This window comes from Cucumis sativus, chromosome 3 (assembly GCF_000004075.3).
Source record: "Cucumis sativus cultivar 9930 chromosome 3, Cucumber_9930_V3, whole genome shotgun sequence".
NCBI lineage: Eukaryota > Viridiplantae > Streptophyta > Magnoliopsida > Cucurbitales > Cucurbitaceae > Cucumis > Cucumis sativus.
In genome coordinates this window covers 9,733,888-9,804,015 of record NC_026657.2, presented here as the reverse complement: position 1 = coordinate 9,804,015, position 70,128 = coordinate 9,733,888, and the positions used below count along the sequence as shown (strand labels likewise).

Here is a 70,128-nt window from a genome sequence, read left to right as displayed (position 1 = left end):
TTTAGGATAAATTGGAGGTGAAATGACGAAAATACCCTCTTTTATTTTCCTTCCTCTTTTCTTCTTTTTCCTTTTCTTCTTTTTCCTTTTCTTCAACCCGAAGACAGAAGGCCGTTCAAAAGAAAAACGTAAACCTCAGCATTTGAACTCTCCCGCGTCTGCAGTTACCCTCTTCAACTCTCTCCCGCCTCCGGTGAACGTTTTTCTCTTCCGTCCATTTCTTCTCCACTTCCATCCATTTCTTCTTCACGACTCTCCGCTATATTTTCCGATTTCAACTTGTTCACGGAACGTCTCCATTTCTTCTGCACGGGTCTCCGTTTTACTTTCGACTTCATCTCCGGCGGACGCTTCTCCACTTCCATCCATTTCGATTTCAGGTTTGTTTTCACCGGACCTCTCCATTTCTTATCCACTCCTCTACATTGGCAGTGCCGTATCCATCATCTTTGAAGTCAAGTGAGTAATAAAATCTCAGTTTTTTTTTTAGAGTTAGTCTGTTGTAGCTTATTTATTATTACAGTATTCCATCTTGTTTGTTTAAGTTGTCTGTTAAGATGTGAGTTTTTTGTTTTTGGCACATTTTGGAGAAGAAATGCATGTCATATGCACACAGACATAGAGAACCGTGGGAGCCATTCTGTTTTTAGGAAGAAAAACCATTTCCTTTGCAATGTACTGTAATAATAGAAAAACCATACCTTGGAGTTTAGAACTTGAATTCGAACATATATTTGGTATCCCATATAAACTCTGCAAAGTTACCAGTACAATAGATATGTGCTAAACATGCATTCTAAATATTGTATTCTAAAGACATTATCATAAGCTGCATTGTTGAAAGACCATTTCCTTTGCCTTGAAGTTTTCCATCATCTCTCACCTATCAGCACCTATCTCTCACCTTCCAAAATTTTGAGTAGAAGTCCCAATATAAGAGTGTTAACTTCCTAAACCGTTTAGAATGCATGTTTAGCTAGTCTACTAGGTGTTAAGGCTATAGGGTTAGCAATTGTATTAGACTTAGCAACTTTGCCTTGAAGTTTTCCATCATCTCTCACCTATCAGCACCTATCTCTCACCTTCCAAAATTTTGAGTAGAAGTCCCAATATAAGAGTGTAAACTTCCTAAACCGTTTAGAATGCATGTTTAGCTAGTCTACTAGGTGTTAAGGCTATAGGGTTAGCAATTGTATTAGACTTAGCAACTTTGCCTTGAAGTTTTCCATCATCTCTCACCTATCAGCACCTATCTCTCACCTTCCAAAATTTTGAGTAGAAGTCCCAATATAAGAGTGTAAACTTCCTAAACCGTTTAGAATGCATGTTTAGCTAGTCTACTAGGTGTTAAGGCTATAGGGTTAGCAATTGTATTAGACTTAGCAACTTTGCCTTGAAGTTTTCCATCATCTCTCACCTATCAGCACCTATCTCTCACCTTCCAAAATTTTGAGTAGAAGTCCCAATATAAGAGTGTAAACTTCCTAAACCGTTTAGAATGCATGTTTAGCTAGTCTACTAGGTGTTAAGGCTATAGGGTTAGCAATTGTATTAGACTTAGCAACTTTGCCTTGAAGTTTTCCATCATCTCTCACCTATCAGCACCTATCTCTCACCTTCCAAAATTTTGAGTAGAAGTCCCAATATAAAGAGTGTTAACTTCCTAAACCGTTTAGAATGCATGTTTAGCTAGTCTACTAGGTGTTAAGGCTATAGGGTTAGCAATTGTATTAGACTTAGCAACTTTGCCTTGAAGTTTTCCATCATCTCTCACCTATCAGCACCTATCTCTCACCTTCCAAAATTTTGAGTAGAAGTCCCAATATAAGAGTGTAAACTTCCTAAACCGTTTAGAATGCATGTTTAGCTAGTCTACTAGGTGTTAAGGCTATAGGGTTAGCAATTGTATTAGACTTAGCAACTTTGCCTTGAAGTTTTCCATCATCTCTCACCTATCAGCACCTATCTCTCACCTTCCAAAATTTTGAGTAGAAGTCCCAATATAAGAGTGTAAACTTCCTAAACCGTTTAGAATGCATGTTTAGCTAGTCTACTAGGTGTTAAGGCTATAGGGTTAGCAATTGTATTAGACTTAGCAACTTTGCCTTGAAGTTTTCCATCATCTCTCACCTATCAGCACCTATCTCTCACCTTCCAAAATTTTGAGTAGAAGTCCCAATATAAGAGTGTAAACTTCCTAAACCGTTTAGAATGCATGTTTAGCTAGTCTACTTGGTGTTAAGGCTTTAGGATTAGCAATTTTATTAGACTCACCTTCCAAAATTTTGAGTAGAAGTCCCAATATAAGAGTGTTAACTTCCTAAACCGTTTAGAATGCATGTTTAGCTACTCTACTAGGTGTTAAGGCTTTAGGGTTAGCAATTTTATTAGACTTAGCAACTTTGCCTTGTAGTTTTCCAGCATCTCGCACCTATCAGCACCTATCTCTCACCTTCCAAAATTTTGAGTAGAAGTCCCAAGATGCTAGTGCATCCATGTTTAGTAAGTCTCTTATGCAATTATATTTAATTAGTTTTTTTTTTATGCAGGTTTCAGTATGGCTTCGACATCAACTAACGGTCTCATGTATAATGCAGCTTAGTAAGCAGTTTATCACATTTAGTAAGCAGGTTGACTATGTTGTCGGATCAAAACAAGACTGTCAAGATCCTTGGGTGAATGTTGATTACATTTACTCTCCATTCAATATCCATGGCAATCATTGGATTCTATTATGCTTGGACTTGGTACGTTGTCAAGTTAAGGTATGGGATTCGCTTCCGTCGCTGACGAGTGCCGAAGATATGAGAAGCATATTAGAGCCAATTCAAGAGATGGTGCCAAATTTGCTCGATGCTACTGGATTCTTTGTTAGGAGAGGCGGATCATCAACACACAAGGAACCTTGGCCACTTGTCATTGTCGACTCCATTCCACTTCAACGCAACAATAGTGATTGTGGTGTATTTACAATTAAGTATTTCGAATATGAAGCTTCTGGTTTAGATGTAGCTACATTATGTCAAGAAAACATGTCATATTTTAGAAAACAATTGGCATTTCAATTATGGACCAACAATCCCATGTATTGACTTTTAGTTCCAACTTTTGAAGGAATTGTATATGTTCCAAACTATGTACATAAATAGTTTTATATAATGGAATGAATACCATTTTTGTTTTTTGGTATGCAATTTTTATTTCATTATCTTGGAAAATTGTAAAGTGTGCAGAACTTTTATATAATGTACAACAATGCAGGTGAGAGCAACATTCTCATGCTCTTAGAATTAGGAAGGCCAATTTATCCCACAATGTATGAAAATGGAGAGAGATGAGAGAAAAATGAAATATTCTTTTTGGAAGTGAGAAAATGGAGAAAATGGTTTTCAAAGGCCGGTGGAGACCATGGGAAGAGCTTTGAGAAAGAAATTTCAAGAAAACGAATTAAAGAATGGAAAAGGAAGAAAAAGGAAATTTCGTGAAAATGAAACACTAGAGGGAGGGATGAGAGAAAAATGAAACATTTTTAGAAAGTGAAAAAACGGAGGGAGAAGGAGAAGGAGAAGAGAGGATTCATAAATTGATTTTAGGATATTTTTTAACTTGAGGGTAATATAGACTTTTTCCAACTAATTTGTCCTAAAAGTCATCTTTTTTAAAATTCATCTCAAAACTCTTTAGATCCTTCCAAATTATCCTATTTCTGATAATTCCCCAAAGTACTTTGGCATCCCACTTTAATCATCACTCATTCAAACCCTAAACCCTAAACTCTATCCTCAATCCCCCATCCCAAGAAAAAAAGAAAACAAAAAATGAAACAATAAGCCATGGGGGTATTTCAGTCATTTCGTTTCACTTAGAAAGTTCCCACAAATAAAATAGAAAGAAAATAAAAATAAAAATTTGTCTTTTTATTGTCTTTTGTTAATGGGGCCCATAGCATGAATATAAAAAAAGAAACAAAGAGGATGAGATCATCAAGACTCATTGTGGGCCCCATGTGATCTCCCCCACCCCCCACCCCCTCCGTCCGTACAATCTTGTAAACAAAATGAAAGCGAAATGAATTGAGAGACTCTTTTGAGACCTCCATCAAATTAAATGAAAAAAAATAAAACTCTCATTTTAATTCTCAATCTAAATCGGGTATTTCCACTTCAAATAATTACTATTAATAAATAAAAATAAAATTTGAAATTGGGTTTTACAAATTGAATTTACAGAATCAGAAATATATATATATATATATATTTTTCATAAAAAAAAAAAAAAAAAAGTGAATGAAAGAGTTTATAGAAAGGGAGGATTTATTGGGGTATTGAAAAGGGTATGGGTTGATGACTTTAACTTTAAAGGAAGAAAAAGGAAAAAATTGGCAAAGAGAAAAAAGAAAAGAAAGGAAAAGAAAAGGTGATTTTATATATGTTGGGACCAATGAAGTGAGAAAGCAAAAAATAGTTTAAATAAAAACACCAAACATTATCTTTGATTTATTGACTGCTTATGTCTCCTCTTTACACCATTCTTTTCGATTCCCTCTCATCACCACATATACTTCTTTCTCTTTCTCTCACTCTTCCTTCCTTTTTTTTTTCCTCTCTTTTTGTACATTGATTTTGATTCTCTATAATTATTAAAGATACTCTTAGAGTTTTATATAGCTTTTTTCCTCCTTGCTTTAAAAAGTATTCCACTTCTAAATATTTCATTTTCTCTACCAACACTCCCAATGACTAATTAATATGTCCTGAATTTAATCTCTACCCGTCAATCATCTCCCTACAAATAAATTCATATCAGTTTCTTCTTTGACACTTAAGTGTTATAGGGTCAAACAAATTATCCCATAAGATTAGTTAGAATGTATGTAAACTTGTTCCAAAACTCATAGATGTAACAAAAAAATACTATTATTTCTTATGATGGGTTAGCTTCTAAGAATTATCAAACTTAATTAATATCTTTTTTTTTTACAACATGTAAGGTCAGTGGCGGATCCATAAATTTTATATAGGGACACCATGAAACAAAAACACTAAAAAAATATTTTAAAAATTAATTAATTTAATATGTATTACCGTTATTCTCTACGAGTTTTCTTGTTTTGAAATCGATCCATGATAAGTTTATTATTTAACTTATCCAACAAATCTTTCTCAATATAAGCTATAAGACAATCATTCATCCATTAATCTCCCATTTCATTATGCAGTCGAGTCTTCACAATATTCACAGCAGAAAATGTTATCTTTACAGCAGTTGTTGCAACCGGTAAAATCAATGTCAATGCGAGCAATCGATAAAATAATAAGTAGACCTTATCTCTTTTCATAACGACCATTTTCACTTCAAGATCACCAATGTTTTTTAGTTCAACCATATTAGTAATGTAATTTTGAAGTTGATCCTCAAACATAGAGAGTTCAATAGAATAAAAGTCTCTTGGATAAAACTGAGCAAGTCGACTAAGTTTTTCACTATCGAATGCAGCAAATGAATTACTTGGATTCAAACAGGCCACACAGAGAAGCAATCCAGTACTCGTTTCAATAAAACAATTATTCAAATCTTGAAGTTGCAAATCAATGACAACGTAGGAGACTTCAACATAATAATGATGCAAATTTGTAATTGGTTGAGAGTTTCAACATTTTCGTCCTTGAAGTAAAAACATAACATCCATTTGAAGAACTTCAATGTCATGACTATTGCATAAATTAGAAACTTTTTTCAATAACTAATCCCAACCAGTCTCTCTCATTGATTGCAATCCACTTTTACAAAGGTTACTAAATTCATTGCATTCACAATATCACGATCATTTCTTTGTAAGACTTGAGACAAGTCATTTGTGATTCCCAATATATTTAACTCTACAAAATTGGTATTAAACAATATAAGTATTATGATTTATCACATAGATTGAAAAGTAAAAACTAATAATATTAAGAAGAATTTGAACTTACTAGTGAATTGATACTATACTTGTATTCTAACGATGAACGGAAAAAAATTATCTTGTATCATTTAATTCTGAAATGAAATAAAATAAATATATACGTAAGTAATGTAAATATGTGAATTAAAAATTGCGTCAAAAAAATAAAAAATAATACCTTTCCCATGGAATATTGCACCATAAATCAAATTTACTCTTAAAGGAGCATTATTTAATATATTTTGTACTTTCAAACTTCAAAATTAATATTAAAATACGAGAATATGAGGGGGCACGTGCTCCTTGCCTCCTTAAAACAATTATTATATAAATTACAAAATTGGTCCTTCATGTTTTACAATGATAGAATTTAGTTTCTATGGATTATAGCTAGATCTTAGTCATTTTAATTCGATAAAAACATAGAAAATAGTCTCGTCCGTATGAACTCTTTATAAAAGTTGTCAAATCGTAAGAACCAAATATTAGAATTTATCTAACTATAAGCTAAACTTTAATTTTTTTTAGAACAATATGAACTAAAATTGGGCCAATCTAATCAATTTTTTAAACCTAAGTTATATTCATAAACAAATTAACATTAATTTATTGTCAAATAAGTCTTGGTGGACAAGTAAGAATAGTTTTTATGATTTATAAATATATAAAATGAAACACATTTAAATATTTTTCAAATTTATGTTAGTAATATTATTGTCCCAACAAACAGAAACTCATATATGCATTTTAGATCTGAACCCAGCGAATTTAAGTTGTCTATTTAAGACAAATTTACTCACCCTAATGTTTGAGTTTTGAGAATAATTGTTTCATAGGGATAGAACATATCAATTTTCTTTTAAGAGTAGCACCATGTTTAAAAGATCAACGAACAAAATTTTGTGGATCTACTTATCGTCGAGATTATGGATAATGAAAAATGTGTGTTTTTTTAACCAAATAGAAAATGACTTATTTGTGGTCATTCGAAAAGAAGTAAGTATTTTTCTATAATCTAATTATTAATTTTCACGAAGAAACAACGTCAATTATCATTTATTCCAACAATTTATTAATTGTATTGAAAAAAATATTAAAACAAACACATTTTACTAATTGTCGGCAAAAAGTAAAAAACAAATGTTTGATTTTAAAGTTGGTAGAACAAATATAATATCAATTAAATTATGCTCATTGTAGGATGATGATTGATAGTTATGAGCTTTACAATAATTAACTTATATTATTAATTTTTGAGGTTTTTACCAAAGAAAAAACAAATTATTTACGCACAAAAAATCTACAAAATCTACTAAATAATTTATCTTTGTTTTCTATATTTAACGATCTCCCTTAGTTTTGAAGGTTAGAATTGGTTAAAATTGTGTTGTAATTCTATATGTTGTACTCAAAAATCATAAATGGAAAGTTAAGATCATTGACGGAAACGAAAGCCACTCAAATTCATCTTTTCATATTTTTTTTCTTCTTCTTTTAAGTATGAGCATTGCATGTGTTATTAAAGTGCTTTTATGGACGATGGAAAGTATTTTCCTTTTCTTTCAAAATTTGGTAGTATTTAGTAAAGGTTTTAGATAATGGTAAAAGGTACTTTCAACTTATTGAAAAGTTTTTTTTTTCCTTAATATTTTTTTGAATTTAAAGTAGTTAAAGAATATCTAAAAAAAAGAGACATTTAAAGTACTCATACTTAAAAGAAAATATTTAACTAATATTTTTCTTTTAAAAGTACGAACATCTTCGTCGAAAATTACTTTTTAAAAAGTAATGCGTAACACAAGATTACCACTTTCATCACACTCGTGTGTATAAAATACTTTTTGAAATAAAGTTTAGTAAACTTTATTAAGCATAATTGATAATAAGTTTTCAAGGCACCATGTTTGAAACTAAAAATACTAAAAACCGAAATGGTGAAGAATCCATCCAAATACAAAGTTGGTTGAGAAATAATACCATAATCAAATGTTTTGTTTGAATTTATTGACACACAATCTAAATAACTCAATCTTTAACTCTATTTGAAATTTAATTGTTTTATTATGCATATTAAATTTATAGAATGCCATTCTATAATACAACAATTGTTTTTTACAGATTGTTTTCGTTTCAATGAATATTTTAAACGTTTTAGGTTAATAATTGCTCCAACGTTATGCCTTTTGTTTTTTGTTTTTTATTAGTTTATTCTTAAACTTTAAGATGTACTCTACTACATTCAAGTTTTTAACTCAAAATAAAGTAATTACATTTTCAAAGTTAAAATGAAAATAGAGAGGTTTATGTGTTGAAACTAAAACAGAAAAGAAAAATCAAATATTTATAAGCTAAAACAAACCTTTTCTAAAAAATAAAATAAAAATAGTATTAGACTTTAAATAATATGAGATAGAAGATAATAGGATTTAAAGTTTCCGAAAATTGAATGGGCCTTTTGTTTGGGCTTGGCTTGGGAGGCTGACCCAAAGTATTGACGGAATGGGCTTTGTTTGATTAAACTCCATCAGGAAAGGAACTCCCTAATTGTATTGTGTCTCATTCACTACATTTTTTTTCCCCCTCATTCAATTCTTTCTATTTAATCCAATGCCAATAATAGTTCTAATAACACCATCTTAATTTTATTTGGGAGTAAAAGTGACCTAAATAAATTTTATAATTTTCATAAATTTTACAAATATTAATATATCTAAAAAAAATCGATATTTTGATATCAATGCGACCTTGATACTCTAAACCCTTGCTTAGTAGCTTTTAAGCATATGTACTATTTAGTGATAGTTGCAAGTACATTTATAAACATTCAATTGTTAAAATTGAACGTTTAAATTTAAATAATGCAGCAGTTTTATAAGTTTGAAAGTTCAATTTTTATCTCGAGAGATCAACTATTTATTAGTTTGAGAGTCCAACTTTTATAATTAAAAAATTTAGTGTTGAAAATTATAAATATCACTATACTTTTAGAATGTTTTTGCAATCAGTCCTCATCTTTCAGGTGTTGATTCTCAATATAATTTGATTTCATATTTTGGTATTACCATTAGGATCACAATTTACAACTAAGCATATATGATTACAATTTAATTTGTTGGACAAATTGCAAAAACCGTAGCTGTGTTAAAACTAAAAATTGAACCATTAAACTTATCCTCAATTTAAAATTGGATCATCAAATTGACATAATTTAATTTTTTTAATCTGTAAATTAAATTTGAAGGTGAAGTTGCAATTTGCTCTAAAAAAAAAACAAAGGAAAGAAACTTTATCCAATTGCTAATAAAGCGTATGAGAAAAAATTGTCCATCTCAGAAACAATGAATTATAAAATGAGAATAGAAAACTATGATTGGAGAGAGCATTTAATAGTCGGAAAAGAGAAAAAAGTTTGATTTAAAAAGCATTTGATTTAAGAGTACTGGAAAAATGAATTCAACAAATTTCTACTAAAAAAGTCGAAACAAAAACAATATAATAAAATGGTGGCGGCTGCAGCCTATCTGATGCGTAAGCCATGAGGTTCTCAAAGCTTTTGCTCAAATCTCCCCTTCGCCCCCTATTCTATATTTCACTTTGCCCCCCATAGATTCATGTCTTTCAAAATGTTAAATTTATATGATTTTGAGTTTTTTTTTCTATTTTTCTAATATTTGAGTTTCGTTTCCACCTAACTTAAAACATTTATATTTGTAATATTCAAGAGTATAATGATTATAATTAATTAGTTTTTTCATTAACGTTTCTATCGCAATTAAAACTAACAAAAGAAGTTTACATAAAAATTATTTTAAACTAGCTAATTAAGTTAATATAAAATCTAACCATAGTAAAAACTTAAATATAGAAGTCCAAATAAACATTAAACTTAAAATTCATTCAAAGTTTAGCATTTTGAAACAAATGAAAAAAAGAAACTTAAATGGTAACTAAAACTCAAAATCTATATATGGATATTGCTTTTGAAACAGTAAGAAGATGAAATCTTTGGTATAAAAGTAAATAAAACATAAAAAAAGAGGAAAATTTAGATTTGGATACTCTCTTTGTTAAGGTTTGTGGAGTTTGAATATAGACAGGAAAATGGGGAAAGTTCAAATAGACAAAATCTAAAAAAGAGATCATGTTTTAGTGTTTGGGAGATAGTGAGATTATTTGAATTCAAAGATTAAGGAAATTCCAAGAACGTGAACTGGCATCTTTATCTCAGCAATTTGGCCTTATCTTCCTATAAATTCATTTATTAAAATCATTAATCAACTCTATTTGTATAAAATTGAACTACACTTATTTTTGTTAAATCTTGATCATCTTTTAAATTTCACCATCTCACCACTAACAGCAACAAATTTTCTACTAATTTTAGATAATTAAGTTATTCTTTTCTAAATATAACGTGTCCAATTTATAGCTTAACATGTTGTTTTCTTCTCTCACAATATATTTTAAATCATATTTCAATCTAATCTAACACTTCTAGCACCATTGAGTATAGACATTGAATGGATAAAGAAAGTAAAATTTTAAATTTTAAATCATATTTATCTTAGATAAGGTAGGGAAAAGAAGGGGAAACAAAAGGTATTTGAATGAAAATAAAAGAAATAGAGTAGATAATTTTGGGGGTCTCTCTCTCTTTTTTCTCTTGGAGTAAAAAAAGAATAGTGGAATCTAACATACATACTTGGGATTGTTGGCATCAAGGTGTTGGGGATGACTCAGCAAATAAAACCTAAAAAAAGAAAGAAAGAAAAAAGGTTTAGTTATTCACATTTAAAAGAAAACCCAACAATATATTTCCATAAAAGTTGGAACTTAAAATGTAAAAAAAATAGAAAACATATATAAGGAAGAAGAATGATGAAGTGCATCTTACCCTACACCACCTCTCTTTCTTAAAATAATTAATCATTAAAAATAGAAATTGCCACATGCTAACTTTTAATTAGGTAAAAACATAACTGTATATATAACACAAAAAAATTGGTAAAAAAATTAAACAATCCACACCCATAGACTATTTCAAAGGTTTCTCAAAATTGAAAGTTATAAATGATAATAGTCACCAGTTTAGTTGTCATCAATTTAAAAAATGTGCTAATAGTTACGATCATGGATAGAAGTTATCAACAATAGCTTGTATCAATGATAGCTAATGAGGAGCATATTTGAGAATTTAAACAAATTTACTAGGTCAATGTTTACTATTTTTATAAATATTTTATGTTTTGAGCTATATTTAAAATTTATTTCATAAATGATGGTGTTTGTTATAATTTATGGTGGGAATATGCCAACTCCATCTGTTCACTTCTTTGAAACGACTGAAGAAGAGAGGAAAAATGAGAAAGGGTTGGCCATGGTGGATGAAAAGAGAAGAGAGGTATGAAAATGGGAAGAGGGAAGGTAACATTTTTTTTTAATCCAAACAATTTTATGGTAAGGGCGTGTTTTAATTTTTCACAAAGGTAATTTAACCTTTTTTTCTACTTTTTGTTTTGTTTTGTTTTTTTTTTTTGAGAAATTTTGACGTCAACTTACCATCATGCATTTAATAAACTAGTCGGGAAAACATAAAATACAGAGAATAAAATGAAGAATCCTAAAAAAAAGAAATAGAGAGAACATAAAAACAAAACGTATGAAGAAAATTATATATTTTCGTAACGGAAAAATACAGATCACTATTCATTAATGTGTGACCCATGGGTCCCAAATGGCAGGTTAAGAATTTAAAAACTGAAATGACCAATATGGGAATTCAAAAACTAAGAAGGAAAGAGAACGATGACGACGGGGGAAATGGGTGTCTAGGTTCATCCTCCCAACTAAAGGAGAAAAATTTATTCATTCCCCTCTCATACACAACGAATCTTCATTCCACTTTCAATTCTATTTTATCTCTAACTAAGTTGAATCATTATAAATTTATATCCCATCCCACTAACCCAAAAAAAAAAAAGAAAAAGGGTTGCGAAATCCCCCTCTCTGATTCTCGCTTTTGGCTCTCTTTTTCTCTCCCACCTTTTTACCTCTCCCATTTCGTCCTCTTCCCTAATTACTCTCAGCTTTGAAGCCTTGGTCTCCATCTCAGATGGCGTCCATGGCGACTCGTTTCACCAATACCCCATCCCCATTTCATTCTATTCAGAGAACTTCTTACACCCATTTGGGCGCTCCGGTTAAGGTCTCCATTTCTACCTCCAAGTCGAAGAAGACCCATCTCCGCCTCCGGGTTTCTGCTGGTTTGATCGAACCGGACGGCGGGAAGCTGGTGGAGCTTCTTGTTGAGGAGCCTCTGAGGGGTTTGAAGAAGAAGGAAGCCTTATCCTTGCCAAGGATCGAGCTTTCTAGCATTGATATTCAATGGGTTCATGTTCTCAGCGAAGGATGGGCCAGTCCTCTTACCGGATTCATGAGAGAATCCGAGTTCCTCCAAACGCTTCATTTTAATTCCCTCAGGCTTCCAGATGGGTCTGTGGCCAATATGTCAGTGCCCATTGTTCTGGCCATTGACGATGCTCAAAAGCACAGCATCGGGGACTCCACCAGTGTGGCTCTCTTTGATTCTAAGAACAACCCCATCGCTGTTCTCAAGAAGTAAGATTTCTCTCACTTTGGTTTTGCTCTTTTCATTTCTGAAAGCTTTGTGGTTCTCATGAATCTGTCTATACCGGTAAAACCATTGCGTGGCTTTGTTTCTGATGAATCTATCTCTATGCTATCTATTGCTATGTATTATTCGAGGATTTCTCCCTCTTATTTTCTGTCTGGAAATGAGAGTCTTGTTTTCTTTCCTTTGAACGTCAGTTCTATAACTAGTTGTATCAGAAAAACATCCTAGTTTAATTAAAATTGCTGCTCTGCATAGATGAATCTCACATGTTTGGGATTGTATTTCACATCTTTTGTCTCCTAGGATCATAGCACTCATTGATGGCATCATCAAAATCTTGTGTAACATGTACTTTCTTGAGACCAGATTGTTATACTTATACCCGTTGAACTGATTCACGCTATGCTAAATGTCTAATAGTAGAGTAGCAAAGACTTCCCTGTTGAAATCATTTCAAAGCGTCTAATGAAGTCTTCCAATTTCTTGTGTGGATGTATCAGTATTGAGATCTACAAGCACCCTAAAGAAGAAAGGATAGCAAGAACCTGGGGCACCACCGCCCCGGGGCTCCCTTATGTTGATCAAGCTATAACAAATGCTGGTAATTGGCTGATCGGAGGTGACTTAGAGGTTATAGAGCCAATCAAGTACCATGATGGCCTTGACCGTTTCCGACAGTCACCTGCAGAACTACGGGAGGAATTTACCCGGCGAAATGCAGATGCAGTGTTTGCATTCCAACTTCGAAACCCAGTACATAACGGCCATGCATTACTAATGACTGACACCCGCCGTCGATTGCTTGAGATGGGATACAAGAACCCCATTTTGTTGCTTCATCCTCTGGGTGGCTACACCAAGGCAGATGATGTTCCACTTAGTTGGCGAATGAAGCAACATGAGAAGGTACCTAATTTTAAACCATCTTTCACTTTGTTTGTTGATTGGATACGGATAGCTCTAAAATTTAAGAACTGCGTCTATCCTACCAGGTGCTCGAGGATGGTGTTCTTGATCCAGAGACCACAGTTGTTTCCATATTTCCATCTCCAATGCACTATGCAGGGCCAACTGAAGTGCAGTGGCATGCAAAAGCAAGAATTAATGCAGGAGCCAACTTTTACATTGTTGGACGCGACCCAGCTGGAATGGGTCATCCTACTGAGAAAAGGGATTTGTATGATGCTGACCACGGGAAGAAAGTGTTGAGCATGGCTCCTGGACTAGAGCGGCTAAACATCCTTCCATTCAGAGTAAGTTTATTTAGAATGTCATGGTATCAAACATGGAATTTTAGGTAGAGAGAGTTACTCATCTATTTTATTACACGTTCAGGTTGCTGCTTACGATAAAACTCAGGGCAAGATGGCCTTCTTCGACCCCTCTAGAGCTCAGGATTTCCTTTTCATATCCGGCACCAAGGTAATTTCCTGCTAATACAATAAAATCTAGTCATTGCCACTTTTGATGCTTTAATCTCAATCATCAATTATCCAATTAAACGTCAAAGAAACACATTATATGATACCATTGAATAGGAAAATTTTCCAGTACTACTGAGAGCCTCCTCTGTTCACTAGAAAATGTTCGTAGTCCAGTGGACTCCACAAGTGTGCCATATACGGAGCCATTTGACTAGAGAATTAAGAATGAGAACTAAGTTAATAGATCAACAGCATATTTATTGTGTAATGACAAAACGTATGTTTGGATGCTGCAGATGAGAACATTAGCGAAGAACAAAGAGAATCCGCCAGAAGGTTTTATGTGCCCAGGTGGATGGAAGGTGTTGGTTGAATATTATGATAGTTTGGTACCTGCAAGCAGTGGCAGACTTCCTGAACCTGAAGCTGTTCTGGCGTAGGCTTAGGGTATTGTATCCGAGAAAAGTATTTAAACTTTTGAAAATACAGTGCCAGTGATGAATAAGATAGTGAGGCGATGGTACAGAAGCATTGCATGATTTGCCTCTCTTTGTAAATTAGATGCATTCATCGCATCTTTGGGTTTGGTACAATACAGCATATTGTTTACTAGGGTGCTTATGTTCAATTCTATGAAGGAGATGAGTTTGCTGAACGTCATCATTATATTATTCAGATAGAATCCTTTTAGTGGGTTTTGTTTCAAGTAGAGATAGGGACGACTGAGCATTGTTGTTCATAGGGGGAACATAAAACATTGAAAGTTAATGGATAATCACATAGTTATAGGCATGAGATGTAATTTATATCGCCATGGAAATCGGCGGACGGAAATTTAAGGGTTTGATTTTAATTAGATTATACAATTTGGTTTTACAATTTTAATCAGTAAAGCTCATCACAGAGGCTCATAACTGTTTTCTTTTTCTGTCTAAAAAGTTAAATCTATAAACATTTTTCTATTTTTCTATTTACTTTTTACCCACATTTAAATAGACATAATTTTTAAAAACAAAAGCTAAAATGATCATCGAACATGTCTTTAGTTTTTCATAATTAAACTTTATAAATATATTACTATTGACTTGAAAAAGTAATTTTAAAATTTTATTTTTTCTTAAATTTTAGTTAAGAAATCACCTTCTTTTTGTCAGCAAAGTGGGATATTTCCCTTAAGCTGTTTGGCCCTTGAGGGGAGTTAACAGGTAAAAGGTTGTTAAGTTGTATTTGGGGTGTAGCCTTGTAGAACATAGAGTTTGTCAATAGTAAAAAAAAAAAAAAGTAGATTGAAAAGAATAAACTGATATAAAAAAAATAGAAAGATGGAGTTAGTTTGATGCATTTGGATTAACTTTTTAAGTACTTACAAAAAGAATTGTTTATAAATACTTAAAAAATTAATACAAACATATACAATAATTTTAAATATTTTGATTTAACAAGAGTTAAAAAAGAAAAAAAAAAATGAAAAGAAAAAATTACTCTTAGTTTACACTGACTTAAAAATTGTGTTTCAACAAATCGGTTACAGTGATGTCAAAAGGTGAAATTTTAGTAAAGCTGAGATTTAAAATTTTAAAAACAAATTATGAAAGGTTGGTTTGAATTAAAACCCACAGATTTAAGTTTAAAAATGGAAGTCAGAAGCAAAAACTTGGTTAAATTGTTCGAGAAAAAGTAAAACAACTGAAGTGAACTTTATAAAAGCTAAAAACATAGTATAATTTTTTTCAACTACGTCAAGTTTTAATAGATCAAATACATTGACAGACTACTTCATTTTTGTAATAACTAAATCATCAACAATGATTAATCAAGTTAGAAGTACAAAAAGTTGAAAACTACATTGTAACAGAAACAAATGGGAAAATAGTGTCCCAATGAGTGTAATCATTTCCATTATCAATTGTTTGCCGGAGAAGCTGATTGGTGGTTATCCCCCACCATTTACTATTATTATTATTTTTTTTTTTGAGGAGCCCACTATTTTTCTTTTGATTTTGTTAACGACGAAAAAGCAAAACAGGCCAATTATGTAACTTTTAAAGCTGTAATAGACAGGTAGAGAACTTCATACCAAATTACTAAGAATTAAGATATAATCAACTCGGCCTCCCAAATAATGGAGTTCAGCCACCTTGCATCAACCACGAAGATTAAAGCTTAAGAAATCTTGATTAATCGGCCCACCTATTAAAAAAAACCTCGAACAGAGAATGATTGTATCAGTTCGAAGTGGTAATTGAAGCTCCAACTTTAATCAAAGTGGCTCATAACATATTAATAAGTAATCAAAAGAGTTCATTTGAACCATAATTCTCTTTATATACCTACAACGATGTGATATTGTTACTTTAAGTCTAAGGCTACATAGTTTTCCATTTTTAATTCTATCCATAAAAAGTTGAAAATGTTGTTCTTATTTTGATATTAAGGATTCTTCTCCCTCCTAATCATTATAGAATTTTCTATCCCTAAACAAAGTTGAGGAGCGCAGTTCATTTACAGATGTCTTATTAAAATGATGGACAACACAATAATATAGCAATTGAAGTTGTAGTTAGCCGACCCGTTCACTTTAAAAATAGAGCAAATGATGGAAATTACATGTGGGGAATTGAATTTGTTAATGAAAAATGCAGCAAGAAGGCGCTTTTAACCCAGAAATTGCAGCTCCAGTTATGTCCAGTTTGGATGTACCCCTACTTTAAGGTTGCCATTGCCCCAGTCTTTTCCAACAAACAGTATTTAAAAACAGTCTCAAAATTTTAGTTGCAAAAGCACAATCATGATGACAGATCGTTCATGTGATCATCAGAGTTGCAGACTGTTGAACTTTATGTGCTAAACAAAATCGTCAAAGCTATAAAGCTGATGATATATGAGTACTGGTGTCAGAGACGAACAGAGAGGCTGAAGAGTTTGGCTGACAGATTACTCATTTGAGGCTTATGTTCTAAGCAATATTTCTGAGTTTGTTTAATCTTGTGTCAACAATCTAGCTGTCTACAACATATCAAGCTGTCAAATATCAACACCATCATCGCAATGGTAAGGAAGTTCTGAGTATAGAAGAACCCTCCATTTAGTTCAGATTTTATTCAAGCTTGTCTAGTTATACAATTGTGAGTGTTTATTAAACCCTTAATAGCAGGATTTGTTGAGTTGAATATGGGAAATGAGATGGGAAACAATAACACATCTGAGTTTAGAGGTAATTTTGAAGTCTGATTAGCTAGGTAAAGACTAGTTTATTACATGTATAATCGTGTTTTGCTTTCTATTGGTTCAGAGGAAGAAAAGGAAAAAGCCGAAGGTCCAGAATTTTTTTTACTAGAAGGCGAGAAAAATGAAGAAGAAGGCGATGAAGTTGCAGGCTTCAGCCAAAAAGAGGCAAGGCTGAGTTCTGGTGCGGCAGATAAAGTAAATGGTAATCATCATGTGAACGAGAAAGGTATGGGTAGAATTTGAAGATCTCTAATGCAGACAAATTCCAGAATTCTAGTTTCTTATTCAGCGTACATATTTATGCAGAGGAAGAGAAAAATAAAGTATGCAATATAGAAGAGTTTCAAGTGGTTTCTGAAAACTTACATGATCGAACTATAGAGGACAATGTGGTCGAGGTCAAGTCTAAAGAAAATAAAGATGTGGAGTTCAACTCGGAAGAAAATAGATCCGATGGAAATGAGCATGAAAAGCAGGCTTCAAATCAGAAAGGTCAGCTGAAGTGTAAATCTCTTTAATTTAGTATTTACTGTGAAATTTCAATCCCATACAGAACTATAAAATTTTATAGCATAAAAGCAATAGTTCTCTTTGCTCCAAATTGAAACAGAGGAAGAAGAGAAGAGAGGTTCCAATTTAAACGCAGCAGTACTTTCATTGAATGAGCCAAACCTTGAGAAGACTGAAGAAAAATGCAAGGATGCTTTAGAATCGAGCTCGAAAAACACTTGCCATTCAGCAGATTGTGCCGTGCCAGATTCAGAAGAAAACACCAATATGGATCCAGTTATTGATACTGACCGAGATACTAATAAGGAAAATGATGGAGAGAAAGGAAATGATTCCATCATCGACATGATAACACATGCATCAGAAGATGAAAAATCTGAAAAGACATCAGATGTTAATATCGATCAAGTTGTTGATAATGATCGAGATACAGATAAGGAAAATGATGGAGAAAGAGGAAGAGGTTCAAGCTTGAACACAACACATGCACCAAAGGATCCAAAATCTGAAACGAATTCAAACTTCGATTCTGATCAAGTTATTGATACTGATAAGGAAAACGATGAAGAGAGGAGAAAGGGTTCCAACTTCGAGATGATAAATTCATCAGAAAATCCAAAATCTGAAAAAACTTCAAATTTGGATACTAATCAAGTTGTTCGTACTGATTGGGACGCGGATAAGGGAAACGATGAACAGAGGGGCAACAGCTCCAACTTCGACATGTTAATAGATGCATCAAAAAATCCAAATTCTGAAAATAGCTCAGATCTTAGGTCTATTCAGCACGAGCCACCTGAAACCAACGCTGAATCATTGACAGGATCGAGTGATGATGGGGACACGGATATGGAGAAGAAAAAGGGTGATCTAGTAGAGCCAAGGCAATGCCATGGGTATACAGTGCCAGCTGCCAAAAATGTTGATACTAAAGATAAAGGTACTGTGACCGATTTGACATGTCATAATACTTCATGCTCGCTGGCAGAAGAGTGTCTGGTGATAGAATCACCCAATTCATCTGTGCAAATTCCTGAGGTTGAAAACAAGGAAGAATTCCAATTAAGAGAACATTTAGGAACTGAAACAGTAGATGAAGACAATATTCCAACTCAATCTAAGATTTCAAATGAGGTCGAAGAGGAATTTAACACAACTGAGTCGCACTCTGAGAACAATGCAGAAGAAGCTGAAGTTTCTCCTGAATTTGTTACAGAGAACAGGAACGAGGCTCCTGTAGAGGATTGCGAGGATTCAGATGGAGAATATCTGGAAATTTCCGAACAAGGTATGGATATTTTAAATTTATCCATTGGAGATTGCAAGCATAAGAATGAGGAGATGGGAGAGACAACTGAACTTTCAACAAACAATGAACACGAAGTGGAAAGACGAGAACCAGATGAAAGCCTATTTGAGCCTATTTTAGGTTTTCAACCACAAACTCAGCAAAAGGAAACTACAATAGCTTTTCAAACTGCAGAAAGTACAGATGAATCGATTTCAGCACCAAGGCAAGAAACGGATACAGAAACTGAAAAATCCAAGAGCAATCCCTCGGATTCCCCAAGTTATACCCAAACAGCTTCATCAACACCCACAGAAACTGAACCATCGACAAATCCAATCGACGAACAGAGTTTAGCAACACTTCCATTCTCCACATTTGGAGGAGAAGATCAAGATTCTCCAGGAAGAACAAGCAATGAATCAATTTCCGAAAATTCAATTGGTCATATCGAGATGCGTAAATCACCTAGCTTCAATATAGATATCCAAATCGAAGGAAAAACAGGAGAAACAGAGAAAATTCCATTGCTATACCAAATTAAGACAATCGAAGACTTACCAAATCTGCAGGAGATTAGCTTCCCAAATCCAATGGAGAAACGAGTGGTGAAGTTAGGAAGAAGCGACTCAGAGAAATCGAGGCCTTCTTTCCCAGGATTCGTGAAAGAAAAAGAAGAATCAAGGATGGAAATCAAAGCAATCGATCAAAATAACTTCGTCAGTGAGAAGAAGGAAGCGAAAAACTTACCACCACCATCGCCGATCCGTAAAGGGAAGCGCAGAACGAAATCCCTCATTTTTGGGACCTGCATCTGCTGTGCTACAGCAATCAATTGAATGGATTTTGTGGAGATCATTGACATCCAGCATTGGAGTTTCGGAGTGGTTTTCTTTCATTGATTTTCTTTTTTACTATTTCAGCAACGTTTCAAGAGCGAAGAACACCATGATCGGCTTGAAGTTGAACTCGTTGTTGGCCTTTGAAACGAAAATATGGTTGGAGTTGCTGTTCTTATGAATTTCTTTTCTTCCCGCCCAGAATACATAATGTGATATTGTGATTTAAATTTAACCCCATTTATACCTTTCATTTGTTTGTTAGTGGATTTTCATTTGGGAAGGCATTTGTAATTTATTAATATATAAATTTTAATTCTCTCACTAAAGTTTATCTTTCTCCCAACTCTATTCACATATCAGTATAATAACTCTAAAATTTGTAGTTCGAAATCTTTCCTATCCAATATTCTAAAAAATATTATTAGTTTTTTTTTTTAAATCTTCATTTGTCTTAATTGTGTGTAAGATAACATCAAGATTTGCACTTGCTAATCATTCCTACTTAGTGATACCCTTATTTATAAAGTTCCCAAGATCCCTAATGTTACAAAGCATAATAATTAAACACTTGTTTCATGTTGTAACACTATTAATAATTTACAAGTTCAACCAGAAAGATAGACCAGCATGAGGCTTAACCCTCACCATGTCTCAAAAAATAGAAGTAGCTTTCATCAAAACGTTCCTTTATTTCATCTTTGATGTCAACATGATTGCCAACTCCTACAATGTCAATCATTTTTTGTGCGACAACTACTAGATGTAAATAAGATTTATTTCACAATAGTAGAAAAATCATTTTCAATTAATCCACTTATTAAAAAGTATCTTTTTAGTAAGCCAATTTTGTGATAATTGACATTACATTTTTTATTTTTTTTCAACTTTGCTATTATACTAAAAAAATTATAATAGTCCATTTTAAAACAAAGAGCCAACCGATGAAAATATGATAAAATTAACCATAAAAATAGATATTTTAAAATTTTATGAACTAAAATGGTATAAACTTACAAAATCTGATATTAAAAAGTTCAACTACACAAAACTTTTCAGACTAATAAATTTTGGTTGCATAAAAACTTTTAGTATAGTTTGGCATTCATTTGGATTTGCTTTTTTTGGTTTATTATTTTTTTTAAAATGTAGCCCCATAAATATTCATTATTTTTGTCTTCGAATTTCTCCTTTACTTACCTACTTCTTATTAATGTTTTTTTAAAAAATCAAGTCAATTTATTTATTAAAAAATAGTTACGAGAAATTTATCTTTTATTCTTGAATGTTGACTAAGAATAATTCAAATATCCACGTCATTATAAAAACTGTAGAAGAAATAAATCGAAAATTCTTTCCAAACTAAGACATTTTAAAATTCTTTACTTTATTTATATTCAATTAGCCATATGTTTAGTTTAATATTTGAAACTACCTGAATAACCACTATCATATTAACTTTATTTTTTAAAACCAAAACGTTGGTGAGAATTCCTTTTGTTATTAATTTAATTCAAATTCAAATTTGTGATCCTCAAACTACATCAACATTAGTTAAAAGATCACGACAATAAATTACTCACTCACAAAAAGTAGTTCAACAACTTCGAACCATCATCGTATATTTCTTTCTATATTCATCAATTCAATATAGCTAATGTCAGATGATTAAAAAATTATTTTACACAAATGAGATCTAGATTTTCATTGATGTCATTTGTGAACTCCATTTTAGTGGATCTATTCATGGTATCCTTTGTATCATAGTAAGTGTGACACCATTGTGCACGACTTAACTACCTATAATCAAAGATTTCATTTTTCTTTGGTGGCTTGAAGAACATCCCATGCATTCGTTGACTAACATCCACACAAATTTGGTATTTAAAATATTTTAAATAGCAATTAGGCACTGTATAGTTCACCTAAACCCTACTTGAATACTAAATTCCACCAAAGTTTACCTAATCTAAGTTTAAATTTCACAGAAGCCTTATTTTATATATTGTAAAAGAAAAAGACAAAAAAATGAATAAAGAAATTAACTAATATGTTTTTTTTCCACAGAGTACAACAGTGGGACAAAAGATTTGAACCTCTCGTTTTTTTTCAACTAGTTAATGCATATTTTATGTTAATTAGTTTAAGTGTATAATTTAATAGGTTAACTTTTAATGTTTATTATTTTTTTACTATCTTGAATAAAATAACTCAATATTCAATATAACATTTAGAAATAGTGTTTTAATAACAATATTTCAGTGTTGCAAAATACGTATCATAGATGTGATTGTGTATTCAAACAAAACAAAATTCAATATTAATGATGATGGAATGAATCTCAACCACCTAAATGGATCTACTGTCTATTTGTCCTTTTCAAGTAATAGGTAATCAAATTGTTGAAATGTTTTTTAAATACAAAATTTGGTGACTTCAACTATCTACTAAACACATATACTAAATTAAATATAAACATTATAGAATTATGAATGGAAGTTTCAAATTAAATTTGTTTATCAATGAAAATTAAGTTTTTTCAAAGAAGAAATTGACAAAAATAATAAATAGTAGAAGAAGAATCTAAAAAAAAAAAGAAAAGAATAAAGTGGTATCTATCTATAAACACCGCGTTTTGAAGTTTATTAGATTATATATTTGAATGGTCTAAGCCTTACCTCACACCTTCTCTATCTTACCACGATTCAACCATAAAAGTCATAGCTTCCAATTTACATATTCTAAATGATCGTACATAAAGTATAGTTAATATTCAAATACAACCACTTATCTTTAATTTAGTTTTCATAACTATTAAGGATTGAAATTCAATCTTATAACTCTACACTTCAAAGATAAACTTTTGAAGTTTAATATATCATCTTTGAACTTATGTGGGTCAAACATCTCTAAATTTAAATATTGAATATATATTATACAAAGAACATAAAGTTGAGGAGACACGTAGGTGGTTTTGAAGTCACATGTACAAATTCGTACAAATTCAAGATAATATGTATATTTTTTTTGTTTGTAGCAAAGAATAAATTATTTAAGATGAAAAAAATGCAATATAAAAAAAGATTTTAGAAGAGAAATGAGAAAAGGAGGCAAAAAGAGATGAACAGTAAAAATGGTTATTTAAGAATAAAGTGGTGCTCACTGCTTACATTAATGAACAAGTTGGGAGTAAAAGGGAAAAGAAGGCTACAAATTAAATGATAATTACGTAAAAGAAAAAAGCAGGAAATAAATGAAAGTATATGAAAATAAATGAAATTGAGTAATTGAGTAAATCCCATACTTTTTTGGGACTGTTGATTTTAAAAAGCAAGTTTTTGAAACAATCATCCAACGGCCATCATCATCTTGACGAATTCTTCAAAGTTGACTTGACCATCACCGTCAAGATCGGCCTCTTTGATCATTTGCTCCACTTCATCGTCTGTCAGCTTCTCCCCGAGGTTGATCATCACGTGCCTCAGCTGCACATTATTTTTAAATTAAATAAAATCATCACTATTTTTCTCAGCCGTTAGATTCTCTACTTCCTCTAAAGTCAACGAATAATCACACCATCATTTTTTTTATTACCAATATTCCTTAATCCAGTGCGGAGAGGTACATGGTACTACGTACTACATATACGGTTCATTGTACTCTACTCCCACTCAAATATCTTTTCTAATTTATCACTATTTTTTTTTTCTAATTTATCATATCCTACCATTTATTACATGTCATATATACTTCGGATTTATTTTTAATTTTGCAATATTGCCTTTTTTATCAACGAATCTCAATTCTTTTTTCATAAAACTCACTAGTTGTACCTTTATAAAATGGTCAAGTAAATATTGCAATTTTTTTTAAAGCGATGAGAGTATTTAATGTATTTTCTTTTTTATTTGGGTCTTGAAACATAAAATAATGTTATTTATTATTATTATATGTAATGTGTTGTTCAACCGGGAAATCTTAATGTACGTTTTATTTTGGATTAAAACGAAAAAGAAAAAGAAAAAACTCAAACCCTCAATAGATCTCGAATGAATTTTGAAAATATGGGAAGTACAAAAATGAAATGTGTTATTTTGAACATTAAAAAAGCAAAAAGAAAACAAATTAATGGAGAAATTGTAAGTGGAAAAAAAATACAATAAAATGAAGTACCTCGGTGGCTGAGATGTATCCGTTTTGATCTTTGTCGAACACTTTGAAAGCCTCTTTCAGCTCTTCTTCCGCATCGGTTTCCTGTTAAAGGAAAAAAAGAAGAATCGATATTAAAAAACGTTGATTCATGACACGACATGTCGTGAGGGGATTATTTGGTAGTATACCTTAATTTTCTTGGCCATTAAATTGAGGAACTCAGCAAATTCGATAGTTCCATTGCCGTCGACATCGACTTCCTTGATCATATCCTGAAGCTCTTCCTCCGTCGGATTCTGATCCAACGATCGGATCACCGTCGCCAATTCCTCAATAGTAATGCAACCTAAAATCACGGCTCAAAGTCATAAAAAAAAAAAAAATCTGACTTTCAAACCACTCTGTGAACGAAAAGAAAATCAAATGAAAAACAGGGGAACTCACCATCGCCGTCCTTGTCGAACAGACAAAAGGCTTCCTTGAACTCCACGATCTGTTCTTCACTGAGTACTTCAGTCATGTTTTTTCTTTTTCCTCTTTCTTCAGAAAATTTTCTCGGGAAACAAACAGAGAGAGAGAGAGAGAGGGAAACGGGAAGGAAGAGAAACAGAGGAGGGTTGAGAATGGCGGAATCTGAGCTGGGGGTTTATATAGAATTCCAAGGATGTGAATTTAATTGAGAAAATTATAAATTCGATTTTTATACTTTTATATAAATAATAATAATAAAACATTCCAATATAAAAATTGAAAAGCTAATATTAAGAGTCAAATTTAGCTTCTTTAGTATAGAAAAAATCACCAAGTCATCACCACCTTTGCAAAAAGGAAAATTTTTAATAGCTTTTCTTCCTTTATTTTAAAGGCAAATACCCAAATATCTATTTGCCTTTTTAAATGATATAAATGTTACTCCATATTTATTTGTGTTTTTTTCAACTACAAAAAAAAAATAATATATCATGTTAGTGAGAGATATCAAGTTTATTTGTAAAACTATGTATTATTTGTAAATATTTCAAAAGATAATCACCTAATTATTTTTTAAGATTATCAAGTTATTTTTAAACTACATTTATGATAGTTTTTTTAAAAAAAATTGTTAACAGCTTAAAGTGATTTTAAAGTAGTATAAATGTTACTTAAAATAAGTATTTTTCAAAATTGATAAACAATTAGTATGAAAATAGTTTAAATAAAGATGATTTAGTTAAGGACATTTTTTATCATCCCATTGTTGATACATTCTCTACAATCACTTATGAATTGTTAAAACCGTCATTGATGGAGGAAAGACACATTCAACTCTTTCAAAAGTCACATCAAATTCAATTCAATTCAAGGTGAACCAAATTCAACATTGAACTTCTAAATTAAATAACAAGTTTAGTTTCTACCATAACATAAAGTCTAATAGTCCTAAATCTTAAAAATGTGTTTTAATTAACATGTCATTGATTTTTTATTTATTTCAAAAATGGTTCAATATTAACTAGAAATATGTTAAATGTCAAGCTCTTATCCGACTTTGTAACTTGTTTTGGTAATTTTTTTTAAAATTAAGTCTATAAACATCAATATCCTCCACTAGTCCATGTCTTTTGTTATCTAGGTTTTGAGAAGTGTTTTCAAAATCAAAACCAATTTTTCTTTAACATAAGTTGTATTTTTAATTATAATAAATTTTGTGTACTCTCTAATGGTTTTTAATTTTCTCCAATAGAAGGTAAATAGTTTATTTTGTTTTCTATTTTTTTAAAACACCCTCATTTTGAAATACTTTAAAATTTTCACCTAAGTCTCTAAATGAATTAAACATAGGACAAAAAGATTTTGATATTTTATAAAGTTCATGCCAAAAAATCCCAAAGGAAAAATTGAAAGTTTAAAAATCTATTTTTTTTTTTTTGTTGAACCTATTAATAAATAAGAGTTTAAAAACTTGTTGTATACAAAATTGAAAATAGAGTGACGAATTAAAAAACTAAATAGATTTAAAAAAAAACAACTAAACATTGCAATTAAAACATTATTAATTATGTAGAATAATTTAGAGGGTTAATAAAATGGTAGGAATAAGATAATAAAAAAAATATATAGAGAAGAAAAATGACAGCTGTGAGGGTTGAAGGAGAGGGGACAAATGGAAAGAGAAGCATTGAAAAAAAATTTGTGGTTATTGGAAGATGTGTATTGTGTAGTGTAGTGTGCAGCTGAATCCTTCAACCCCACCCACCACTCTCCATTCCCTATTTTGCTTCCTTCATTCATACACACACTTTATTTTCTCCTCCATTCCGTTTTATTGTTTTACTTTTAACTTCATATGCACACATATTTGTAAGGTTAAGGTTCATAAATTTATTAAACAAATTTTTCTTAACTTTTAAATTTTAAAAAAGAAGGTTAAAAGGCACCATTTATTTAAATATAATTATATATTGCTTTTTAGGGAATATATGAATAGGAGTACAGAAAAGGAGTCAAAGGTAATGAATTGAATATTTCGTTATACTTTTATTGGGGTTGGAGGCACTACCATTTCAAAGGTTCAACTTCCCTTTGATTCTGGGGTGGTATAGTTAGACTTATTCAAAACACAAATATTTCTTCTTTGGTTTTTTTTTTTTTTTATAAATAAAATGGGAAAAAGAAAGAAAGAAAATAGAATTTTAGAAGTGTATGACTTTGTGGATATGAACCCAAGAAGAAGGAACAATAATGAAGTAAGTAATAGTTGGTAAAAACAAAGCATGTGGAGATTGTTAATTTCACAAAACACGTAGGAATCAATTTAGATACGTGGATTTCAAAATAATTATATATATATATATACATACATATTGTTCCTTAAAAAAAGAGTAAGTGAAGCTTGAATAATACGTGTATTTATTATATGGATAATCACAAACCTATATAACACTACACACACTTTTGGGGTTTGTTTATTTCATTTGCAAATCTCACTACATCTAGCATATCTATGCCATTTAATTTCGTTCATTTTCAGATACAACTATATATATATTTATATACTCGATCTAGAAATAATTTTTTAATTAAGATATTTTACCCATTAACATTTTGCCTTTTTAACAATAAAAACAAATGATAAATAACTGAAGTAAACTCAAGTGAAGTGTTGCATATGTATGATAACAATAATTGAATAGAGTGTAAAAGTAATTGGTATAAATGAAAGGAAAAGATGTTTAAGGAGTAGGATTCATGGAATGAAGAATGGAGAAGGGAAGCATAGGGATTGGAGGAGAGAGATGATAAATATTGAAAAAAATGGAAAACAATAAATGAGAGGAGAGTATGGGTGGAGACGCGGTTTCTGTGGGAAGGAGAAGTAGAGGTAGGAAATTAGATAATATTTGAAAAGTGTGAAGGAAGAGGGGTTAACAAATAACACGTGTGCACGTGAGAGAGGTGTGGACTTTGAAGGTTCAAAATAGCCAGACGGAGGAGACCCCAAAAAGTTCGAACAAAGTACAAATGGAACGCGCTAATTGGAATTTAATTCCCTCCCAAAGCCCAAAAAGTCCCCAACCCCTAATTTTAACCTCTGCTTCGGAAATGCACTCTTTTGACTCTTCTCATTATTATTATTTCTATTTCTATTTCGTCTTTCCACATTTTTACCTCTTCAAACTCTCTCTATATGCCACCTCAGCTGCATCTGTCAAATTTCTTATACATGTAGACTTTTAATTTGTTCCCCATCCATTAGAAATGGAAGTATCTACTACCCAAAATTTCTAAAATTGGTCACTTTTTTAAAGGTAATCAAGATTCAAATTATGAAAAGTATCTATTTGTACTCCAAACTTGTTCCCAATCCTCGTTACAAACTAAACTAATTTTATCAAAATATATCCCAAACTACTGCAGTTTCTCCCCTCTCGTGAGAATCTACTTCAAATTTCATACTAAAGAAAAGGTCTTTTTCGTATGTGCACGACGACTTATAAAATATATGGACACAGTACCATTTTAATTTTTTTTTCCTTCCAAAGAATGACTTCAGAGCTAAGTTTATGTTCAAATTCAGAAAAATTAATTTGTGCACTCATGCAAGACTTGAGATGAATAAAACTAGTGAGATTCTTCTAAGTTGGTTTCTTCTTCGTTAAGACTCTTGAGATAGAATAAGACAAAGTTGAAGGGTTTGTTTCATGCCAAAATCAAACTATGTAATTCAATTTGATGATATTAAAAGTTAATGGCGATAATTGAGCAAAATAAAAAGGCTTTAGCGTAAAAACTACTTTTCCTTGAAGAAGAAGAAGAAGAAAACAAAGAAAAAGATCAAACTATTGTCAAATATATTTCTAATTAGTCTCCTTCTAGAAAAATGAATAAAACCAAATTACTAGAAACAGAGTGTAAATGAAAACATGATATTAGATTGTTAGCTTACTTGATTTAATATCAAAGCAAAAGGTCTAAAACTAAATTATAGGCTCGCATGTTAATGTTACATGAAAGAAATAGTTTAAGCAACAATTTGGTAGTAAAACACAAACAACAATTGAATGCAGAGTCCAAACTTCAATTGATTTCCAAGATGTGTTGTACGAAGTTTGGGTCGAGCTTCAAAAGGGAGAGGTTAGGAAACTCAACCTTCAATTGGGCTTTAAATATCACAAAATAGGCCCAAAAAAATCAACCAACTTTGTAAGTTAAAATTAGATACATACAATTGTAAAAACTATAGCAACTATTCAAACTCAATATTTATAATTTGGAAACCAAATTCTAAACTACCCAAGGTAAGTTTAGTTTAATTTTAATTTTAATTTAAGTGAGCCATAAGCACCTTTGAGGGTAAAATTGGCAACGGATTCTCATATACATAGAAAAGTTTATACGGAGACATAAACTACTAGTACATGGTAGTACCAACACAAAATTGAATTAGATTGAAACATGAAATTCAACTAAAGTAGTACACATTAAATGTACGTCAGAGCAACAAAACCAGGTGGAGACGCCGACGTCAATATCTCTGGACCAAAAGGTCTAGGTGGACTAGGAGGTCTAGGTGGCACCTCCTCCGGTGGTGACGGCGGCAAAATCTCTGGTTCTGGTACTGGCGAACCAGGCCACGGTGGCTCTATTTCTGGAGGCTTACGGGGTGGTAGCGGTACATCGATTCCCGGAGGAGACGGCAACGGAGGCTTCGGAAACTCTGGTCCTGGTGGCCTGGGAGGAAATTCCGGTTCCGGAGTTATCGATGGAAGCTCCGACGGAGTGCTCGGGTCAATCTCCGGAGGAGGCGAAAATTGTGGAATTTCGAGGGGAAAAGAAGGCGGTGGAACGGGGCGGATTTCGGGAAACTCCGGCGAGTCACCCGAAAGCAGAGAAAGCGAGAGAGACGCGGGGTACTCATTGAAGGGGAGGAATTGGGAATGAGAAAAGAGGAAAGGGTTGATCGCGAAATTGGAAGAACAAGGGTAATAACTAGGAAGCGTTTTTCTGATGAGAGTGAAAGAGAAGAGGGAAGTATAGGACATTCTTACGGCCATGGCAGTTCTTCCTGTGGAAATTAAAACGTTTTAGCTCTCAAAACGGAACAGAGGAAGAAGGGGAAATGAGAATGTACATGACACGTTGTTTCACACATGGATTGCTAATATTCCCACGTGTACATTTCTAAAATTCCCTAATCCCACGTTGCTTTCCTTTATGCTCACACGTGTAGTATTAACATGGCCTCCAACTTTCCTTAAATAGACGTAGTCTACAATTCACTGCAATAAATTTTTTTGTTCCCACTTCTCCACTATCAAAAGAAAGAAAACAATTACATCAAAAACAAAATTTTAAAAATATAAAAGATTGCCAAATGACAATGTTTTATTAGACATATTTGGAGTGCATCATCCCAGAAAGCACTCAAGGTTTTCTCTGTGTATATTAAGCTATATAGATCATTCAATAGTTGAGTCTTCCCGTGTGAAAGAGAGAGCAATTTAAACCTTGAGAGTTTTTTTTAGTTATGTGACCAAAGAAGAACATATATTGAGTTTGTAGTCCCAAAGAGTTGAACCACACTGTAAATCTGTTGTTGATGTCTTATTATATCTTTTTTTTTCTTCTTGAAGTTGTCTTTGATTTCTAAATATTTGCAATACAAAGTATAAGTCTTATATAAGATATTGTTCCATCTCAAAATCAACCAGTAAGTCAAAGATAGTTGATTATAAATATTCCTTGATTTTTTTAATTTTTAGAATTTTGCATTCTATGTGTAGAAGAAGAGTAGAGGTTTAAGTATATAAGTAAAATTAGTTTGATGATGTACTTGTTTTGTTGCCGTCATTATTGTGTCACAAATACTATACCTTCAATTTTAGTCCCTTTTATCTTAAATTTAGTTTTTGTTGGCGTCATTAAGAAAAAATGAGTCTAGCTACCTAAATTAAAAATAGTTTTGAGTACAATTTTGTAAAAAGAAAAGGGTTGTGGAAATCACTGTCAAATGGGATGCAGCCACCGACAATGGCGTCGTCGGAACAGACAAAATCTGACACCGGCGATGGTAACTAATGGAGTCAATGGTCGGAGACAGATTTGCTGGGAGTTTTTTTCTTTTTGACAACCTAAAAACGCTTTTCTGCATAAACAGAGAAAAGTTGAAGGAAAATGAAAGAAAATTTAGGATACTTTTTGTGAGGAACTGTTCAATCTCATGCTTTGCAAAATCATTTATTCCTACTTTTTAACAAATCATATATATATATATATAATATCATGAAATAAATTAATATAAACACCACATTATTATGATAATTAAACATGATCTTGAACTATGATTCACATGCTTTCAAATAATCCTCTTTCTCCTTTTGTCATTATCACACTTTAAATTCATTTTGTTGACACAAAAGTTATTTTTTTTTTTGCATTCTAGTTAATACCCATGTTTATTATCTCTACTATATTAAAAGTGAGAAAAATGTAAAAATATCTTTACATTTTCATTTTGCCCCACTTTTAAATATATGTCTCCCTCTTAGTGATATTAGTTATATTAATTTATTCAAATTCATGAAAAAGCATATCTTTTCACCAAAATACATTTCCATGCCTTTTCACCAAAACCCCTATTGTGCAATAGGTTTATCTATCATCTGTCCTTTCTTGATTTTGAGTATACTGACATAAAATTTAAAATTAAAAGACAACATTAATATAAAAACACTAGAATAAATATTATTGCATTATATCTAAGTTCTAAAACTTTTACCATAATTGAAACAAAACTATATAGAATTTATATAATACGTTATATATTTTAATTTCTCTTTAACTAAAACTATAAGATTAATCCACGTGTATTTAACTATTTTAGAAATATACATACTTACAATATTATTTTGGTTGGTATGCTTTTAATCTCTATCGAAAGTATATGTACATATAATTACAAAATACAGGTTTTTAATATTCTAATACATCTAGCAAAAGTAATTATATATACTTTACTATTATATTATTATTAGAAACAGTACTTTAGCCAAAAGTAATTAATTAGTGTAGCATGCCAATAAAACTAAAATATTTTATTACTAGTTGTTGTTTACATTAGCTTTATTGTCTATTCAACCAAAGAATATTTAATTAAAACAAAATTACAATTACATGGAGTCCTCGATCACACTCATGGAAGGAAAGATCGTTATATGATATATTTTATTTAAAAATTAGTGTTATTCTAGAGTCGAGATGTTCAAATAACCAACAACCCGAATGTCAATTCAAAATCTAAAGATTAAATCATCGGATTAGTTTTGTTGTTGAGTTTAATTAGGTTAAACTTTTTTTATTTTTGTTGGGTTTAGTTGCATATAGGCTAAAAGAAATTTAGTAGCATTTCAATCTTCAAATGATGGATTACTATTTTAACTCAGTTGAATAATTAATTGATTTTGTTAGTTAACTAAACTTAACAACAGTTTGTACTGCTAATGTTTTAGAAAATTTGACTAAATTTAAATTTTATGGTACGATATCTAAATTTGTTAAAATTAACTAATTAATACGTTTTAACAAATTAATTAATTTTAAAACTATTTTAATAAAAGCAATATACGTGGTAATTGATTTTTATTATCTTTCAAAATGAGATTGATTTTTAAACTTTTAATACCAAATAGTTAAACCATTAGTAAAATGAGCAGTAAATTTGTAGATTGAATATTTGTATAACCTTTCAAAAAATTTGTCCCTATCTAACTTAGGATTCTCACTTAATTCTCTTACCCCTTTTCCCTTCTAAAAGCATTAGATTATTATTATTATTATATAAAAAGAAAGGTGAATTTTAAACCAATAATTTTAGGAGAGACATAAATGTTGACTTTGGAATGATATCACATTTTGTATTATTATTTGTTTCCTTTCTTTTGTTAATGAGTTAAAGACATGAATTGAAAATTTATATAGTTATTTTGAGAAGGTGCAAGTGGTGGACAGAAGGTAGTGTTTTAAACTCCAAGTTGAGTAACAACCTTTTTTTTTTTCTTTCAAAACAAAACAATAAAACTTCATCACTTTTCCACGGTACCCATTCCAAACTCATCTCTTTCCGACTTTACTTTATAAATTGGAGGCGAGAGATTTGAATCTAAAAACTAAATAGGGTGTATATAAGTAAGGTGTTGTTAATAAGTAAAATGAAACTAGGGTTAATTAATTATAAGTTGCAATGGAAGGAAGGGCTCCATTTGTAGGATGGATACAAAAATAGTGAATAAAAAGAGGTAAGCAATAATGGGAGGTTGATGAGGGTGGAAATGAGTAAAGGCGTGGGTGAGGTAGACAGTAATTAGGGGAATGTCCAATGGAAGTAAGACAAAGGCACACACACATACAGATAAGAGAATCATGAGAAAAAAGCATACAAACTTTTTTAAACAAAATTCACCCTTTCTTCTTTCCCCTTTTCACTTCTCTCTGACACACAACAACAACAACAAAGAAAAAAGAAAACCCACTTTCCATTGCTCTCTTCCATTTTTCTCTTCTATTACTCATGGCCGAAGCTGCTGTTCCTATTCCTCACCGGATTCTCTCCTTATCCGCCCTTGACGCCGTCGGAAAACACAGGTTGCTCGCTGAAATGAAGCGCCTCGAGCAAGAGGCAAGATTTCTAGAGGTGGGTTTTCTTCTTCTTACTTCTTTTATCTTCTTTCCAATACCTTTTAGTTTCATTTGAATTGAGATATTTTGATGGGTTTCATTCATATTTTACTTTTAAGTTTTCTGTTTTTCTTTTTTAATTTATCTAACTGTTGTTTTTCACATTTCTTAAAGCACAACACCTTTACATTTTCAATCCAATTCCTTTTCTTTCTTAAATTCACTTTGTTTTTCTTTTGAAAACTTTGATTGAAACTTGTAACAGAAAGTAATATACAAGGTTCGGTTCTATCATCAGTTGACTCTTTTTTTTTTTAAATAAAGCCTGCAAATCTCATTTTCATCTACGTTTCCAGTTTTGTTGGCTAGAAGTGGTTTTAAAACAAGTCAAATGGTGAAAACAAAAATAAAATAGTTTTGAGAAGCTTGTTTTTTGTATTTGAAATACAGCTACGAATGGAATCTGTGTTTAAGAAATACGTGAATAATGGTAAGAAATTAAAAGAAAATAAACAATTTTTAAAAATTAAAAAATTAAGGTCTCACTCAGCTTGAAAAGTAATTTTGAAATTTTCTTAGTAAAAAAATAGAATGAATGAAAATGGAAATTAAGAAATTCCAGTGTGATGAATCTGCAGGAGGAGCTGGAGCAGCTTGAAAAATTAGACAAAGCATCGACATCATGTAAAGAGTAAGTTGAAATTAGCAACAAATTCCATTCTTTGTTCCATGAGAAAATTAATTCCCAAACGTTTTAAAGTATTTTTTCATTTCCTTCTACATTGAATCTGAATTTAACAGGTTATTGGGCAGCATAGAAATGAGATCAGACCCTCTACTTCCAGAGTATGCTATCTTTACTTAACATTCACTTATTATTATTCATTTCTCATCTTCAAAATCACCTTCTCATTCATTTCCTTTTTAAACCAGAACTCTCGGCCCCGTAAATCCAGTTTGGGATCGATGGTTCGAAGGTCCGAAAGATTCAAATCGATGCCATTGTCAATGCAGATGCTGGATTCTGTAACCATTTTGTTTGATTATGTATAAAAATTTCTGGTTTCTACAGAATGTGAAGTCCTGATTGCCAAATGCCCCCAGTGAATTTGAAAGGGCTCTATCATGTGATGATCTTTGCCAATCTCAAGATTCACTCAACAAGGGTTTCACATTAATGAATGTTCATGTTGTGGTTTTCGAAAACAAAATTTAAGGGTTTTGTTGGTAATTGGTATAGCTATAGAAAATATCAATATAGAGTGAGTTTGATTATTATTTATTTTCTTTTTATTGGAGGTTGGAAAGGGCTAATCCAAGAAGTAGTTTCAGAAGGAACAGTGGTAAAGTACGTTATCCAGAAGTATTTTAAAATACCATTTTCTCAAATTTCGTGATATTCAATTTGAATAGTTTTTGAAATTTACGAAAATACAATTAAAAAGCTCATAACTTTTCGTGGTTAACCTCTTTTGTTGTAAAGAATCCCACGGCAACGTGTTGCAGTCGATCATAATATTCATTCATCTTTAAATGTATTATTAGTAACAATTTAAATGTATTATTAGTGACAATTTAAATGTATTATTAGTAACAATTTAAATGTATTATTAGTAACAATTTAAATGTATTATTATATCAATCGCATCTTAAGGACAGAAAAAACAGTTCATCCTTCAACCCAATTCTTTTAATATTGCTCCATCTTTTTTCAAAAAAATATTTAATACAACTCTGAAATCAAAATGGAATTAAACAAGATATGCAAACAGCTCTCAGACTTGTGTAAAGGTGAGGAGTTTAACCATAAGATTACAAGTAAGAATGAATCTCACAAGCAGTGAGTTCTTTATCAACTAGTTGCTTTACCAGTTACTTGCTGTGCAATCCATCCAAGACCATCGTATAGACCGTCCCCAGTGAGGGCAGAGCAGGCTTGGATATGCCAGTCATGATTCTTGATGCTGTGGAGTGAAAGAGCATCAGTGATTTCAACGGGAGTCATGGCATCCTTAAGATCCTGTTTGTTTGCAAAAACCAACACCACAGCTTGCTGAAGATCTTCGTGACCGAGTAGTCTGAAGAGCTCGTCTTTCATAATGGTGATTCTTGCTCTATCCGTACTGTCTATAACTGCAATCACTGCATGAGTTCCACGGTAATACGTTGCCCATGATGTTCTAAGCCTCTCTTGCCCACCAAGATCCCATACCTAGAGAAAACATAGCCAAAAGAAAAAAAGATTTTAGTTGACGAAAAACTGAAGAGTCCAGTTTCACCTTCCAAAATGAGGAAAGACAGGGTATGTACAAAGTTTCCAACAATTGCTCTGGTTTCTATTTTCCCTGTTGGGCAAATAAGCCAACCCAATATCTCAGGAAATCAAACGCAAATCACCAACCAAATCAATCAACTATGTCCCTTCTGAAAGGCTGCAAATTGAGTGGGATTTTGAGGAAAGTGTCCAGTTAAATGTTCTTATTAAATATGTCTTACAAAAAGCCAGGATAAATCTCATATTTCGGCTCGGCTGTTCACAAGGCTAGCCTTCGGGAATAAATACGTTGCTTTATTCATGACCTAGTTTTGGACTTCACACGCAAGGTATCGAGATTTACAGACAACACACAAATTGCTATGTCTTGCACCAGAATTTTATTTCTAGGTTGATCTTTTGCATAAACCAAATCACAAAGACTTACGGTTTCAAGTGACAACTAAACACCGATAAGCTGTAGCATTCAAGGATCAAAGTGCAAAACCATACAAGCCATTACTCTAAAAATCCCCAATAGATGGAATATAATAAACATCAAACAAAGAGCACACATAAAGGGAAAAAAAGAAAAGAATACTAAGAAGGGAAAGTAAATTGATAGATTGACTGCACCTCAAATCGGATGTTCTTGTACACAAGCTCTTCAACATTGCTTCCCACAGTTGGATGGGTAGTAACAACCTCACCCAAGTGCAATTTGTAAAGAGTAGTCGTCTTTCCAGCATTATCCAACCCAACAACCACGATCTTGTATTCTTTAGCCGGAAATAACATGAACCAGAATCTCGATATGAAAGCCCCCATCGTATCAGATACCCCAATAAATCGCCTAAACATCAAAACAGTGAAAATACATAAATCCCTCATTAACAGCAACGTAAAAGTTCAATAAATAGAATTCGATGAAGAAACAGAGGAAAAATCGCATAGAATTGAAATCTAGCTACTTAATTGAATCGGAGGAATGATAAATTGCAGATCCAGATCGGAATTGCTTCAGATAACAAAAAAAAAAAAAAAAAAAAAAGAGGAATTGAAAAGAAAGTTAGCGTACCTGAATTAATTGATGCGGGGAATCCGACAAGGAAGTGTAAAGTGGAAGAGGTTTACAGAAGAAGCGATGGAGAAGAAGAAGCGAAAACCCTAACCGATATTCAGAGATGAAATTTCGTTAAGTTGAGAAAGAATAATAAAGTTGGGGGAGCGATGAATTGATAATATTATTTCGCCAAATTAAAGGAACTTCGGGGAAGGTGGTCGACAGCAAGGATAGTTTGATCCAACGTGGCAGATGACGTGTTAATTTTTCTTTTTGTGGGGTCACACTAAATCCAATCAACTATATTAGTTTTATTGCTAAACCCAATTATGCTCCCACTAATAAATAATAATCACACCTAACAATATTAGGTCTAACAAAACACCACCTTGCGATATTTTTATGTTTTACTTACTCCCCACATAAACTATAAGTTTAATCTAAAAACGCCTTTCTTTAAGTTTATGCAACGTTTTAAGATGTATAATGCATCATTAAATTTCAGTTAAATAACCTAAGATCTACATAGAGAATAATAAGTATTTTTTAAACTTTCATATTGGTCCTAGATGTGGCCGAATAATAAGAATCTACATCATCCTCATTAAATTTCAGTTTAATAGTTAGGATACTGAGTTCTTCTCATTGTATGTTTAAGTGTGAAGTGTTAAGGAAATAACAACCAATTTGCCACTTGAAAAATAAATTTCAATACTTATTTGATAAATTTAGTTTTTCTTTTCTTTTATTTTGGGCCTCGTGTGATTGGGCTGTTAGATTCAAACTTACGTATTTGTCCTAGATGTGGCCCAAGCCCAGCCCAAAAAAACAGAGCCCGACTCCTTTAAAATTTAATCTTTGAAGATATATATATTAAGAAGATAGCATATATGGGCAGCCTGTTTGAGTTAGTATTATTTAATTGTTTGTATCGCCTAAAGAATAATAAATGTGAACAAAATTAAGAGCCATCTATCTCTAGTGTAATTTAACCGATAAAATCATCAAAACTTTCTAACCAAACTAATACTTCTTTTATGTCTATATCAGATGTAACCTAACTCTCCTTTTGTAACCATATTTATTTATTGTACTATCTACATTTTATTGTGTTTTTCTTCAAATTATATAAGGTTTTTTTATTCTTTAAATAATAACAACAACAAAATCAATATACTCGTTTTTGTAATGCAAACACACTTTGTAACACATGAATTTGCGTGATTTAAATTATTTCTACAAACTCATGCTTTAACCATATTTTCATGCCTTTTTCACATTGTGCGAGAGTTTTCGTACTTTGTCCTATTAAAATGCCTTACACCTCAATATATACACCCTATACCGACTAAACATTTGTGTCTTACCATGACACCATTCGATAATCATTAATTTAGCTCATTTAACACCATATACTATTGGTTTTTAAATATTTTATTACCACATGCTTTCATATTTTCTAAATACATGTTTGAATTCTAAGGTACATTTTAAAAACAATGTATTTTTAAAACTTTATCCTTGTTGTAAAAATGAGGCACAGCCCAAATACGAAAACAAAGAAAATGTATAATACAATAATAAAATACAATATATATTTCTATATATATAAATGAAATAAATAAAGAAACAAAGAAAGAAAGCAAATTAGCAAATTAAGAAAAATGTTAATTCTCTCCGCTTTCCCATTCTTTTATGAAATTATCTCAAACAATGTTCACACTTACAAGTTACAACTTCACTAGATGTGACATTATATAATCACTGAGAAACCATGTTTGCTTGACACACGATAAACACTAATAGATAATGAACATTTATATTTTATATTAATATTTATAATAGTGTCAGTTCATATATTTTTTTTTATATATAAAAAAGTAAACCTTATAAATACTATTACCACATATTCTTTTATTTATTAATTAATCTAAAATTGAGGAGTTTAAAAAACCAAAAAAATAAAAATAAAAAAGAATGAAACAATCATAGCAGGAAGACTTAAATTTGACATAATGAAGGTTTTTCTTGTATGCGTATTGGATGAGAAGGGTAAAAACAAAACGATTGTATAAAAATAAAAAAAATAAAAACTGTATTAAGGGGACCATAAGAGACGAAGAAGTGAAATGGAAAGTGGAAAGTGGAAAGCAAAGACTTTGTTTGGGCCGACAGGTCCAATCATCAACGGATAAGGCCGAGAATCTGAGGAGCCCATCTCTATTATTATTATTATTATTTCTTTCCATCACCAACGTCTTTCTTTTTCTTTTTTCCAATAATTGTTGGACATTATATTCATATTTTTAAACCATACCAAAAGATAAAAAACATCAATAATAAATTTTAAATGTCCTGGAATCTTTTTAAAAATATTATAAAACAAAACAATGAAAAATTACTGTGATCCTACTGACACCAACTTTAAATACGTTTACAAACAACAAATATGGCAAGGTATTTCGTAGTTAAAACATTCATTAGAAGGAAAATAAAACTTATTTTTCTCATTTTCCCCACCCTATTAATTAAATAACATGTGAAAATATTTGTTACTCCTAAATAAGAATGAATTATTTACTGCCTATGGGGAATACGATAAACTTGGTTTAACAATGACATATTGCTTCAATGGACAAAAGAAAGGACAACGTTTGAGTAGATGCGAAATAAAATGTTATACCAATTTTACTTTATGTGTAGGGTACAACACAAATACATTGACAATAAAAATATAGGGGATGATATCAATGTTAGAGTGGAGTTGGGAGTGTACCTCCCTATATTTGACTCTATGGAAAATGTGATTATTATTTGTCTTCTTTTCCCTTTTCAAATTGGATAAGTTCATTGTAGATTCTACCCACACAAAAAAAAAAAAAAAATCAATAAATTCAACCTCTATGTTTTGAATGTTAGTCACATGATATTTTTCCAAAATGTACCAAATAGTTCTTAATCTTCAAATTTCAATTAAGCACGTTTGTCATGTTGAATGTTATTAAAGGGTGTGAGTAATTAGTTGCATGTATAGCCATAATGATCCAAAATAATATTGAATTGAGCTCAACATACACACATGTTTACTAAGTTTGAAAAGTCGAAAAAACTTGTGAATAACTATTGTTATGGTTCAAATAAATAGTATATACCAAATCAAATGAAATTGTATAAACAAATATCTAAATAGGGATTCTGTTTATTTTTTCAAAAACTATATATCCTTTACTTTGACCACTAAGTTTGAAAAACTAGATATTTGACCTAAACAAGAGAAAAAATAAAAAACTAAAAATATAAATCTTGAAAATCGGACTGTGTTGGAATAAAATTCAAATTTTTAGAATAGAACTACGACACATTAAAACCTAATGAGTAAACTAAAGTGTTAATATTATGAAACTAAAAAAAGCCAAAAAAAAAGTTAGAAAGTGGATTATTTTCTTTTCAAAATTAATTAAAGCTAAATAATATATATAAACCCATATCATCCTTTACCATGACCAACCCAAGTTGTGTACTCAAAAGGGAAAAAAAAAAGGGCCCAAGTTGTCCTAAAACTAATACAAATTGGTTGGATTAGTGAATTTTGGGGATCATAAAAAATTGGAATATAATTTTGTCTACTGTTGTCAGTAAAATATTGGGAGTTGTATAGTATGCCCATATCAAAATTAGAAAATTGCATATACCAAAACAAAAATAAAAGCAAAACCCAACAAAAGCATATTCCAAGGAATATATAATCCACAAAATAAAAGAGATAGTCCAGGGCAATTACTATATGGATTCCTGCACCTTATCTATCCTTCCCCTCTATTTTTTATTTTTTTAATTTGATATCGTGTGGCCGAGGAGAATAGATGAAAATCAAGTTTACACCTTACCAAAGCAACCTCCAATTTTTTATTTATTTTTATTTATGATTTCAAAATATAATTATAATAATAATTATATATATATTATAAAGAAGTAGGTGAAAGGTTGCTTTCAACAGCGTACAATAATAATAATCATTATAATTATTATTACTATTATTATTAAAGAAGAAAAAGAAATTTACTAAAGAAAAAGGGGGAAAAAAAAGAAGAAGAAAAAGAACCCACACCTTCTTTAAATAGTTCTTGTCTTCTCAGCCCCTTTAGTAACCGACCCTACCCACTCCCCCTCAAAAGTATAACATATAATTATTTATATGACATTATTACCCTTCCTTTTTTAAAAAACACAAATTTAAAACAATACGATTGGAAACAAAATAAATAAATGAGGGAAAAGGGTGAAACGGTCAAAAACCGGCCACAAAATTTAAACACGAGGATAGAGGGAAGAGAATATCACGCCGTTCTAATGACTTCATTTACCGTCACGCCCTTCGAGACTCCACGTATTACCTCACCTGACTGCCGTCATCTATTTCACATTTTCACCCCCTCTTCCCCCAAAATTTCCCTTTATTCCAAAACCTCCCCTTTAAATTCTCTTATTTGCATTTTTCATAATGGTCCTTACAAGTTAGTGAAATTTATTTTCTACATCGCAAAGCACAAAAAGTTCCCTTCACCATTTATGGATATTGTTTTGTTTCCTTCCAAGGAAACCGACCTCTATATCACTGTATTTCCTTATATTATATTTTAATATATGAATATCATCAAATACAGTCAGGAAATAATAAGAGAAGTATCCAAATATTATGAACGTATTTTATATATTATATATATATTTTTTTTATGTTCATATTTTTTTTTTAATCAAAGAGATAAAAAATAATAATAATAAAAGAAAAAGGAAAAATCCAAAACTTTTTTTTTTTCCTCTCAAGATTTCTCTTTGAGAAGGGAAGCTAACCCGGTAACTATCTTAGCTCCTTTATCTATGCTCTTTGGCTTGATCGCAGGAGGTTGCCACGGAGGAGCAGACCCCGCCGGCGGTTTATTTTCACCAGCCGGCGATTCAGTATCGCCGGAGATGGACAAGTTGGTACTCTTTGTACTTGATTCCTCGCCGAAGATCAACTCGAATTCACCGCAATCGGTGTAGGTTACCAGCGGGTCGTTCTCGATTATTGGAGATTTGGTTTCATCGGGTTCGGTCTTTGGAGAAGCGTTAGAGATAGAATCGGCGGTTCTGGTAGGAGTAGAGAGCCATTTAGCAAGCATGTACTCTGCTTTCCTCCATGGTGGAAAGTGCATTCCTTTCTTCTTCAAGCTTTGTCTTGCAGCTTCCGATACGATGGATACAATTTGTCCCAGACGATCCGATTTTCCGACGAAGATGTACGGCAGCGTCTGAAGAATGGTCTTATATGCTCCTGTTGAACGAGCAATTTCGAATTCAGACCTAAAATCGATGTCAATGAGTAATCGTTCTCCGTCCAGAATCACATCCACATATTCGTATTCACCTAAAACAAAATTGAAATTGAATTTAGGAATTGAAATTTGAGAATTAGTGGAAGAAATTAGGGTTTTGAAAGGAGGAGAATTGTGTGTATACCAGCTGGGAAAGAAGGGGATTTCTCCCATTTTGATTTGCAGATGGAAGAATTGTAACCGAGACAAGAGAGAGCATCCGTTACGATTTTGCGGAGATCGTCTTTCCGTTTGTGAATTTTGTTATGCTTTTCGACAATTTTCGAAGCGTCCGCCAAGAGATTTCTCTCCGTAACGCTCGTGCAAGGAATTAAACCCTGTAACAAAAATGTCGTTAGTCAATTAAACTATGAATAAAAGCTCGAATCCCAAAATTTGGAGTTTTCGATTAAAGGATGACGAGGAAGATGAAGAAATGTGGAGGAATTACCTTGAGAATATCACATGCATCGCCACCGGATGATCCGGAGGTGATCGATTCACCAAAACCCCCAAAAACATCGAATTCATCGTCGGAGCTGTCATTGCTATTGCCGTTGAAGCAATTGCAGCGATTACGGCCATACTTTACGGTTGCCGGTTGCCTTTCGTTGTTCTCCTCGATGAAATTTTGCACCATCTTATCCAAGCAAACTGAACTTGGCTCCAACTCGGTTCCTCCTCCTCCTCCTCCATCTTTGCTGCTAAACTGAGCTGATTCTCCGACAATAATCGGCTTCTCAACTGCAGAAATTCTCAGAACGCTCGGAAACGGCCGATCGAAAAGACGCCTCAGTCGTGATTTAAACACAGGCTTGGCCGACTCTGTACGAACCTGTTCTCTGACCGTTTGAACATCGATATCGATCGGTTGGATCTTCATCGGAAAAGGCATGACCCAGAAGAAACGAACAGAAAAATCTCTCCTCCCTCGAGAAATTTCCGAAAATAAAAAAGGGTAAAGAAAGGAAAAAAAAAAAAAAAAAACAGTACAGATTCGCTTCGATGAAACTTCCTAACTACGCCTCCTGAAACTCTCTTCTGTGCAGCTCGATTTTCAGAGACTAATGACAAACACGGTCTAGCATTGAAATTCACGGACTAGTAAAAACGAAATCACAGAGAAATGAACTTCAGATAGTTGCATGTGCAACCAAAATCTCCCAGTCAAAAACGAAGAACCAAACAGCTCTGGAATCAATGTCACTCTTCCACTAATCCTTCCACACGCTCACAGGTCAGCTACTCCAAACTCAGGATATCCGTGCAGCGATCGAAAGCAAAAAAAAAACACCGCAAAAATGTATATACAAAGACCGAAAGAGAAAAATACCTCCGGAAAAATGGTGGAGCAAGAAGCAGTTGAGAATAAAGGGAAAAAAAAAGCGAAAGGGGGAGGGGGGTTTATCTCAGAGATTTTTCGTGAAAAACATGACGACGATGATCGGAGAAGGAAACAGCAAGTCCAGATCTGAAAGGAAAATTGATCGGAAAATTCATCTTCCGAAGAGGAAGATGGGCGGAGAAGATGAGTGTGGGAGAGAGTAGTGGTCCAGAAGAAGAAAGGAGGGAGTGAGAGTAATGGGAGTAGGGGTGGAGAAAACCGGGCCGGGGGAATTTATAAGGAAAAAGAAGAAGAAGGGTTGCTGAATGGACATAATATGCCACGTGGAGTCCTACATGGCAGTAATTATCCTGAAATTGGCAGTTTGCTCGCGTGACAATTATTACACGCAGTTCGGGTCCATGGAGATGGGCCAGATAGCGATACGTGTCGCGTGACTGAAGTGGTGGGTAGTTTTTCTTTCATTTTTTTTACATTTAACATAGCCGAGGTAAAAAAAATAAAAGAAAAAAAAGAGGAGGAGGAGGAGAAGAAGAAGTGAAAATCCAAAAACACCCCTCCACTAGTATGGAATATCGGGTAGATGCCCCTCGTTTTCCGTGGATATCGAAAATCATCGGAAAGGGGATCGTGGCAAATGCGCAATTTTGTTTTTCTGAAATTATTATTTGTTGTTAGAGCCTAGAGGTGGAAGTGGGGGACGAGAACGGGGCAAAGTTTACGGTGTTAGCAAAACAAAGTTTACTGTATCCAAAATAAGATGGATATTAAAAATAATTATTATTAATATTATTTTGTCTTTTTATTTATTTATTTATTTATAGAGATACTCGTTTGTGGTATAATTTTCTTTTTAAGAAAATGAATTGTTGGTACAGTCTCTCGTGTTTCGTATCAAAACAAAAATAAGTACACATATATAGTTGAACCTTCTGACCTTTCACACACTTTTCAACAACAACAAAATATATATATGCTCTTTTTCTTTTAATTAAACCCAAAATATTTACCCTATTTATTGGTTTTGTAATTCTTAATTTCCACTATTTTACATAAAATATATGCAATGCTTTTGTTTTACCATATATAAAGTTTTTCTTAATATTCAGTTGAAAAGTCATTTTCATCATCATATAATAAGTACGTTAATTTAAATATTTTTAAATTCTGATACTCCAGGAAATTTTTTTGGTTGGTCTACCTCATCAACCTTCTAAATTAATATTTCTTTTCTTTTCTATTATTAATAATAACAACAATAATAATAGGGGAGGACCGAAAAAGTCAATTTTTGAATTTTTGAATTTTTTATTTATGATTTGTTCAACTAAGTGAGACTTAAATTTATAATCATTTTTACTTAAATTATTTACATAAACTTTGTTTAATATAAAATTTAAAAATGTTTTAAAGAGCCTAGTTAAATTTTTAAATGATGGTTGCACAATTTATTTTCAATATTAAACATATGTAAAAGTTAAATTAAACACATATTTATAGTCTATGGGATTGATGATAGAAACATTAATTTTAAGATAATAATTGAGAAAACTTTGTTTGTTTTTAAATAATTTCATTGAATTAAATGAGAACTTTAGATAACCTATTTTTCATATTAGAAACTTAAGAAAGTACATAATGCAGGTGATGATGACATGTCAATTTTCTCTTAATTTAATAAGAACAAAATTGACAACAATATTAAATACTATTTTTTTTTAGGGGTTAATATTTTTTTTTAGGGGTTAATAGCTCAAACCAAAACAATTAAAAGGTTATGATGTATTAGGGAGCAAGTGCAAAAGTTATATAAATCAAGATTTTATTTAAAATTAAATAATATATGTATATGTAATCAAATAATATATCCTATAAAATATAAAATTATAAGATTCGTAAAGCGCTAAATATTGTATCATATGTCGGGTAAGATAATATAAAATTAATCGCTGAACAAACTCAAATAAAATCACTTCCAACAAACTAAAGAGTTGATTGTTGTACAATAAAGAATGATATGTAATCTTATATTTAATATTACATGGTTTCAATTCCACAAATATCATGTTCTTTCGTGAATGAACGTATCTTTTTATTTCTTAACCAACTTGAAGAACATACTTGACAAATTTAATAACCACAAATTAATATAAGAGTATGTCTCTTCTCTAATTAGAATTTCACTTTTTCATCAACATTATTCTTTCATAAAATATTTATCCCATTTAAATGAAATTCAACTTGCTTAAGATAAAATAGGTTTCACTTGATCTTGTGAACGAGATATTGCTTCTAAAAGAGAGATAATTACATGGATTCGATGGACTTAGATTTTCTCTTATACATAAAGTTGATGATATTAGTACGTGAGAAACATCATTATGCCTCTTCTTAAGATAATTACTAAATATCTCCTAGTCACTAAATAAGTAATCTATTCTATAATAGTGTGAGAAAAATTCACATACATTTGAATATTTGGAAAATAATTATTGGGTAATTTGTTGGAAGTGTAGTTGATACGTTGGGAAAATAATGAAATCCAATAATGGTTTAAATAAAATATCAAAGACTATGGATTTGGTATGGACAGTGATTGAATAATTATTAAAGATAGGGTGAAGGTTAGGTATTATAATGAAAGGTGGACAATTTTGGATATAGGGTATAGGGTCGGGTCATGATCGGTGCACATAGATAGTCAACATTCCTCATGACTATGAACCAACTTCTCCGAATCCCTAACACATGGGTCCATATATGGTTCGATCTAGATTTCTATTTGATTCCACAACGTAACTTCTCTTCTCTATACTCTTTTTATATTTAAACCTCTCTTTCACTTATAAGATATTTTTTTCATTATATATTATACAAATTTTGTTCACCAACATTTATATTTAAAATATTTGTTCAATAATTTATTTTAATTTATAAGTTGTTTATACTCTTTTATATAAAAAATTAAAGTTTACAAAGACTACATCAACCTTTAATTTTTTTTGTTTTGTTTTGAACTCTCTTAGTTTATATCTTTAAAAAACCAAGTCTTTGAAAATTAAAAAATTATTTTGGAAAAGTTATTCTATTTTTAGAATTTAATGTTGATGTCTAGAATTGCAAAATTCATAATATGTATAAAATTTAAGAAAAAAACAAACATAAATTAAAGAAAGAAAATACTTAAAAATCAAATACTTATCAAACTACCACATTGTACTTTTTGTTTTTTATTTTAAAAAATTAAGCTTTCTTATGTTAATTAGTCTCTTTGATTATTTATTAAGCTGACGAAAACTTTTAAAAAATAATTTTTAAAAATTTATGCTTCAAAGTGTTTATTTTCTTTTAAAAAAAAAAATATGACACAACGGTAACAAAAAAAAAGCTATAGAAAAAACTAAACAAAAATCTACAAAATCATGATTAAGGGCTTAAATAATCTCAACCCATTACATTCAATAACTATAGTAAAAAAAAATCATATTTCTATTGTTACTAGAGTTGCTAAGGCTTTCACAGACCGTTTCTAGTTAATTTGACTTCGTACAAATCAACAGCCTAACATAATCTCACCCACTATTACTCGACCCCCACCTCCTAAACAATAGTTTCTAAAAATTTGATTTTGTTTATAGAACGTGACCACATATCAATCTTTTTTTAGAAGATACAAAACTATTACTAATAACTGATGCGATAAGAAATACAAATATATATAACACTTAAAATACAAAAAAATAAATATAATGTTCTAATAGGACCTCAATAGTTAGACTTGTAATTTAACATAAGGTGAATCTTTTAATTTTTAGTATAATATGAGTGGGAAGATTCAAACTATAAACATCTTAGTCATTAACGTGTTTGTGTCCGTTAAATTATGCTCGATTTAACCGTTAATTTTTAAATTGAATGACAATATGTTTTTAGCTAAAGAAACATGGACCTTTGTAAATAAGAGGTTGTATTAACTGTTTTTATATTAATTTACGCATTACTTTAGTACTTCTAAACATGTATTTAATGTTATAAATGATGTATATTTATAATTTACAATATCATATAATTCATAATTATGTTATACATCAAAACATTTATAAGATTCATTGAATCTATTCCATTCATGAATCTAAGAACATAAAACAAATTCACGTTTTTTTTTTATTGTTATTAATGTGAAATATAATGATTTAGTAGGGTTGGAGAAAGATTTAAAAGGGTGGAAATGAGAAATTTATATAAACAAACTTCAACTAATATAAGATATATTCACTTTTAATTAATTTTAGTATGGTCAATTTTCAAAATTTGAATTTCTCACTTAAAACATATTTGAAAAGCTAAATTAAATCTTAAAAATAAGTTATAAAACCTAATAAATATAGTATGCGAAATTGTTTTCATCGGTATTTTTAACAAATTTTTACAGTACAATAATCTGTTCCAACTGTTCATCATCATTTTTCTATATTTATGAGAAAAAAAAAAAGTTATAAATATGTGGGATTCCCTCTAACATGAACAACCTATTTGAAATAGGCAAATACATACCAATTTCCTTTTTATTTCTATAACTATTTTCACATATTTTCCATTTAAAACCAAACATATACTCATTGCTCATTTTCAATTTTTAATGCATTTTTTTTTATATTGAGATGTTTGAGCTTCAATTAATTGAAGTAAAAATTCTCTTTACTTTTGTAAAGAATCCATACATCCTCATAAAAAACCATGATATGAAGTACTTGCAGAATAAATCTTTTTGTTAACACTCATATAAAAGTTAATAAAACAAAGAATAAATGATTATCTTCCGTATATACATGGAAGGTGAGGTAGATGAACATAGAAAGATAAATTATTTTATAATTGATATTTAAAACTATTTGAACTTCATCATCGATTGGTTGAAGTTAAATTAAATCGATTAGTTGACTAGTTGGGTCTATTTTGAATATTTCACATACCAACACTACTATGATTTGGTTAGTTGATTCAATTTATCATGTTTAGTCTTACTTAAAATACACGTACAAGTATTTGTTAAACTTTTGAAAGCTATGAATTTTTTGTTTGTTCAAGTATTTTGTTTGGAACAAATACCTATATTCTATTGCAAGTAACCCAAATCCGAAGTTTTCTAATATTAATTTTCCTCAAAGTATATTGCTTGCTTGCTTCTTTATCTTTTGTTGCTTTTCTTTTTCTCAAAAAGCTAAAAAATTGAAATGAAAAATAAAGGATAGATTAATTAAGCAAATAATTAAAAAGAAAAAAAATGCTTTTGTTAGTAATAAACTTGAATATTTGAGTTGTTTAGCAAATTGGTGTATTGTGGCTCAAATGGGGACAAAGCCATTGATGCCACTTTAGTGAACTTCTTTTGATGATGTCTAATGAAATTATTGATTTCTCACTCTTTTTCTGAATCTCATCATTCTCTCTTTTTAAAGCTTTTGGGAACATGGGCTTGTCATTAGCTTTTGGACACTTTGAGATGCCTTCAATTTCACAATCTATTTACTTTTTTATGACTTTTAAAACCCAATATCACAAAACTAAAATTAAAAATACCATGTAATTTTTTTTTTCATTAAAAAAAGTTGTTGGGTATTTCCTCTCATCTCTTTTCCTTTAGTGGGTAAGAATTAGAATTATTTTAGGATTTTAAAGGTCCTACCTTCATGATATTATACCCCTTATTTCTTTTCTAATCTTTTGTACTTTAAACCTTATTCCCTATATTAACCCAACATAAGGACCACATAGAAGAAAAAAAAAACCCCTACTTTTCTTTTCTTTTCAATACTCCAATTTGGTCCAATTTCAAAATTCTAACATATCACATTCTATTCCTTCACGTTGCTTTCAAGGGCCTATATATCCTTCAGTAGTTTCAACTTATCCACAATGATATATAAATATTCGTAGATTACGTCTATACGCATTTACTTAATTAATTAACCAATCAATTTAAACACATTAGTGTGATTGAGCCCTTTTCATTATTTTATAACCATTTGCTTTTATATCTATATGATATGTACATTTGCATATAGTTTCATTATAACATATAACTAAAGTAATAATGTTATTCTACTCTAGTATTTCTTAAATGAATGAAGAATAATAATTAATTTCAATATATTCATTGTTTTAGTGTGTATAATAAGATTAAAATTGATCTGAGGATTACTTTCTTTCATTAGATAACTACATAACTAAGGAAACATAATTTTCACATGAAATATCGTCGTTCATTTAATGTATTTTTTTTATTACAAACAAAAAGTACTCCAATTTTTATACGAAATTGATATGGGATGTGGAAAAAAAAATGTAGAAATGAATGAAATTGAAAGGAGAATAGGTCAATTGCAAGAAAGTGGAAAGGAAAAACTCATGTGATAGACAAATAGGTTTGTAACCATGTGAGTGAAAATTTCCCAAATGGAAAGAAAAATTAAGAGTGAGGGAATAAGATTAAAGTAGATGAGTGTCATTTTCCATCAAACTCATCACAGTTGGAGGATATTATTTATTTTATTAATCTTTCAAAAAATAATAATTATTATTATTGTTATTGTTATTGTTATTGTGAATTGAGTACAGGGCCCAATGGGCCTACCAAATGTCTATATTTCATGGCAGATGAGAGGTCAAATCCTTGTGGAGACACCTTCAATAATTATAATACTTATGTATTCAAAGAATTTAGGTTATTTTCTACTTAGCTAATCATCTACTTGAGTTGGGCAGCATAATTAGGTTTATTTCAATATCTTTTTCTAATTATTATATTGTTTTTAAGTTCTTATTTCTTTCAACTTTTTATGACATTTGAAGTTAATTAAACTATAATTTGTAGTACAGGGGTCTATGTTTTTACCTGTTTTCATGTCTGGAAAATTTTCATTGGATTCAAATTTAACTTTTAAATGTTTAGTTTTGTTGAAATTAATTTTAAAAAATTAAAATTTAGTTTAGCTTAGTTTGATGATAATATAGAGAGGATATATTGGTTTTTAAGATTGGTAGTTCCATATTTTTACTCTCTATTATTGTACTTAAAAGAACAAAATATTTGTTAGATATAATGCAACTGACAAATTAAAACAATACATTCAATGAAGCCATGGAAATGTTGAAACCTATACATGAACATAGTCAAACCTAACCACAAAAATCAAGTAGGGGTAAAAGACCTGATCATCTCACCAATAAGTTGCTTAATTAATTAAAGCCCTAAAGAATGCAATATATATATGTATATATAAACAAAACAAAATGCCTACTTAGTATTGTCCGATCACATACAATAATAATGGCCATGGTTTTATTTTTCTTTCATTTTAAACAAACAAAATAATTTTACTAAAGCCACACCAGAGCAACATAAAAAACAATGCTCCAAAAAATATCTAATCAACTCCAAATGAGTAATTAATGTCTTATTCATCAAATTATATTTATTATTTACGTTCACGAAAGTAAGTAAGAACGATTTAAATTTAAAAATATCTACTTTTTAAATTTGCATATTATAAATATAGGGGTAGGAATGAATAGAATAGAATAAAAGACAAAACTATATCTTACCACAACCATAAGGTCCTTATTTATTTATTTATTTATCTCACCTAAGATTTTAACATTACATAAATTACATTTTTTTTTGAAATAAAATAAAATGGTGAATGAATAAAGTGCACCCAAAAATTCCAACCCAATCCACCAATCGTAATGTTGAAATAAATTGGATATGACACAAATGTTAAAATAAGTGAGAATAAATAATATAGATTTAGATATATATATATATAAGACTATATAGATACATATGTAGTTGAAAATGACATTAAAGTTCAAAACGTCGACGTTGCGGAGGATCCCACTAGCCACTAAGGAAGGTACCATAAAATATAGTAAAGAAAGTCATTTTCCATACAACCACCAAAACCAAATTAAAGTGCCAATTGGTTAATCTTATTTGTATTTGTCAATGCCCTCTATTTCTTCTCTATCTGCTGGCCTACCTCATCTCGTTATTTATTTATATATATGTATATATTTATTATTAAATTTAACTCTTATTTTAGGTTTGTTCTACACGTGTGACTGAATACGTGTGAAGTTGGTATATTTAAATCTTTAATAGTTTGATATACATGTTGAACTATGTTCAAGTTGATTATATTTTTAAAAATGTATTTTAACTTAAATGTAGTGTAATTTGTCACACCCTAGAAAAGAGAAAGAAAATATATATTGGTATGGTGAGAAAGTAAATCTCTACTAGTATAATAAAATGTTGTAGTTGTTCTTTGTGGAGATAAATATGAAGGGTTGTCCTCTGTGTCCATAGCAATTAGATATAGAATAATTTTACAAATCAAATTGTGTAGAAAATCGACGAGGCTTTTCTCAGTCAAATTAAATATACGATTGGAAATGCAACCAAAGTTTCTCATCAATGAGAAAGGAAAATATATAATTAAGTGTGAGACCGAGACGACATTTCCATTATTAACTTGAAGCCTTTTGCTCTCAAACATCTACATCAAATAATTTAACATTTGTTTGGTAAGCATTTGGCTTTCGGTTTTTAGGTTTTGAAAATTAAAACTTCAATCACACATTTATCTCTAAATTCTTGTTTTATTTATTTATTTTTCATTGTTTTTAGAAAAATCAAGTAAAATGTTTACAAGCATGAAAGGAGGTTTTAGATATTTTTTTTCTTTAAATGTTTTGTTTAAATATATTAAGAATTAAAATCTTAATGTTTTCAATGCATTGTCTCTCTAAACTACACTTTTCCGAGTTTGTTTGGATTGCCTATAAAAGAAATGTTTTTTTAAGAATATATTTTTTCAAAAACTTTTTTTTTTGTAAAATGAGTTTAACATCTAAACACTTACCTGTTTTGTTTGATTTTTTTATAAATGTTTATATGCAAAATTATGTTTGATTTGTCCTATACTAACAATTGTTTATACTTAAATCAAATTACTGTAAAAAGCTTTTAAACATTATGAACTAGTTTCGTAAAGAAATACTCATTTTGAATATTTTATTTCTTCATAAATATATTTTAAAATTAATAGCACGTTATCTTTAAATTATTAATTTTTTATTTACTTGAAACTAAACATTGATTTCTTTTGTTGTATTAATTTTTTTTGGACAATTTAATATTAGAAGAAAAAATATCTTGAAATGTAAATACATAACCATAAAAAAATAATTAATTTCCAACGATAAAATATAAATAAGATAAATAATTTTATTTGATACAATATAATATCAACTAGACAAAAAAATGTGCAATTAATTCCATCACATTTTTCATTCATCTTAATTTTACAAATCGAACGATCATGTTCTTAATTGGCAATCTCATGACTTCTCTAGCAGATGTTAAGGCCAAGTAGATTTAGGTGAGAGAGAAACATTTGTAAATCCTTATATTTAAATGTATATCCACACACATTGAAAAAATATTCAAAGTATTTAAAAGCAAAAACAAAAACACAAATAAGAAAAACGGTAAAGTGAAAAATAGATAGCAAAATGGAATAAAAAAAATAGAGAAAGAAAAATAAATATTAAAGAAGAACTTCTCATTAAACATCAAATAAACATTTACTCAAAAATTTGGTTGGATGTGTTTTCTCTAAAATAATTTATTTTATAATCTCATTTTCTAAAAAATTATTTTAAACTAATGCCACTTTTGGGTTCACCTAAACCTTTGTATGCTATATTTTTGTTGGAATAATTTCATAATAAGAATATAAAAAGTTGTTAACAAAACTCAATAAATTATTCTTATGGACAAAAACATTAAAATTTCAATGATTAAATCATCTCTTTTTTATTGTGTTTAAAAAGCAGTTAGACACATCCAAACTTCTCATATATATATATAGGATTCAAGTATCTTACAAAATAGGTAGAAATAATTTTGAGATAATAATTAAGTGTATATCAAACATTAAAATAAATAAATATAAAAAATCTACCGATATCATTTATAGACTCTATCAAATTTTACAATTATAATAATTCTTTAAAAATTTTATTTTATAGGTCGATCATTTTGAATTTAATTGTTATTTGTAAGAAGGAAAACAAAAATGCTATTTATTAATACCTTATCCAAGAAAGATGTTTTATTTTTAATAAATGTTAAATGAATATTTTGTGGTTATAAAAAAAGGTCAGCAAGAAATAATGAAAAGAATAATAAAGGCTAATGGAAAAAAAAATTGTAAAAAGAGAAAGGAAAAGAAGAGCCAAACCCACATGGGTGATGGACCCACACTATAACTAAAAAGATTAAAATGATAATGATTTAATGGATTAATGGATTAATGGATTAATTATATAATATAGTATAGAAGATATGGTTTAAGGGTTAATGAAGACTGATAAATGTCCATATTCTTTTTTAACCACATCTAATCTATGATGGTTTTTTTTTAAAAAAAATTTATTTTAAGAAAAAGATAATATTCTTTAATCATACCCTACAATATTCGCTTCTTTCTTGTTGCTTTGATTACTTCTATGCTTTTATACTTTTTATTTCATTTTGGATTATTTATGCTCCTAATATTTCCAACCAAATCATCTCATCATTTACCCTTTTCTCTTTTTCCCTTTCCCTTTTCTTTTTTTCACATTTGGTTTCCACCAATTATGACACAGATTGGAGGTAAGTGTTATAAAGTATTAAGGTTAATGGAGAATTATTTTTTTTCAATCACACATACAAAAGAATGGTTGAATTGAGCTTATCTTAACAAGATAAATTTGAATACACATTTTGAGTTGTTAGTTGGACGGTTTAAGTGGTTAAGTAATTGTAAAGCTTTTAATTTTTGTATAGGGAAAAAAAGAAGAGTGAGGATAGTATTGTTATGTCAAATGCAACAAACTTAGTGTCCCAGCAAACAAAAAGCTTACATCATCCAATGAAAAAGAGAGAGAGAGAGAGAGAGAGAATGATGATGAATGATGAAGACATAAAGTTGTTTGATGAGGAAATCTATTTAATGTGTGTATGAAAAAAGAAAATAAATAATAATAAAAAAAGAGAGAGAGAAATGTGTAATATTGAAATGAAATGATGGGTTTGGCTTTGTGTTCCTCACAATGACAAAATAACATCTCTCATAAAAGGACTCTTCTTCTTGGCATTTTTCTTGGGGGTTTTGCCCTTTATTCTTGCTCCTTAACTCAATACCAATACAATCCACAGTGTTACCATTGTCCATTTCTTCTGTTTTTATCATCATTTTATCTATATCACCTCAATTCTTTCTTATTCATTTCAATTCACAGGGGTCCAAATATATAGTACTTTGAAAATGGGTCATTCAAACGACCCAACCCCTCTTACGGGTCCCATAATTTAAGTGGCTCATATTTCACGGTTGGAGAGGATTTTTTTTTTAATATAAATATTACAATCAATCATTCAACTTCATATCTTTTCTTTTAGTTCAACGTCGTGTGAGGGTAAAGATTTGAATTTATGACATTTTTTTTGTCAAAAATACGAGTCATCGTTTATTGTTCATATATTTTCTTTTTTACTTTAGTTATGTATTGTATTGAAACAAAATAGATTTAATCCTCTCTCATCAAATTACAATGAGTTGTGCATAAAATTTGGGATTGTTTGTATAAATTTCACATTTTTCTTCCCTATCACAAAAATCAAACATAATTCAATCAAAATCTTATACAATATCTTCTTAAAAAAAGTCAACTTTTCAAAGAGATTTTAAAAGAAAATAATGGTCAAATTTAATTTAGATACAAACAACTTCAAGAAAACTATATATAAATGAAAATAATTGCAATTTCGTGTATTAGATTAAAATATGTGAAGAAAAAATGGGTGAGTCAAATAATATATATATATATAAATTAAGGTTTAATAAATAATTAAAGATGCTAATTAACATCTACAAAAATCGGTAGTTGAATTCTTCATCTAACAACAATTGTTGAACCCAACAAAAAAGAAAGAGAGGTAGACATCAAAGCTACCATACAAAGAACACACCATGAAGTTTGCCTAAGTGTAAGAGATGAAATGTGGGCTTTCAATGTCACACCCCAACACCTTTTTTCTCTCAACATCCCACAACTTGCATTGGCAATTGAGCATCAAAAAACTTGGGTCCATTGCATATGACATGATGTGATTGTTTTGTCCTCACATTACCCATCTTAATATCACTACTATTATTAATGTTTTGTCCAACCAATCACATTTCTTTTCTTCTTAACATACCATTTCTTATATATTCCAACTTAAATATCATTCATATTAACTCAACGGTTCATATTTAAAAGAAGTGACGTGATATGAAAGTTAAATCGAATTTCATGTTCATTCTAGTATCATCTTTTCTCACTACTTTGATTCTAAAGTACTAGTATACATGTACACATAAACTTGTGAAGAGAAAAATAAGGTTATGATTTAGGAGTTCCTTGGAGTGCAAGGATTGAAAAGAATAAAGTATAGAAGAAAGAAGAATTATACATAGAGATAATATGAGAGATATGGATATGAAGAATCTCATAAATAAAAAATTGAAAAGGAAAAAGGAAAAGGTTTGAAAAGTGACATATTACGTTGGTGTGTTGTGCATAAGGTGAAGGGAGTTTGCAGAGTTTGCTTCCTCTATTCTTCAACAATCCAAAATACATTTCACTTTTTTCTTCTACTTTTTTATCCACTTTATTTCTTTTCACTTTCCCTTTTTTTTCCCCTTAGAAAAAGAATCCATGGAAGTATTTGAAGAATGATTTCCTTTTTGAAGTGTGTGGAATCTATTTTTTTTCGGTGTTTTTGTTATTCACGACACAAATGTACTTAAAATTCTCGATATGTATATATATTTTTTATGCAAGAAATGTAAATTGGAGTTTCTTTTAAAATAAAATCGAGACTAATTTGCATAAGTTTGGTAAGAATGTTTTTAACTGGGAAAAGTGAAACAAAATGTTTATAAAATGTGACAAAAATTTAAAATATACATTTGTTGAACATCATTAGATTCTAAAATTTTGTATATTTGTAAATATTTTTAGTACTTTTACCGTTAACTCTAATTTTTCATCCTTTTAAGCGAGCAATGTAAAAGGGAGATTATGATTATGTAATTTGGTGATTAATTATGATTAATATATTTACCTTCACTGTGAACAAAATATTATAAATTTGAATTGTTGTAATTTTTTAAATAAATAATACCTCATTTTTATCTAAAAAACCATAATTATTATAATCTAAATTACGAAATCAAGCCATTCGTAATGAATAAGGTTTATCATTTATTTTTCAATCCCAATCTTTAGATCAGTTCATTTATTTCCAATAAATATTAAAACCACTTTTTTTAAAGCTAATTTTAATGGAATTAATCACAATAATTTTCATAAAAGAAGGAAGGTTAATGTGAATATGCTTAATTTTGATATTTATATAAAAATTTAGTAGAGACTAGAAAGGTTGATATCAAATTAAGAACGTACGATATATTAATCAAATATAGGATAATAATAGTTTAGGAACAATTACAAATATATCAATAAAAATTAAAATATTTGCAAATATAAGATAATAATAGTTTAGGAACAATTACAAATATATCAATAAAAATTAAAATATTAGCATGTATAACAACATTTTTTAAAAATTGCAAATACATAGAGATCTATGAATGAATTCCTGACTGATGTGCTCATGTGATTTATTGTAGATCAATCATGTAAATCTACCAACAATAAAAATAAGTCAATAGTTTATAAATTTGGGTATATTTGTAATTTTCAAAATAAGTTGTTGTACACTAAATTATGTAATTTAACGAGTAAAGAATTGAAACATTCGCTTAAGTTGCAATTCCATTATGCAAAACTTCCGGGGCCCTTATTTTGGGCCTGACTACAAAAGAATGTTGAGAATTGGGCTCAGAAATTGGGGGTAAAATTCGTGGGCCGTTGGTGGTTTATCTCATTTGACATTTTGGAGCAGATTGAATCTGCATCTTCGTGCCCTAATTCGATTTCCAGCTTCCCGATTGCCAAAGAATCGGATCGGATCGGATTGCCGTTGCCGTCGCTGAATCATTCGAAGTCCATAGAGAACGAGATAGGCCATGCAGAAGAGAGACCAGAACAAGTTGGGCGGAAATGTTAGTGGTGGCGCATCTGCGCCTCCGGCTAAGCGTGGCCGTCCATTCGGCAGCGTAAACAGCAATGCTGCCGCTGTAGCAGCAGCAGTCGCCGCAGGCACCGAGACCTTGGCTCCATCGACACTCCTTGGCCCTTCTCTTCATATTCATACTTCCTTCGCGGGTCAGTTCATCGAAACCCCTTTTCATTTTCTTTCATAATTTGCGGAAAATCAGCTGAAAGTTCATTCAGTCTTAAAAATTTGTGGTTTAAGTTCAGGCATTTCTTTGATTAAGTTCCATTTTTTATCTTGAAATTAATCGAATCGAGCAGATCAAAACAATAAAAGGATAGTGTTGGCTCTACAGAGTGGATTGAAGAGTGAATTGACGTGGGCACTTAACACTCTCACTCTGCTCTCCTTCAAAGAGAAGGATGATATGCGTAGAGACTCTACTCCTCTGGCTAAGATTCCCGGCTTGCTCGATGCTCTTCTTCAAGTTGTATGTATTACATAAACCTCTCAGCCATTTTCTCGTACTTTCTTTTGTACTGAAGATATATGTAATCGAGCTAGCTTTCTATGTACAGAAAATTGAAAGTGGAAAAAGATTAGAACTGTGCTCATAATGTTATGTTTCATTATGCAGATAGATGATTGGCGTGATATAGCACTTCCAAGGGATCTTGTAAAGAAGCAAAGAGTCAGAACATTAGGTGCAAATTCTTCTGTAACAGGGTTTGGGAATGAATTTGAGGCACTGGGTTCAGATGGGTATGCATAAAATGATTATTCGTCCTCGTTTCTTTATGTTTGCCTGGTTAACTGAATATTGATTATAACATAACTTGTGCCTGACAGCCTGAGACCTAGTTCTTCAGTTTCAGAATCAACTGGTCATGCTTCTAAACCATCTTCTCGACCTTGGTGGCTTGAGGAAGATGGACTATTCAATCTGGATGATGAAGGACGAGCAGAAAGACAGCAGTGTGCTGTTTCTGCTTCGAATATCCTCAGGAATTTTTCTTTCATGCCAGAGAATGAATCTATCATGGCTCTACATCGACATACTCTGGAAACAGTGTTTCAATGTATAGAAGATCATGTTACAGGTGAGAAGTTTGTGACCCTAAAGAATACGTGATTAAAGTGTTTCTTTGTAGACGTTTCATGTCATCAGCATGGTTGAAGTTTCAAGTGCTGAATATAAGCATGTTTGTCTGGATTACTGTCTGAAAGCTTTAATTATTGACAGAGGATGAAGAACTCGTCACAAACGCACTAGAGACAATTGTGAATTTAGCCCCGCTCCTTGATCTTCGAATTTTTAGCTCATTAAAACCATCCTACATCAAAATAACGTGAGAACTTTTATCTACTACTGATCTTTTAGGCTCACCTGAATGTTGATTTCAAGCTAATAGGTTTGCTTTATACTTTTTGACAGAGAAAAACGTGCAGTCGAAGCTATCATGGGAATGCTGGGATCTGCTGTCAAAGTTTGGCACTGTGCTGCTGCAGAACTACTTGGACGATTGATAATAAATCCTGATAATGAGCCTTTCCTTCTCCCCTTTGTCCCCCAGGTTTATCTCTCTTAAATCCATGTAGTTCCGTTTTTGTTGTATTTTACATGGTAGACCATAATATGGATTCTTTTATTGAATATTATTAGATTCACAAGCGCTTAGTTGATCTAATGAGCATCCCAGCATTGGATGCGCAAGCAGCAGCTGTTGGTGCACTGTATAACCTCGTTGAAGTTAATATGGACTGCAGAATAAAGCTGGCAAGCGAACGATGGTAATTCATTTCACTTTAGACCTCTGTCATTAAAACCATTTGACCTGTATTAGATACTGAAACAATGTGATGTTTGTTCCTGGGTACTGCAAATTTAAAAAGGGCAATCGATCGTCTTCTTAAAGTAATCAAGATGCCTCATCCAGTTCCAGAAATTTGTAGGAAAGCAGCAATGATTTTAGAAAGTCTTGTTTCTGAGCCACAGAACAGGGGGTTGCTCTTGGCATACGAAAATGCATTTGCAGAAATACTCTTCTCCGATGGAAGATATTCCGACACATTCGCTAGAATTTTATATGAACTGACATCCAGACCAAACAATAAAGTTGCTGCTGCTCAAGGTGTATGGGGCATGTGATCAGAAGGGCTCATTCGTCAGCTCGAGATTACTTAGTACCCGCTACTGATTCAAGCGAAGGGCTCATGACAACATCATGACATGTAAATACACCAGCTTATTGATTTATCCACAATTAAAAGAAAGTCTACTAATTTTTAAGGTGTCCATTGGAGTCTGGTTGATATGTAATGTGTATGATTGATATGTGAAGTTTGAAGTACCATTCTTAGATTATAGCTAAAACATATGGTATTTGTAGAAATTGTAACCTTAGTATTGGTTTTTGGTGTATAAACTTTATGTAATATATTTCACTTGTTCGGTCATTTTTCTGATGTGGGGCATAGAAGATGTGCATAAAATGAGAGACGATGCTAGAACATTAAGAACTATTTTATCCCTAAAAGCACCAATAAACTGATCAAAAAATTTAGTGTAAAAAATGTGTCATTTAGAAGAAAGCTAGGAACCAAAGGATAATGACACCAGAAAGTATGGTGTAACAGTTTAGATTTTAATCCAATGAAAACTGAAAAATATAAATTTTAGTAAAGAGTGCAGACCCAACAAGCAGTTGAATATTGGTATATGTTTGGTGCATTTCCTTTTTGGGGGCAAACAATTGATAGTGGTTAGTAACTTGTGATTATTGACTTAAGATTTGCAACTTCAAACTGTATACTTCATTAACTTTTACTTTAATTGATAATCTTTTATAAGCACTAACACTATCTTAATTAAATTATAAATATAGCAGCTGAACTCCTTTAAATATCTTCTAAATAAACTATGAATTTGGAAAATGTTAGTCGCATAACAAGTTTGGTACATTTCTAAAATGTTATTGAATTTGAGCGAAACAAAAGTTTTTGGAAAGAAAAAAAAAGGAATAATTAATATGTCCTCGATGGTGTGAATGTATTTTTTACCTATCTAAATGGAGTACCCATGCTCTTTGTGAATTCAATGAAAGGGAACATAATAACATATATAGATCTTTTGGTCTCCTAGACATTTATTTTTTCCAACATGCACTATGCAACCTTCTAGTTGTTGATAACCACATCAATCCTAACTTCTTTGACTCTATGTAGTATGTAGTGGACAGGTAATTTGACAGATTGAACTTTCAATTGGTTTGTTCCTAGTTATTGGGATGACTCCTATTGGTTAACTCCTCCTCTTGACACTTTTAACGTGAACTCCGATTCAACTTTTCTAGATGGTAAAGTGGTATTAGAGTCATTATTATTTAATCAAATGGCGATGTTATACGTTTCATGGAGAGTCACTTCTTTGTGATGAGATATGTGAAGTTAGTTGAGACCATTGACATGTTTAATAGTGTTTTCTAAATCTTAAGATGCTTAGCATCTCTTTTCTTTGTATTTGGAATTTATTCCAAAAAATTTTAAAACCTCTTGTTTGAGAATACTGTATATGCAAATTAAATTCACGTGTTTCATTGATGTTATTCAAGATTTTTATCTCTATGGTTTCCTTTCAAATCACAAGAGATCTAACTACCCATGGTCAAAGATTTTAATACTCAACTATGTGGCTTGAAGACTACCTTCCATGCGTCGATTTTGCCCTTCTTTTAGATTCATTTGGTTCTTTAAGTTCTTTTCTTTCCATCTTGAAAAAGTGAAATAATATTTCGAATAGCTAAAGAAGCAAAACGATAAATAATGCAAAGAATACATAAAGTTTTGTTAACCGAGTTCGATGAACCCACTACGTCTTGAGAGCTTTTCTAATAAATTTTATTAAGATTCAAAATAGCACAACATTTTAACAATCTAAAAGACACCTCCCTACATCTAGTATTAGTTATAAATGAAAACTAAAATAATCATGCTCCCCTTAATTGTATTTGAATCTAATGAAGATGATCAGACTTTCCCTTATAAGTAATTGATCCTCTATCAAATTACTAAGTCTTCTTTACATCTTTTATTTGGATATATCCTCTATGAAGATATGAAACAATATTTATATAATATTTAAAAGTGTATACTTCACGAAAGAATGTAGAGAGCGACAAATACCTCTTCCTTTTCAAAGGGAAAGAAGGATAGACCAAATCTTTTTTAAGAGATGAAAGATATTAAAAATTCTTTAAAATAAAGATGTTTTATTTTTCACTAAATAAAAAGAAACCAATTCCATGTTTGTCAAAAAAAAAATGTATAACATCTATTATACTATATATATATATATATTCTCAATAATTTAACCCAAGAAAAGAAAACGTATAAAGAAAGAGAAAGGGCCCATAAATTGAGAGTGTGTGAATGAATAATATTACACTTTGTTTTGAACTAAAGACCAATTCCAATATGAACAATGGTTGTTTGTATAACAAAAGTTACAAGAAATACACAAAATCATCCACATACACAGAAGAAGAAGAAGAAGAAGAAGTAGAAGAAGAAGAAGTAGAAGTAGGCAAATCAAACAAGAATTAAAAAGACCTAAAATGAATAATAATCCCAAAAGAAAAGAAAAGAAAAGGTAAAAAGAATTTTGATATTGTTTGTTTCTTCATTCAAGGTTTATGAATGGGGGCCACTCTTGGAACCTCCACAGGAAACTCATGAATCTCATCCATCCATGGATTCTTCTCCTTCGCCGGATTAACCGTCCTCAACGCCCTCCACACCGCACTGTTACACTTGAATCCCGACCCGAACGCAATCTGCCATGTCCTATCCCCTTTCCGGATCCTCCCTTTCGCTTCACTATAAGCCAATTCATACCACAACGAACTGCTCGACGTATTCCCAAATCTGTTCAGCGTCATTCTCGACGGCTCCATATGCCATTCACTCAGATCAAGGTTCTTCTCCAGTTCGTCCAACACCGCCCGCCCTCCCGCGTGGATGCAGAAATGCTCGAACGCCAGCTTGAAATCCGGGATGTACGGCTTTATTTTCTTGATTTTGAAGATTTTCTTGGCTACCAGTGTTGCGAAGAACAGCAGTTGTTCTGACATTGGGAGGACCAGTGGGCCGAGCGTTGTGATGTTTGTTTTCAGAGCTTCTCCAGCCACGGCCATTAAGTCTTTGGAGAGACGTACGCCTACACGCCCGGTGTCGTCTTCTTGTTGGAAAACGCAATTGTAGCATTTGTCGTCGGACCCTTTGTGAGTTCGGACGGTGTGGATGAGTTGGTACTTTGAACGACGGCGGTCTGAAGGGCGGTTTGAGAGAAGGATGGCAGCACCGCCCATTCGGAATAGGCAATTTGAGACCAGCATTGATCGGTCGTTGCCGAAGTACCAATTTAGTGTGATGTTCTCCATGCTTACTACTAAGGCATACGAATTTGGGTGTACCTGTTTTTTTTTTTTTTTGTTCAAATTTTTCAATTCAATTACCTTCAAATTCAACTTTTAAAATTGTACAAGTAAAAATGATAAATGAAAACTTGTGTGTTTATAAAAAAGACAAAATAAATCTTGTAGGGGAAAAAGAAAAAAGGTGTATGAAACACTGAACACCTTAAGTACTTTATCTAAAACCCGCTCACCTAACCATATTAAATTTTGCATACAACTTTTGACTTTTGGCATTGCCATATTAATTTAACTCACATTAAATGTATTCATATAATGTTTCTTCCCTTCCCTCTTATTTACATTCACATGCCATTATTCTTCATTATACTCATCATATTTAACTACAACTACATTTCATAGGAACTATTTAACTTTTAATTAGAACATACTCTAGTAATTAAACACACAAACACTACTTACTCAAAGACATACACATAAAATTAAAATCATAACTAATTACTACGAGCATAAAATCTATCTCAGAACATGCCAAATGCGGAAACTAAAGTAAAGTAAATAAGAGAGTTTAAAGGCTTAGATGCTAAAGTGGAAGTATAATCAAATGCATCGTGATAACTCCTTAATCTATCCTTCTTGATTAATTATGTTCAAAACTTGTTTAAAGCATGATATCATGAGGAGAGAGGAGAGAAAAAGTTTTAAGGAAGAAGAAGAAACCTGCAAGAGTTGTTTAGCAAGATCAATGGAGATAAGACCAGCACTGCAACCCATACCACCAAGATTATAACTCAAAATATTCCCTCTAAGCTTATAATGATTAACAATCATAGCAGACAAAGAAGGTGTAGGATTAAACAAACTACAATTCACCACCAAAATCCCGATATCCTTAGCCTTCACACCCGTCTTCTCCAATAATTCATCAATGGCACCAAACATAACAGCCTCCGCCTCCTTCCTCGCCTCGTCCATACAAGGATTCGGCGGGATTCTCATAACAGCCTCGGGCAAGTAAGTTTTCTCCCCCAAACCAGACCTCTCGAGAATCTTCTTCTGGAACCCCAAATTCTCCTCAGTAAAACTCCCAGTGAGCTCCGATCTATGAAGAAAGGTCCCTCTTTCGCAAGTCCTAGCAGGATGGGGCTTGTAACAAGAGAAGTTAAGGAGGTAAACTTTTCTGGGTCGGGTCATAACGTAAAGGGTAGTGAGGAAAACGAGGAGGGAAGAACAGAGTGCAACAGAGAGGAGATTGAAATTGAGGATGTTCCAAAGATGGAGGAAGTCTTGAAATTGGAAAGTGGAGAGATGAGCAGAGAGAGCGGCGAGGAAAGGGAGTAAGAGAAGGTACATGGCGTTGGAGATTAAGTAATGGTAGCCGAGTTTAACGTATTTAAGGCGGACGGATAAGAGGAAATTAGGGAGCCTGTGATCGGCCATTTTGTTGTTTGTTTGTTTGTTTGTTTAGTTTAGTTTTTTGATGATGAGAAAGAGCAGAAGAAGAAGAAGAAGAAGAAGAATGGGATTGAAATGAGATAAGAGGGGGGGTTTTATAAAAGAGAGGAGGGGTGGGAGGGGATGATGAGAAGTGTGAAGAGAAAAGAGGAAGAGAAGGGGAGGGGGGAGGGAGAGGATACTGATACAACCACCCCAACGAACTTTTAATTGTGAAGGGAAGGGGAAGGCGGGGGGGCATTCAATTTGCCAACCCGGAAAACTCTGTCTTACTTCTTCATTTACTTTTACGCTGATGTTTCATGTCGGAAATTTTCATTCAAATATTCATAAACTATCTAATCTGCCATCTTCATACATACACATACACATACACATATTAATTATAATCGTAGTTTGGAAGTTTATGTTCATCCACCCAGCTAGAAACATCTTAATAATTGTTGAAAAATAACTACGTTCAATTTTAATTCAACTCTTACAAACGCCACCAACATAAACCTCACTAACATAATAATCAATACATATGTATCACATGATTAAATTATAAGTGGATCCTAAATAAGAGATTTAAGTGATCTTCAAATTAGAGATTTTATCTTGTTTTTACGGTGCTTAGCTAAATTGGCCATCATTTGTCTTAATTTATACACTAAAACTGTATTAGATTTAAGATTATCACTCCAAATATCTCAAATGTATGTTAGCTTGAAGAACAATAAAATCAACCTAAATAGAAGCGACAGAAAGGTTGATATTATGTTTAAATTTTATTTTGATCTTCAACCTTTGTATATGTTTTTATTTTCATCCTCCAATTTTCTAAAACGTTTGTTTTAAATTTTAAACTTTTAAAAAGAATGTAAAATTATGTTAACTCCTTGATGGAATAATAATGGAGTGGTTTACATATTTTATGACAATTGAGGTTTTTTTTTCTTCCTCCCGGTTTTTTCTACTTTTTTTAGGAAGTTTTTGTGAATCATTACGAGAATATTTCTCAAAAGCTTAGTAGAGTTTATTTTATATTTGTATTGCATTTATTTTATTTTTCTAATTATTTTAGATTGATTTTTCTTTAAATGTCACTATATATTTAGTTATTATATTCCTAAAATTTTCGCTTATTATAATATTATTGAATGATATGATTATAGAGAAGTGCATTATGTAATTTAGTCCCATTTTGAATAATTATTTTGGTATGTCTTCAATGTTCATGGATTTTAAATTTTGGGATTTTTTTATATAAAATATGTCAGTTGTATCCATTTTTAATGAAAAACTTTTAATTTCAGCAAATTAGACTATAATAAAATTAGTAAGTAAGTTGCCATTTTACCATTTATTCATTTTTATTTTTATTGATTGACCTACTCATTTTACCATACATTTCATACTTTTCAAATTGGAGAGACTAGAGATTTTAACCATTTTATTTTTCAAATTTATAATTAATTTTTCAATAATAATTCTAAATTAAATTTGTCCTTATATTCGGTATCAACTTCTTTTTTTAATAATGTTGGGTAAGGAAGAACCGAATCTCTAACTTTGAAATTGATAATCATCATTTTGAAATCTAAGTTATACTCAATTTTATCTATAATTGATAACAATTTTATATGACTAGTTTTTCTATTAAAAAATTAATCCTAAGATAGGGTTCCTTGATTTGATTTGATGTCATTCTCTTTTCTAAAAAGACAATTGATATCAATATTGGTTATGTATAGATTAATTATAGGTTTAAGTGCTAGTTTGACTACTCTAATTTCAAATATTCATTTTAGTTTATAAATAAAACTTTTTTTTTTTCACATTTCATTAGAGTGTATAGAGTTTTAAGATTCACATTTACACTTTTATTTTTATATTTTGAAAAACCAATTATATGAATCTTTATTTAAAAAGATATTAATGCGAACAAAGCATTACCACAAAGTTATAAGCTGATTTAAAAATAAAATAATAAAAGAAAACAAAAGAAAAAGCTTGAATAATTTTCTAAAAACGAATAGATTTAGTATAGGGTTAGAGGGTGGAGGGGTTGATGGTGTTTATATTATATTATATTATATATATATATATTTGTAATTATAGGTTGATTGAAAAGTATTAAAGACAGAATTGAATTAAAGGGGAAAGTAGGAATACGCAATGAATACTTAATTTAGAAAATATAGAGAGGAGATAATTTTGGTGAGCTACTTCAAACTGCGGAATTTTGTCGTAATTTTAATTATATGACGTGGCGGAAAACTAGTGGGGGATAAAAATACCGTACGTTGGTAAACTAATGACGCCTCCGCCATTAGACCAAAACCGGTCAAGTGGGTTGCCAAACCCTACACACATACACACATACATTTAATTCCCAACTCATTTCTACTTTCTATCCTTTCATTTACTTTTTCCTTCCTAAATAAAATCCCTTTTACTTTATTCAAATTTAAATTTCAATTCTTCACATCAATTTTAAAAATATATCAACCTCTACGTACTTTTATTAAAATTTAAATGTAGTTTTGATTCATTTATGTACTTCTCCTCCCCTCAAACGTTGTAATATGTTAGATTTTAAAAGAAATAGTAAAAGATTAAATAGTTGATGTTATAAGATCAAATAATTATTTTAAAAATGATGTCATGATATAGCAAGTGACGAAATAATTTAATTTAAATAAATATATATACATATATATCTTTATGACGAGATGGGTAGACATGCATGTTTGAGCAGAAACTTTAATTTTAATTTTGAGACCAACCTTCGTATATTTCTATATTTCAATACCAAATATTCTCTCATGTATTTTTGGTATGGAAAATAATTACTACATTTTACAAAAGAAACAAAAGTTAGGATATGGTTTATAATCTTTCTTTTTGTCATAGGTATCAAAGATATATATAAATAAAATCACCACCTTTATTTTGCTTTCTTCTATACTTGCACATTTTTGGTAAGGAAACAACTGGTTCACTCATTATTTAATTAATAAAATAAAATTTCTTATTCTTATTCTATTCTATTTTATTTTATTTTTTAAATCATTAAACAAAAAAGAAAAAAGGCCATTCTAAAACATTCAAAATTTTGAAAGTCAAATATTTAAAACCACCTTTGTTTTTCTTTTAGTCTTATCATTTGGTGAGAGGATTTTAAGTTTATCCATGTCCTAGTATAATGCATGTTTATGTTTATAAGTTCTAATTAAAAATGTTAAGTAAGTTAAGAATCCCATGAAGAAAATAAAGTTTATAGACTATACTTATATATTTATTTTTAAAAGTAAAAAATAGAGTAGACATAAAAGTTTAAATGATCTACATATTTTTTTGAAGTTTCAACCAACTAATAAATTTGTGAATTTGGAAATAATTAAATTAGTTGAAAAATATATCTTCAACCAAAATGATTGAAAAAATTTAATCTCCTATCTTAGGTACCTTGTCAAATTAAAAAAAATATATATATACTAAAAACATAAGTAGTTTGTTAGAAAATAGTAACTCTTAACAACTTGCCTCAATTAAAACATTTACGTGTTATATGGAGGCATCATCTAAAAATTGATAGTTTGAAACAGTAATAAATTTGAAATAGTATTTAAAATAGATATGACATATTTAACATGTTTTAGCTAGCCTATTCAATACAACTAGGGTAGAGAAGTATATATATGTTTCCTATAATAAAAAAAATATGTCTTAAATATTTTTATATATAATTAGAGTTATTTAATGAAAATTATTAATAAATTAATAATTTTTTTAGTACAATCAATGGTAGAGACGAGAGATCAAATCTTCTTTTGAGTGACATTGACTCTCTAAAAACATCTCTCAAATGACAGAATATTGTTCACTTTTTGCATAATATGACTCTTAAATTTACACATTTTTTTAGTACCTTAAGAATTACTCATTCTATTTGATCTATATAGTTACCTTCATTTATATATCAAATAGAGCATTCCTCAAATGACATACGTGAATATATTGAAAACCACAAGTATGTAGTTTAAATCTCTACCCCTTAAATTATATATCCAAGAAAAAATCTTCAATTTAGTAATCCATTATCAATGTAATCTTGTGAATTAATTAGGTCACACTTCTACCACATAAACTAAGCTCATTTTTATCTATACCTACAAAATACATGCTATTTTTCACGATATTACAAAAGATTTTGCTCAATAAAACACTAACTTATAATTATTATTGGTGAACATTTTTTTTTTCTTTTATTTTGTAAAACTTGATATGTACTCTAAAACTCAAGGCATCCAATTATTACCGAGCAAAAACGTGTTATATATATATTGATTGGTTGGGTATTTGAATTGAAATAGGGTCCCCAACTTTTTATTTTAATTGAAGGTGTCCTTATTTGTTGCCAATTTGAATTTGAGTGTCCTAATCAGTACCCATTGTCTCCATTGGTCCTACCTTAATTAACCTCACATTAATGCTTCTCTTTTACTATTTCTTTCTAATTCTATATCTTATTGATAACTTTTTTAAGAAACAACTCTTCCCATTGCATGCATATGCATACCTTCAGAATTTCATCATTCACTTCTATAATGGTAATAAATAATTTACTCACTGTGCTTGAATTATGGCTATATTATTAATAAGATTCTAAGTGGGATTGGTAAAAAAGAGAATTCATTTAAAGATAGATTGAGATAGAGTGTTGTATGGGTCAAGTTTGGCTACATTATTGTACTAATTTTTATAATTCTAACTCATTTGTTTTTAAAATTGTAAATTTTATAACTTGATTAATTAATAATTCGATAAATTTACGTATTTAACGTATGCAGAACTTAAATCTTAGATTCTGAGCTATTATATTACAGTTAAAAAACATTAAAAAAAAAGAACAATTTAATTGATGGAGAAGAAATAATTAATTGAAAAGTAATGATATATGAGAAAAATAGTTGTGAACTTATTAATATATGTTAGAGGATGAAACGAAGTCAATTCATAGAAAATGTAATTTATTTACTCACTAGAAAGACGTAGTGTGAAGGCAAAACTAGGTAAGGTTGAGTATTATATAATTGTTTATAGAGTGGAAGAAAGAAGGAGAAAGAAAGAAGGAGAAAGAAAGGAGTCAAAGTTGGGTTTAGGGTGTGAAAGAGGTGGTGGAACTAAGTATGGAATCCCATACGATACAAAAGGTTTGAGTGGGTTTGACTTTCCCAAAACAAACACCTAGAGACTTTGTCCCATAACACATTTGCGTGTCACAAATTAAATGCATTAATTTCACACAACCGATTGCTTATACTCACTAAATACCAAGCAACTCCCCTTCCCCCTTTATTATACATACATACATTTTTCATACACATTTATTCACATTTCTCTAAACTTCCAACCAATAACCCACTTATTTATTGTTCTTCTTTCCCCATTCTTATAAAAAAACCCTTCTCTCTCCTTCTTTTTTTCTTTTCATTTTTTCTTTACTAATTAATGTATGTGTCTACTTTAAATTTAGTCTCAAGATTTTTATTTGGGTGAAAAATACATATATACTTATGACAGAAGTGCTGTGGTTACTTGTACTTGCAAAATATTCCTACAAAAAAAAAAATTAATTAATTTGATCATTCTAAACTAAATTGGCCAAAATACAAAATCAAAAGTGGAATATAGCAAATGGAAAGTATATGGAGAAGTAGGGGTGATAGATGATAAGAGGGGAGGCGAGATGGGATGGGATGGGATGGGGGAGTTTTCCATTCCGTCGTCTCCTTAGAATAATTGAATGCTTACCCTCTCCCTTGTCTCGACAAATTAAATTAA

At 30.9% G+C, this 70,128-nt stretch overlaps 10 protein-coding genes and 1 long non-coding RNA gene across 13 annotated transcripts; 6 read left to right on the top strand and 5 right to left on the bottom strand.

The window, feature by feature from the left end:
* The first annotated feature begins 325 nt into the window (after positions 1-325).
* LOC116402562 (ubiquitin-like-specific protease ESD4) lies at positions 326-3,098 on the top strand. The gene is made up of 2 exons (XM_031882033.1): positions 326-380; positions 2,550-3,098. Exon 2 carries the CDS (start codon positions 2,592-2,594, stop codon positions 3,090-3,092), a length of 501 nt encoding a protein of 166 aa, XP_031737893.1. The 5' UTR covers positions 326-380; positions 2,550-2,591; the 3' UTR covers positions 3,093-3,098.
* A 7,358-nt stretch (positions 3,099-10,456) lies between these two features.
* On the bottom strand, positions 10,457-19,917 carry LOC116402670. The gene is made up of 4 exons (XR_004215157.1): positions 19,779-19,917; positions 19,590-19,673; positions 16,080-16,192; positions 10,457-10,694 (listed from the first exon to the last, which is right to left on the bottom strand). It is a non-coding gene; the product is annotated as an uncharacterized LOC116402670 (long non-coding RNA).
* On the top strand, positions 11,895-14,858 carry LOC101221111 (ATP sulfurylase 1, chloroplastic). Its single transcript, XM_004134065.3, has 5 exons — positions 11,895-12,562; positions 13,079-13,484; positions 13,571-13,831; positions 13,914-14,000; positions 14,299-14,858. Exons 1-5 carry the CDS (start codon positions 12,057-12,059, stop codon positions 14,440-14,442), a joined length of 1,404 nt encoding a protein of 467 aa, XP_004134113.1. The 5' UTR covers positions 11,895-12,056; the 3' UTR covers positions 14,443-14,858.
* Positions 16,462-20,205, top strand: LOC105434833 (myb-like protein X). 3 transcript variants are annotated; one of them, XM_031882299.1, is made up of 5 exons: positions 16,462-17,053; positions 17,154-17,216; positions 17,295-17,456; positions 17,537-17,722; positions 17,841-20,205. In XM_031882299.1, the coding sequence occupies exons 2-5, from the start codon at positions 17,174-17,176 to the stop codon at positions 19,865-19,867; spliced, it is 2,418 nt and encodes an 805-aa protein (XP_031738159.1). In that variant the 5' UTR covers positions 16,462-17,053; positions 17,154-17,173; the 3' UTR covers positions 19,868-20,205. The 3 variants fall into 3 exon arrangements, with proteins under 3 accessions (XP_031738159.1, XP_011650954.1, XP_031738160.1); XM_011652652.2 differs by having other exon boundaries at positions 16,463-17,053; positions 17,157-17,216; XM_031882300.1 differs by lacking the exons at positions 16,462-17,053; positions 17,154-17,216; positions 17,295-17,456 and having other exon boundaries at positions 17,619-17,722; positions 17,816-20,205.
* Positions 20,206-22,984: 2,779 nt separating this feature from the next.
* Positions 22,985-24,656, bottom strand: LOC101220878 (calmodulin-like protein 11). The gene is made up of 4 exons (XM_004134064.3): positions 24,464-24,656; positions 24,208-24,365; positions 24,041-24,121; positions 22,985-23,352 (listed from the first exon to the last, which is right to left on the bottom strand). Exons 1-4 carry the CDS (start codon positions 24,537-24,539, stop codon positions 23,215-23,217), a joined length of 453 nt encoding a protein of 150 aa, XP_004134112.1. The 5' UTR covers positions 24,540-24,656; the 3' UTR covers positions 22,985-23,214.
* A 4,328-nt stretch (positions 24,657-28,984) lies between these two features.
* Positions 28,985-29,440, top strand: LOC105435084 (glycine-rich cell wall structural protein-like). The gene has a single exon (XM_011654452.1). The coding sequence runs from the start codon at positions 28,985-28,987 to the stop codon at positions 29,438-29,440; it is 456 nt and encodes a 151-aa protein (XP_011652754.1).
* A 3,394-nt stretch (positions 29,441-32,834) lies between these two features.
* On the top strand, positions 32,835-34,546 carry LOC101220641 (guanine nucleotide-binding protein subunit gamma 2). The gene is made up of 4 exons (XM_004134063.3): positions 32,835-33,188; positions 33,811-33,863; positions 33,974-34,018; positions 34,106-34,546. Exons 1-4 carry the CDS (start codon positions 33,066-33,068, stop codon positions 34,200-34,202), a joined length of 318 nt encoding a protein of 105 aa, XP_004134111.1. The 5' UTR covers positions 32,835-33,065; the 3' UTR covers positions 34,203-34,546.
* A 275-nt stretch (positions 34,547-34,821) lies between these two features.
* Positions 34,822-36,677, bottom strand: LOC101220253 (ADP-ribosylation factor-like protein 5). Its single transcript, XM_004134061.3, has 3 exons — positions 36,505-36,677; positions 36,063-36,279; positions 34,822-35,384 (listed from the first exon to the last, which is right to left on the bottom strand). Exons 2-3 carry the CDS (start codon positions 36,252-36,254, stop codon positions 35,025-35,027), a joined length of 552 nt encoding a protein of 183 aa, XP_004134109.1. The 5' UTR covers positions 36,255-36,279; positions 36,505-36,677; the 3' UTR covers positions 34,822-35,024.
* A 4,552-nt stretch (positions 36,678-41,229) lies between these two features.
* LOC101220013 lies at positions 41,230-43,447 on the bottom strand. Its single transcript, XM_004134060.3, has 3 exons — positions 42,295-43,447; positions 41,989-42,181; positions 41,230-41,896 (listed from the first exon to the last, which is right to left on the bottom strand). Exons 1-3 carry the CDS (start codon positions 42,736-42,738, stop codon positions 41,310-41,312), a joined length of 1,224 nt encoding a protein of 407 aa, XP_004134108.1. The 5' UTR covers positions 42,739-43,447; the 3' UTR covers positions 41,230-41,309.
* A 13,793-nt stretch (positions 43,448-57,240) lies between these two features.
* Positions 57,241-59,875, top strand: LOC101219772 (armadillo repeat-containing protein LFR). Its single transcript, XM_011652651.2, has 8 exons — positions 57,241-57,579; positions 57,730-57,899; positions 58,047-58,171; positions 58,259-58,509; positions 58,653-58,758; positions 58,845-58,983; positions 59,073-59,200; positions 59,303-59,875. The coding sequence occupies exons 1-8, from the start codon at positions 57,381-57,383 to the stop codon at positions 59,556-59,558; spliced, it is 1,374 nt and encodes a 457-aa protein (XP_011650953.1). The 5' UTR covers positions 57,241-57,380; the 3' UTR covers positions 59,559-59,875.
* A 1,923-nt stretch (positions 59,876-61,798) lies between these two features.
* LOC101219531 (3-ketoacyl-CoA synthase 20) lies at positions 61,799-64,441 on the bottom strand. The gene is made up of 2 exons (XM_004134058.3): positions 63,562-64,441; positions 61,799-62,880 (listed from the first exon to the last, which is right to left on the bottom strand). The coding sequence occupies exons 1-2, from the start codon at positions 64,279-64,281 to the stop codon at positions 62,092-62,094; spliced, it is 1,509 nt and encodes a 502-aa protein (XP_004134106.1). The 5' UTR covers positions 64,282-64,441; the 3' UTR covers positions 61,799-62,091.
* Positions 64,442-70,128: the final 5,687 nt, after the last annotated feature.

Bases quoted from the DNA above. Each gene is read 5' to 3' on its own strand.
- LOC105435084 (XM_011654452.1), top strand. From the start codon at position 28,985: ATGTACGTCAGAGCAACAAAACCAGGTGGAGACGCCGACGTCAATATC.
- LOC101220641 (XM_004134063.3), top strand. From the start codon at position 33,066: ATGGCCGAAGCTGCTGTTCCTATTCCTCACCGGATTCTCTCCTTATCC. The intron at 33,189-33,810 runs GTGGGTTTTCTT...ATGAATCTGCAG, and splicing joins AAGAGGCAAGATTTCTAGAG to GAGGAGCTGGAGCAGCTTGA. The intron at 34,019-34,105 runs GTATGCTATCTT...TTTTTAAACCAG, and splicing joins TCAGACCCTCTACTTCCAGA to AACTCTCGGCCCCGTAAATC.
- LOC101219772 (XM_011652651.2), top strand. From the start codon at position 57,381: ATGCAGAAGAGAGACCAGAACAAGTTGGGCGGAAATGTTAGTGGTGGC. The intron at 58,172-58,258 runs GTATGCATAAAA...TGTGCCTGACAG, and splicing joins GAGGCACTGGGTTCAGATGG to CCTGAGACCTAGTTCTTCAG. The intron at 58,510-58,652 runs GTGAGAAGTTTG...AATTATTGACAG, and splicing joins TATAGAAGATCATGTTACAG to AGGATGAAGAACTCGTCACA.
- LOC101220013 (XM_004134060.3), bottom strand. From the start codon at position 42,738: ATGCCTTTTCCGATGAAGATCCAACCGATCGATATCGATGTTCAAACG. The intron at 42,182-42,294 runs GTAATTCCTCCA...TTTTTGTTACAG, and splicing joins ATGCATGTGATATTCTCAAG to GGTTTAATTCCTTGCACGAG. The intron at 41,897-41,988 runs GTATACACACAA...ATTTTGTTTTAG, and splicing joins ATCCCCTTCTTTCCCAGCTG to GTGAATACGAATATGTGGAT.
- LOC105434833 (XM_031882299.1), top strand. From the start codon at position 17,174: ATGGGAAATGAGATGGGAAACAATAACACATCTGAGTTTAGAG. The intron at 17,217-17,294 runs GTAATTTTGAAG...CTATTGGTTCAG, and splicing joins TAACACATCTGAGTTTAGAG to AGGAAGAAAAGGAAAAAGCC. The intron at 17,723-17,840 runs GTCAGCTGAAGT...AAATTGAAACAG, and splicing joins GCAGGCTTCAAATCAGAAAG to AGGAAGAAGAGAAGAGAGGT.
- LOC101220253 (XM_004134061.3), bottom strand. From the start codon at position 36,254: ATGGGGGCTTTCATATCGAGATTCTGGTTCATGTTATTTCCGGCTAAA. The intron at 35,385-36,062 runs GTGCAGTCAATC...TGTTTTCTCTAG, and splicing joins ACAAGAACATCCGATTTGAG to GTATGGGATCTTGGTGGGCA.
- LOC101219531 (XM_004134058.3), bottom strand. From the start codon at position 64,281: ATGGCCGATCACAGGCTCCCTAATTTCCTCTTATCCGTCCGCCTTAAA. The intron at 62,881-63,561 runs GTTTCTTCTTCT...AAAAAAAAACAG, and splicing joins TTGCTAAACAACTCTTGCAG to GTACACCCAAATTCGTATGC.
- LOC101220878 (XM_004134064.3), bottom strand. From the start codon at position 24,539: ATGACTGAAGTACTCAGTGAAGAACAGATCGTGGAGTTCAAGGAAGCC. The intron at 24,366-24,463 runs GTGAGTTCCCCT...CCGTGATTTTAG, and splicing joins GTTCGACAAGGACGGCGATG to GTTGCATTACTATTGAGGAA. The intron at 24,122-24,207 runs GTATACTACCAA...TTCCTTTAACAG, and splicing joins TAATGGCCAAGAAAATTAAG to GAAACCGATGCGGAAGAAGA.
- LOC116402562 (XM_031882033.1), top strand. From the start codon at position 2,592: ATGCAGCTTAGTAAGCAGTTTATCACATTTAGTAAGCAGGTTGACTAT.
- LOC101221111 (XM_004134065.3), top strand. From the start codon at position 12,057: ATGGCGTCCATGGCGACTCGTTTCACCAATACCCCATCCCCATTTCAT. The intron at 13,485-13,570 runs GTACCTAATTTT...CTATCCTACCAG, and splicing joins GAATGAAGCAACATGAGAAG to GTGCTCGAGGATGGTGTTCT. The intron at 14,001-14,298 runs GTAATTTCCTGC...TGGATGCTGCAG, and splicing joins TTTTCATATCCGGCACCAAG to ATGAGAACATTAGCGAAGAA.